Source organism: Orbicella faveolata, unplaced genomic scaffold (genome assembly GCF_042242905.1).
Source record: "Orbicella faveolata isolate gen_17 unplaced genomic scaffold, um_ofav_v1 contig_46, whole genome shotgun sequence".
Taxonomy (NCBI): Eukaryota; Metazoa; Cnidaria; class Anthozoa; order Scleractinia; family Merulinidae; genus Orbicella; species Orbicella faveolata.
Window position 1 is genome coordinate 9061207 of NW_028301576.1, and position 53794 is coordinate 9115000.

Sequence of the window (53794 nt, forward strand, 5' to 3'; positions counted from 1 at the left end):
CAGCAGACTGTCCTTCAAAATTTGGGTAAAGTTCCTGATGTCAAGGACGTTGGTTGAATCGACGTTCTCCAGTGACGCCTGGAGAGTAATCTCACTAATTTGGCTCTGAACTCGGGCATCCTTATATTGTAGATAATAGGGTTCAGCAGAGAGTTTCCAAACTGAAGAATCCTTCCCTCGTAAACAACACGGCTTGAGTTGTTTAACAACAAACAGTTCTTGCAAAGGACACTAATCAGAAGTGTGGCGCTCACAGGAAGCCATGCTGCCACTGATAAAAGAGAGGCAACTAACAAGGTTTTGGTTAAATTGCTGTTTGCGATATGACGATGCTTTCGTATACTTTGCTTTCGTAGGTGCTTCATACGAAACCAAATTCTACAGTATACGATGCAAACAATGAGCGGAAGAGCAGCCATCAAGAAAATAAACAAACTCGTCGAGATATTCTGGTTGATAATTCCAATATACGTTATGATAAATATGATTGTGAATGTGAATGAGAAAGAAAACAGCCAAGCTGCGCAAATAACATAGATGTAACTACGGGTTTTAGTAATGCGATGACGTAGAGGCCAAAAACGGCATGCGTTCTCTCTAAAGAAAGAACAACTAGAAACACTATAGAAGCACATTCTGAGATAAAATCTACAGTTAGACATCATATCGCGGTGGGCTTTTCTCCAGTATAGCTTAACACCAGGTTCTCCGCACCAAAATAACTGCCGACAGGCCTACGCTTAGGTCGGCCAAAGCCAAGTTGATTACAACGTAGCTTGTGTACCTCAGAGCTTTCCTTTGACTCAAGAAGATATGGATTGTGATGGAATTGGCAAAGACAATCGCTATGCTTTCCAACTTAAATGTTGTGCTCCAAATCCACATTTCCCAAACGGGAAGGGTTTGCCTGCTTGTATTGTTTATGTTGGTCAGAATCTAGCCTAAGGCAATAAGAAAAAGAAAAAAAAAAAAACAGTGAAAGGATGTGATCATTATACAAAGCATTATGAGATACAACACTAATACCTCAAAAAAGCCGCAATCACCCTCATGCCTCAACTTTGTGGCCGTGGAAATATGTACGGAGTTCCTTTGGAAACTTCCAAAAACATTTGAGAGGCTTTTATGTAGCTAAAATATTGGTTATTATACCCTCGGGAAGGGGGAGAGGGTGGTGGGGATGAGCGGCCCGCTTTCAAAACCCTCACCCTATTTAGGACCTAAAAAGCCATGTTTTTCCCTGCCCTATTTATGACCTCTCCAAAAATTCGATACCCTATTTATGGCCATTGCAGCTGGCACAGTTGCTCTAAACATAATTTATGAAGGGCTTTTGTTGATGTTCTTATCGATAATGATGAAAAAGTAGCTTCTTCTAAAAAAAACATGCTTAATTCAAGACCCGGGTGCACTAACCACACCCTATTTCTGACCAAAATAGCCAAAATGGATACCCTATTTATGACTTAAAAGGCAGAAAAACCTTGCCCTTTGGAGCCGCACATACCTATATAGCCCATATAAGGGAGTATCCCTTGGGATTATACCAAAGAATTCGAAGCCTTTCCTGGTTTTAAGCAAAATAGTGAGAAGACCTACGTATAAAAAGAGATTCGCGTCTCATATAGGGGCATTAAGGAGCATGGGCTATCGGTTTCGTGAGCTAAGCACACATCGACAAATTTGTGTTTATGTCAAAAGGCTATTCCACTCGATAAGCACGTTTAAACATTCGTCAACATTGACGACTAACTTAACACTTGTTTGCTGCAAGCTAAAGCCAGGGAACTTTACCTTAAGGCGAATCTGAGTGCTTTTAAAAATGTTTCTTTACAAGGTCAAGGGGTGATTCAGCTGTAAGACTGCGAAGCCGTTCCTCAGTAACTGTACTATAGTTTAAATAAAACACAGCCATTTGATCAATTCCTTTCGTTCGTTTTCAATGTTGAAAAAATATTCCAAAATATTGATGATCTTTGCTCATTTGCATGACAGATTTTCATGAGATAATGGATTGATTCTTGCTACCGTTAATAGTTTGTCATGATGTTATTGATAAAGTGGCAATTATTTGCGAATGCATGCAGATGCAGGTGACTGAGTCTCGATATAGAGACCCAACGGGTGATCGCATCACAGTGAACCTGCTGTGCTGTGGGAGTCGCATTGTCATCACATTGATGAGATACCATAAGCCACACGCGATCTTCTGATCCCATGTATAACTGATGACAATTCGGATTGCTATCTTCGTGCATTTTTGTTACCTAAGAAGGTTTCCCTTAATTTTTTAACATTGTTTTCTCAAACTGACCTTATTTTACTTCTTTTTTTCAAGTATAACAATTTTTTTTTTCCTTTTTTGTGGGGGGAGGGGGAAGGAGTTATATAATACGAAATATGGCCGCTATTTGAAAGATGTTGGATTTTTGTTGCATAGCTAGTGGTAACAAATTCTGGGCAGGAACCGCTCTAACGGGCGAAAATCATGGCTTTCGCCTCAAATTTAAAAACAAGGAGGCATGCAAATCAAAGTCGCGTCTATTTTTTTTTTTCTTTAAGTAAACACAGCATTTTTTGCTTTCTTATTGTGTGGCCCGGAAAGAAGTTACTTTTTCTTTTTCGCACCATGAAATTTCCGCGTTCCTCAGAATGACCTAGTCAATGATAAAAAATATGGTCGTGGTACGAAATTAATACTATAAATGGAAAGGGCTTGATGAAATAAGAAAAATTCCAATTTTAAGGCCACAGGCCAGTGAAGTGTGATATGTTAAGGTTGTATAAAGGTTAAAAAATTACTAAGACTTGTCAGGGAAAATGCTGCTGTATGGCAAACTTTGACATGCAGCATGCGAATAAGGGTTTAAGAGATTAAGCGGAATTGTGAGAAAAAACGCTGGTGTATGCCAGAAAAAAAAAAAACATAAGAAGACCTGTAAGGAAAAACGTTGCTAAATGGCACGCTTTGACATACAGCATACAAATAAAGGTTAAACACCCCCCCCCCCCCCAAAAAAAAGACCCTTAAGGAAAACCGCTGCTGTATGGTAAGCTTTGACATCCAACATAGTAATCGTCATCGTTTAAATTTTTGCAATTATTCAAAATTTCTGAAACGTCTAAGACGTCTGTGGCCTCAAAATTCAAAATCGTACTTATTGCAGTAAGCTCTTTTTTTTTCTGGTGTCTTTTTTGGCCATTTTTTATGGTTTATGAATTATACAGGCATAATGCCCTCTAAGGCAGGACAAATCTTGTGGCGATGTACACGGGATGACACGTGACAGATCTCCAGGAACATATTTTGCGCTTTAGGTAGACTGGGTACTGGAAATTTCAAGTGATCCTTCGATGGCGGCCATTGCAAGCGTTCTGCAGCTTTTGTTAGACGTATCGTTTCACATCGAGTCAGTTCTGCGCCCTTATTTTGTTGCGAACAATTCTTCTACAGCTTACAGTTGTGACTTGGTTTCAGTTTTCAAAGTTCTCAATCGTTCTGTTGTAGTCATTATAAATATATATTTGTTTTCCTTTCATCGAGAATGACGATCTCTTTATCGATGAAATGTCTTGCATTCTTTGTTATTTCATACAGGCGTTCCTGAGCAAGTTTCCCCATTGATACAGGGGTATCATGTGTTATCCAGTCGTTGCACTCGTACTGTGCAGAGTCGAATTGCTAGCTTACTGGAGTTCTTAACTACATGGAAAGATTAATCTGCGAGTATGATCGGCTATCATAAATCTGCATAGCGAAGAATCTTATCACATGATGCAGGTGTATTTTCAACCGGGTTGTTGGCATTTAATGCTGAAGATGTTTGTGCAACTGTAATTCATTCGCCAACATTGAAACAAATCATGGATATTTATGATAAACTGGAATCAAGTGGTGTTTTGGTTTACACAATTGGTCTGAAACAATGTCCACATCCCATTGCTTGCAGGGCAAAGCAGGTGACGTGGAGGAAGATCCAGGCCTTTCAATAGTTGATACCATTGATCAACAACCGTTGCCAACAATCATTCTCTCTGTGCCTGACATTTGCCTACAGATGCGAAAGCAGATGAAGTATCCAGTGGTTTTACCTGAGCCTGTAAAGAAGTTGAAGACTGGACACATGCCTCTAACATTGTGTTTAAGTTACAACAATTATAACACTAACAACAACGAGAGACCTCTGTACCATGCCATGTGAGCCCAAGAACCTGGTAAACTAATCAGACGCACAGAGCAATGTCACGTGGAACATTCCATACACCATAATTTTGGTCATGTAAAAATATTTGACTTTGTATCAACACCTGATCAACATTATTTTTCATTTTTCATTTTCTTTGTGAAACTGTATGCTGACAGCCAATTAAAGATTCAATCTGAATCCTGGTACAAGCATGGATGCACTCTTCTATCCTGAAAATATTATGCAAACCACTACCTGCTGATCAACATATACGTGTAACCTTACAACAATCTATCATAAGAGACATACAAAATGTTACGTGACATCTTAACGGAAGAACCAGCATATCCTGTATGGAAACTGATTACATTGTTATTCAACACGTTCATATTTGTTTAATGTCAGGGCAAAAAATTTTCACAGCCTTAGCGTAATTCAACAGCATTGACAAGGTGTCTATTTGAGATTAATTGACCAATTTTCAGTTGCTGACTTTATTATGTAACAGACTAAGTCATTCCAGGAAACTGTCTTGGCACTACATGTACATGTTACTTTCACTCTGTAAACAAAGTCTAAGAATTTGTAATGACTGGTCTAAGTTAATATCAACAAATGGAAAATAAAAATTCTATTTTTCCTAATTCATTCGTTGTTTATTTATTTATTTATTTATTTATTTATTTATTTATTTATTTATTTAACCTTTATTTTTTCCGTGAATGCCTACTCACTGTAGCATTTTCACTCGCAAAATAATGAAACAAAAATAGACATAAGCCCTCACGTACGCACTGCGGACCTACTTCTTATGATTGCCAGGTCACATGACACGGTCAGGCAAACGTCTATTGTGCATGCATGGTTAATAAGTTTATGGGGATTAAGTCCAAAATACGGCTGGTCGCACTGTTCCTCTGTCACTTGATCTGGATTCTATAAGGCACGCTCACGGATCACTTGTAATTTGTTATTCACATTTGGCTAACATACACCTTCTTGGAAATCTAATTTAATGGAAGTAAGTGATTGAAGACTTGTCCGCCAAAAATGGGAACACATTGAATACTGATGGTCCAATAAAATGCAGAAGTAAATACAGGTTACTGGCTTTGCATAGAACAGAATGTTAACGGATAATTTGGTAAGATAATTGTATATAGGCGAAATATTATCAACACAAAACATTTATTTCGATTATATGTGCAAGAATTGAATTGATGCCCCGAGTATCAAAAATTGGCAAACCCCATATCCTCACCTAGGCATCGTGTATGCAGAACTAGGGAAAATATTTATTTACTTTAAGAGTTTTTTTCTCCCCTACCCGAGCAAAATAGGGAGTTTTAGCAATGACGACGGTGGCGGCGGGGGCGACGCCTTGTAAAAAATGAATTTATATTTTATCTTGGAATGTCGCAACGGTGTAAATCTGTTCAGGACGCCTATCGGTCTAAAAACTAGCTTGCCCAGGCTAAACATGCACCGACAGCGTTCAATTCCAAAAGAAGATACAAAAAATTATCCATTGCCGTTCACGCTCTCCATAATACGTAGAATTTGGTCATTTCACATTGTTGTTTTGCACAGGGCGGCAAAGAACTGTTCCAACATTCAAAACGCACGTGCCCAGCCATTGTTCTGCTCATTAAACCTTTTGTTTGGTGACACTCTCGTCGCCGTCGTCGTTGTGGCTTGCTAAAGCCCCCTAAAATTAATACAGGTTTATGCTTTAGGCTCTCGACCCAGCTATATGTAAGTTTTTCCTTTCAAAGTGAGCTGTTAACTGTTTCTTTAAGTTAGCACCGTTGCTGGGCTGGAGCAGAACAGAGCGCAGTTGAGATAAATGAGGCTTCCGGCATCTCGTTTAGGGATGCGCTCCATCGATAATGAGACGAGAAGTTTTCTCAAACTACTAATTGTCGAGTGAAACATATTTCTAGTCTATGGTGTAAACGGCTTTTCAAAAATTGCGGACGTAAACACCTTCTGTAGGAATGAGGTTGGTTTCCGCCAGAGAGATTTCTGCGTGTTTCAGGACACTAAAAAATATCGTTAGCATTGAATGTAAACAATTGAAAGGACCGCGGCTGGCAGTGCTACTTTTTCAAGTCGAGCATTTTTCAAAATGTGTATTTAACTGCCCCCAGGTAACAATACTCTGAAGTACTTCACTGACCTTGGTAGTTTTGTAACAATGAGACCTTCGACAGCACACATATATATTCCCTTTCATGACAGTCTCTTCGCAACTGAGAAGTGACTTATCAAATATTTGTAAATGTGTTTTTGGTAACATGGAGGAGTCCGCATGCTAACTGCTTACTGTTTAATTGCCCCAGAAACGCATTTGCGTTAGTGTCTTTGAGACAGAATTTGAATTTAATGCTTGAAATATTCGTGTGATGTTTGACAGGCTTTCAAGTTATCCAGCAAGGTTATTGTTTCAAAATACACCCGTACACCCGTTCACATTAAAATTTTGTCCTCATACTAAAGATATTGTTTTCATAGAAACGTTTACTTTAAGAGGCCTGATCATTTAATCCTAATCCAGTAACATTTGAAAAAATGCAATTCGCTCTGTTGTTCAATATAGGTAAACACCTTGGTAAAAGTAAAAACGCCACGTATTTTCTTCTTCAAATATTTGGTATTTCTAAGAAAAACGTCATTGTCGATTTCACGTCCAGACATCAATTCAGCGGGTCTCAGCTGGGTTCAAAATCGACCATTTCCATTCGATTCGTATGTCTGGACTATCGAGCGCAGAAAAGTTTTAATTACTTACTTACTTAGCTTCTTTGTGCCTCGTGGCACATAAGGCCTCCACAGAATGCCTCCAATTTTCTCTGTTGGCTGCAGCAGCTCTTGCCTCATCCCATTTACGCCATCCTGCGCTGTTCCTCTCTCTCTCAACTGTTCTTCGCCAGGTGGTCTTAGGCCTTCCTCTCTTCCTTTTTCCTTCAGGTGTCCATGATAGGGCTATGTTGGTATGGCTGTTTCTGTTTTGTCGTAGGACATACCCTATCATCTTCCATCTTCTCCTCTTAACCTCTTCACTAAGGAACTTCGTCTCTGCCTTCTCAAGGAGCTCTCTAGTGGTAACGTGATCTTGCCATTTTATTTTGAGAATCCTCCTGAGGCATTTGTTGTGAAACACATCTATTCGTTGGTCATCTCCCATGTTCATCTTCCATGTCTCACATCCATACAGTAGCACCGGTACAACTAAGGTTTTAAACAGTCTAAGCTTGGTCCTCTTCATGATGTTCCTTGAGTTCCATATTCTTTTGAGTCTGGCAAATGTGCCTCTCGCCTTGGACAGCCTGTTTTTCAGATCTTTCATTCCTCCTCCCTCCTTACAAATGGTAGCCCCCAGATAATTAAACTCCTCAATTTCGCCGATATCTTGCCTATCTACTGCAACCTTCTCCTGACTCTTCCCGTTGATCCTCATCACCTTTGTCTTTCCTTTGTTGATTTTCAGCCCGACCTGTCTTGCTTCCTCATTCATTTTAGTAGTCTTGTTCTGTATATGCTGTTTAGTAGAAGACAAAAGCGCCACATCATCAGCAAAATCTAGATCATCGAGTTTAGATGTAAAGTTCCACCTGATTCCGTTTTCTCCTTTTCCTACAGTCCTTCTCATAATCCAATCCATAGCTATCAAGAATAGAAATCCAGACATATTACATCCTTGCTTGACGCCTGTTTTGACGTTGAACCACTCACATGCTTCTGCCTGATCTTCTACAGCACAATTGAAGTCTTCATAGAACACTTTTACCATCCTTACTATCTTGTTCGGGATTCCATATTTCCGCATAATTAACCATAGACTTTCACGGTGGATGGAATCAAATGCTTTTTCAAAGTCTATGAAGTTAATATATAAGCTTGCCTGCCACTCGTTTGCTTGTTCAATGATGTTCCTTAATATGAAAATCTGTTCTGTTGTTCCCCTGCCTTTTCTATACCCTGCTTGCTCGTTCCTCAGTCTGATATCAACTCCATTCTGTATTCGATCAATCACAATCCGTCCAAGTATTTTGCCGACTACTGAAAGTAGAGTAATTCCCCTCCAGTTCTTACATTCTTTGAGGTTTCCCTTCTTTGGCAATTTGATGATCAACCCTCTTTTCCATTTGTCCGGGATCTTTTCATGTTTCCATACTTTCTCCAGTAGCTGATGCACTTTCGTTGCCGAGAATTCCTTGTGCGCCTTTAACAATTCAGCCGTGATGGAGTCGACGCCTGGAGATTTCCCATTCTTTAAACGCTCAATTGCTACTTTTACCTCGCCGATTGTTGGTTCAGTGATCGCGATTTCTTCAATCAATTCGCCTAGCTCGAACTCACATTCATCTTCCATTGTTATAGGATCTGTTGGTTCTTCTCTGTTCAGTACTTCTCTAAAATGCTCTGTCCATCTTGCCCGCATTTCTTTCTTTCCGCTCACGAGATTACCGCTCTTATCAAGGATGGCTGTGCTGCTCTTAGGTCTTTCATTGCATAGCACTTTCGTCAATCCGTATAATTTTCTCATTTTTTGTTTTCTTGCAGCATCCTCTGCCTCACTTGCGATGCCATCCATCCACTTCCTTTTATCACTCCTTATGCTCTTCATAACTTCTTTACTCTTCTCCTTGTATTCTGTTCTTAGTCGTTTCTTGATCCTCTCTGAACGAGTACTTAGAATCTTCTTGTTTATCTCTTTTCTTTGGTCAACAAGCGCCCATGATTCTTCTGTTATCCATGGCTTTCTTTTCTTCCTAGGACGGCCTAATACTTCATCTGCTGTCTTCGTGTATGCTTCTTCCATTATATGAAACTCCTTTTCTATCTCGTCCTCCTCCTCTCCATCCGGTGACTCCTCTTCCAATGCCTGATATCTATTCTGCAAAGTGATCATAAAGGTTTCCAGAACATTCTTTTCTTTCAACTTGTTGGTGTCATACCTTGCCCTTATACTTCCCTGTTCTTTGGGTTGTTGTTTTCTTAGTCTTAGCTTCACTTTCGTGCATACAAGATGGTGATCGCTTCCAATGTCTGCTGATCTATAGACTCTTGTGTCAATTACTGAGTTACGGAACTTCTTGTTTTACATCCAATTTATCGCAGAAGTATTCCTTCCCCAACAAGCTAGTCGGTCGCTAAATAAAATTGCCATTTTGATCATGTACTAAAAGTGCTGCCACTGTCTTTCTATTTTTAAATTACCTTAATATAAGCACACAAGTTAAGCATGAAATAACATAAATATGTTCAGCTTAGCCCGGTTATGATATCTTGACTGTCGAACTATGTTTCCTTCCTGTAATTTCTTCAGTGGTCGTTCCGTCAAGTTTCATAATTTCATAACCGATACGCATAATTTGAAAACGGTTTAGTTTTACCAAGTTCCACCTTCGGGTTTCATTGTGTTGCTCTATATAGTCATTCAACCAGCTTTCAGGCAGAAATCCCCACCCACGATAGCTCCGTGACTGTATTTTGCATGCATATTGTACGGAATAGCCCATGCAGCAAAATTTTTTACACAAGGGGCAGGGGCAGGTGGATTTTTGTAAGCTGAGCTTCTGCGTAAAAAAAGCGTTTGAAGCTGCGAAGTAAATCAGACTGATTCATTATATTTTCCACCCTATTGACCATTAAAATAGGGCTCAACGTGATCTCGCATATACGATTTTCACTTTGTATACTTTTTGTTCGTGACACTAACTCAATTTGATATTCTTTTTCTCACCAAAAATTCGTGAAGTAACCGACGCGCTAGCGTGATCATTAAAGTTGAATCGTGTTCTTTTGACTATTAATCAAACTGTAAATCAATGTTTGACAGTCCTTCACTTCCAGTAATGATCAACGAGACCAAAGCCAATGACTAAATGAGGTTCAGTTATTGTCATGTCAAAAGGACATGTCGTAAGTCGGATCGGGCTCCCTTTGGTCTAAACTGATTCTTCTTATGGCAGGTATTTTCAACACGCAACTGGATGTAGCCGCTCTATCTAGTTGTCCAGCTTGGCATTGGATAGCGAAGGAGACTCCCCACGAGATGGCTTTGCCAGCCAATTTTCGATTTTCCCCACGCCCTACTTTCTCCTCGCAGTAAAAGCATTTGATTTTGTGCTCTTAAAAAGGGGCACTCTCCTATCCTGGTCTTGTCCCATGCAGAAAGAAAGTTGTGACGCACTTTTTCCTCGGGTGCAAATGTGCAAATTACGCATCTTTCAGCCAACATGGACGACTTTCAAACGTCTTGAAATGCAAATCCGAGAGTCGCATATTGACTAATTCAATATGTGCCTTTCGTGTTTCCACTTCAAGACGATTGAAAGTTCTCTATTTTAATGGAACATGCGTAATTTGCTTATTTATAGGGAAAGAGTACCTCAAACATTTTTGTACATGGAACCAGAGCAGGATAGAGGAGTGCCCCTGTATAATGGAACAAAATCAAACGCTTTTACTGCTCCAGAAAAGAGATTATGCGAGGAGAAAGTAAAACCCGCAGCAAAGCCATCTCGTGAGGAGCTCCTTTGCCCTCCAATGTCAAGCTCAGACTGATAAAAGGGACAGTCACAATCCCAGATAAAATCTTTGGGACAACAAGCAAATTCTCCCCTCCCCCCACTAACAATGTTGATAATCTGGTGATTTTTACCCTTTTTGTTGAAAAACAAAACGCGACATTTTCCAACATTGATATATTAGATTAGGGGGAATGGGGGATACAGCTCGTGTCACAACTGCTTTTGGCCTAGATTGCAAACCCGATATTCACCTCACACTTTGAAGTTAACGGCGTTTATTTAAAGAAAGAATACAATCAAAGCAAAATCTCCGCCAGATTTGGATTTGGAAGCGTCCTATTTGTGGTCTTCTTGGTGTGACGTCCATATCCCCACGTTTGTTAATGGCACGATCGTTGGCGCTTTAGTAGCTTCATCTGTTTTCAGTTTAGCTTCGACGCCACATATGCCAAAACAAAAGCACGCTTTCGATTGGGGTCCGTGGAGAATTCTTCAAAGATCATCGTTCCTGACCCTCTTAACGTGAGCGAAGAAAATTACTGTTCTCTACAACGTACTTCAGTGACTAAAAGTTTGATGTTGTTTCATGGATATGTTCTTGCCGAATTCGGTGATTTTAGGTATCCTGAGTGTTTTCTCTCTGCATCGATTTCAAGCACTGTAGCGCAACAAAGATCATTTGAGTTTCCCTGGATTGCTCCAGTATGAAATGTGATTCAAATGTAATTGTTATAACGCGCTTTCATATTTTCTTGTTTCTCTTTTACAGGTATGGTATTGAGGAACGATTTCCTGCAGGTAGAAGGTCATTGATCTGAGGGAAAGGATCTTGGATTGGCGTTTAATTAAGAAGCAAGAGCAAATAAAGCCACATGTAAATGCAAAATGGACAAGAACAAAGAAAGCCATGAAAAAGACTTATCTCGTAATCTTTAATTGAGAGTTACTGTTTTGGGATAAAGACAAGCAAACATGTAATGCTACATAGAGATTAAATGTTTTCAAAACATTTGTCCTACATGTCCTGATCGAGTTTCAAATAAATCAGTAATCAGCAGGTATTTCCAAAACGTTGACTCCTGATTGCTTTAAATAGAATATTAAGAAGCTTGGTTAAGTTCCTGGGGTTAGGTTCATGGCAACTAACTTGTTACTTGTTACAAAAAAAGTAATAATTTCTTAATTGCCTGAATTACTTTGAAGGAACCAAAAGTTAAAACCATCAGAATTAAAATACTGGCAGGAAAAATGCTGAGAAAAACCCTGAAAAACTGGAGTATCCTAGAAAAAGCTGAAAATGATACTCTATCTAGAAAAATATAGAAAGTAGCATTTGTAATGACTTGGAAAAAGCTGGAAAAAGCTGGAAGAACCTGATTTGATCTGAAATTATGATTTCTGGAGTAAAGCTGGAATGTTCTACCCAAATTAACATTGTAGAAATTTCAAGAAATTTTCCAATAAAGAAAACTGGTAAATTTTTGAAATTAAAAAAAAATATGTTTCTGTAATATTTTTAGGAAAATTCTAGAAATTCCCAGAATGTTCCGGATTTGTTTTACAATAATTAACAATTATTCCATGAGCGCGCGTTGGATATGAGATGGTAAATAGCCAACAAGCGCGAATGGAGTAATTGTTTTATTAAATTCGGTGCGTTTGTATTCTTGGAAATATAGCTTAATTTTATTGGATTTTAATTTTACAAAACGACTGGAAGTCGATGTGACAAAAACAACAACAAGTGGGAAATCACATGACATGCGCGCCGTTTATAAAATTAGTTGAATTAAAAATTTGAGAGCGAAGCAAGCGTATTTGCTGAATGAAATTGCAATCAAGTGGAATTCAAGAAACGTCTATCAAATGAAGGAGATATAACCTTGATCAGAAAGTTTGAAAAGCGTTCAAGTTCGAGTCATGGAGAAGAGCCAAATAATTGTGCACTTGCACATTGCTATTGTAATAATGCTGCGGAAAACTTTGATCGCCATGTAACACAGACGTTGTGCCAAAATTATTCTCCACAAGATCTCTCTCAGGATTCCCTTGCTTTGAAAGCCTTGGCATTTCGAGCTGTTTGTGTGGAGCTCATTGTTGGTCAGTTTTAGAGTCAAGGACAGAAACTATCTTAGCGTCAGATTCATCTTCAGAATCTCCGAGGCCACCCTGGTGGTTTTTCGTGACTGGTAAAGAACCGGGCTTACTTCGGTTCAGCTCAAAACACTCAACTCCTTGAGGTGTTTTTCGCAAGGACATCTCTCGTCGTCGTCGGCCAAAAAAGAGACTGAGATGAAACTAGGTCGTCCTCTGTAGCTGTGCGGGATTCTTGCTCTCGGCTGATCCGAGCTTGCTTAGTCGAACAGTTTCCTCATCTGCTCATTGGAAACTGGTTTCTTATGGACTACGCCGGCAATTATGCCTGTTTACCTGCGGCCTTTTACAAATGCATATGCTCTAATAATTTATTTGCCTGGTCAGAGATAATGGAAAACGGTTTGTTGTACGGCGGCATGCGAAGGAAATGATCAACTGGCGGCTTTAATGGATTTAATCAATGAACTTTTGCAATACGTGTCATCTTTCTTCCTCGCAGACGAGTAAAAACACTTCAACTGAACATTCAGTTCTTCTTTTGACATTTCTTATATCGGTTTCGAAAATTTGGTGCCACCAGGACTAGCAAGCCATTCTGTTCAAGTAAAATTTGTTTTTGTTACATAATCTTCATGAATGCGTAAAATATCGCCGGTCATATTTTAATTTTGCAACTTTAAGGGAAACTTAACGTGTACGTGCCGTTAAATAATCTTATCTCGAGCTTTGTGGCTTTTTTGTTGTTACTGGGACTGCATTGTCCATAATTCCCTGTATTTCCTGTGTAGATAGCTCACCAAATGTACTTTTTTTCATCCATTTTTTTGTCGACGAAACTTCGCTTCACGCGAAAAAGCTCATGCCGAGCGACATTTGCCGCTTTCATTTCCATATAAGGTCAAACGCAGGTATAATGGCTGGTAACCGAGATCCAGTGAACCAATCAGAAAGCTAGAATTGCATTATCCGAGGCTGAGAATTTAATAAGAATGTATATTCCTCGTTCTAAAAACGTAAATGCCCCAAAGTGCGAAACACTATGAATATTTTTGTTCTCAAAGCGTGACTAAGTACAGCCGAAAAGCGCTAAATACAGTGTATACGGAGTCCCTAAAGCTGGAGAGTTCAAAAGCGCTAATTAGAACGTTTATTCCTCGTTCTAAACCCGAATGCCCAAACGCGCAAACTTTGATGAATATTCTTCGTTCTCAAACCGTGAGAGTCCAACATTAATAGCGCTCTATGCAGTTTACAATCGTCGGAGTACTCATTAAAGCATGTATTGGCCTTGAAATCGTATAGTGAATATTCCGTGTAGCAACTAGAATTTTCTTTGTTTTTATTTAGCATTTCCGCGTTGCCTTTGGGGGTAACTTAATCTACTGATTAGTACTTTACCTAACATCATTATGCACAGTGTGTTATTCAGTTTTGGCCAGTGCTTGATAGCGGTTTGCAGTTAAGTTTCTCCGCTTTCTACCGCGGTTTGGCTAGCATTTCACTTGTTGTGAGCTGCTGAATTATTATTCTGAAGAGTTTAATCCTATTGGACTCGTCACAGTTTGTAAGTTCATTTTACTCCGCTATCAGTTTTGTGTGGTTATATTTTTGTTTTTAGGTATTTTGCCTTGTTTACTTTTCAGCTGAATCACACACTCACTCACTCACTCACTCACTCACTCACTCACTCACTCACTCACTCACTCACTCACTCACTCACTCACTCACTCACTCACTCACTCTCTCATTCACTCACTCACTCACTCTCGCGTGCTTATGCGTACAATGATTAAACCTGTGGAATCGAACTGTGGCGTTCGTTATCTGTAGCGTCTAACTACATTCCGTAATGTATGATGTGTAGTTCATTCTTAATTCAACCGGAGAACATCTAAAACGCAGTGTTTTGGGAGAAAACAGTTTTCCGTCCTCCTCCTTCTCCTCCTCCTAAAAACGGACTAAAGCAGCTGCTCGGCATTAGGTTAATGCCGCTGAGCATCAGAGTGATTGCTATAGAAATGGATTTTTAGAAAAAGACGAAGGGGCTAAAATCGTGGTGTTTTGCTGCCAAAAGCAAATTAATATATCTAGCACTCTTCCATCAACTGAAAGCAACAAAAAGGTCAATATCACGCACACTTGCAGCTGCTTAGACTAATTCGGGATTTATTGGCATAAAGAAACTAAAAGCTAATGGTTTTTAAGCTGACCCTTTGTTTAAGAAGTTATACTATGAAGTACAGGTTGGTCTCTGCGTTAAAGCATAATAAAAAAATAAATAATAAGGTTTTGTGTTATATTTATGGACTACCTGTCAAAAGGCGAGTAAGTCAGCTGATAACTAAGTTCAGCTGTGATGATATTATGCAATCATTGGGCTTTGTGAAAATGAATAAGCGAACAAACGAACGAACTAACGAATAAACGGACGGACGAACAATCGAACGAACGAACGAACGAACGAACGAACGAACGAATGAATGAATGAATGAATGAATGAATGAATGAATGAATGAATGAATGAATGAATGAATGAATGACAGTGATCCTTCTGGTATACGTTGGAGACCGATACAACGCATTATTATTATTTTTTAATAAGGTACACCTTTTTTAAAAATAAAAAGAATAATAATCCTACGTTGTATCGTATTCTTTTTTGTTTATCTTTTTGTTTATTTATTTATCTATTCATCTATTTATTTTCTTTCTTTCTTTCTTTTTTTCTTGCAGCTCTCTCTACTTGTGTTGTGTACTCACCATGAACTGGTTCTGGAGTGTTTGTTTTGGAGTGACAGCAGTTGCAATCATCATTAGTAACTCCTTGTCAATTGCAGTTCTTGTCAAGCGAAGATTTCGCAAACGTTCTCTTTACCTGTTAATCGATTTGGCAATAGCTGATCTGCTAGTTGGATTATTTGCAGTACCGATTTATATGATCACAGTCATCTCTGAAGGCAAGCTCGTGCCACGAGTCGCTTTTGATAGTGTCGATATGTTTACAGGTCTCTCCTCCATTTTCACATTGACTGTTATTTCTCTTGAAAGACTCTTTGCCATCAGTCGGCCACTTCGTCATCGGCAGTTATCCTCACATAGCTACGCCATTGACATAGCAACGCCATGGATCCTCTCCCTCGCGGTGACTTCAGTTCGAGTGTTTCAGCACTATTCAATCGTGACAAATCACCAGTTTTTATCAGTTATTATTATCAGTTTGTCGACTCCTTTGCTAATAACGTGCACTTCTTACTGCGTCATCTGGCGTAAGCAGACTTCCCGCATACATAACGGAGTAAGGGCGAGGAGAGAGACGAGGCTGTCTAAGACATTGTTTTTGATAACAGGAACATTTGTGTTGACCTGGCTACCATTCCAAGTTCTAGTAATTCTAGTAAATATGTGTGTGCCGTGTAGGAAAATCCACAGTGTGGTCGTTTTTGTACTTAAACTCCTTCAGTTCAGTAATTCGTTTATTAATTTTTTGATTTATTGTCTAAGAATGCCAGATTATAGAAAAGCTGTTTCACAACTATTTTTCATTCCAAATGCCGCGGTTACTCCAATAATCCCGAGGTTAATACGTTAGCCGATAGCCGAACAAGTATCGCACTTATTCCCTTTTCAAGTATACTGTCTTTATATAATGTTCCAACAACCCATGCCATGATTAATCCAGCTGATATAGAGCAATTGTGACGCTCGGAAAAATAAGTATCTCGCAGATTTTTTTCGAGTTTGATTTACAAATAGCAACTACTGTGGTCATGTTACTTGTTCACTGTTTAAATAAAGTAAAATTGCTACCGCGATATTTTGTTATCTAACATATGTTTCAAGCGTTGGATAAATATGAAGTATTAAATAACCGTTCACAGTTGGTTACCATCTTGTGTCCTACGCCATTTAATAGGTCACTCCCTGGTTTTAGGGAATAGGGGAACATGGTCAATTTTAGGATACAAGGGAACATACGCATGGAACATGCATTTCCGGGGAATCACGGGAACAAGACCCTCTGCAGGGTAGGCCAAACAAAGTCAAAATAAACGGCGTAAAAGGTGCCAGTATCTCGCGACGTTGTGTCTGCTCCTGTGACTTCAATGAGTCATCTGCATTTGATGCTTTTGATGGAATCCGGTTTGGAATATTTAATAACAAGCGGGAGATTCGAAATCGCTTTGTTAAGAAGATCCTGATTTCCTTTATCTCTCTGTTTCATTGCGGATTAATATGTCATTCTAACATTCCACTTTCCTGTTTGCTGATCGAGAAATTTATCCGACCGTTCGAAGAGCTGGTTAAAGGTCTGAAGGACAGCAGTATTGGAGCAGCAGACTATGGGGCAAAATTTGGTAAGGTTCCTGATGTCAAGAACGTTGGCTGAATCGACGTTCTCGAGAGACGCCTGGAAAGTAATCTAATCAATTTGACTCTGAACTCGGGCATCCTTATATTGTAAAAATAGGGTTCAGCCGAGAGTTGTCACCTGAATTAATATTCTTCGTTCTTAAACCGTGAGAGCCCAATAGCGCTATATACAGTGCATACTCTTCGGAGTACTAAAGCATGTATGGGCCTTGAAATCGTATATATACTGAATATTCCGTGTAGCAACTAGAATTTTCTTTGTTTTTATCTCGCATTTCCGCGTTGCCTTTGGGGGTAACTTAATCTACCCATTAGTACTTTACCTAACATCATTATGCACAGTGTGCTATTCAGTTTTCGCCAGTGCTTGCATTATTAGCGACTGGCAGTTAAGTTTCTCCGCTTTCTACCGCGGTTTACCTAGCATTTCACTTGTTGTGAGCTTTTGAATTATTAGTCTGAAATGTTTAATCCTGTTGGACTCGTCACAGTTTGCCGTAAGTTCATTTTACTCTGCTATCAGTTTTGTGTGGTTATATTTTTGTTTTTAGGTATTTTGCCTTGTTTATTTTTCAGCTGAATCACACACTCACTCACTCACTCACTTACTCACTCACTCTCGCGTGCTTCAGTATGCGTACAATGATTAACCCTGTGGACTCGAACTGTGGCGTTCGTTATCTGTAGCGTCTAACTACATTCCGTAATGTATGATGTGTAGTTCATTCTTGATTCAACCTGAGAACATCTAAAGCTAAGTGTTTTGGGAGAAAACAGTTTTCCGTCCTCCTCCTTCTCCTCCTCCTAAAAACGGACTAAAGCAGCTGCTCGGGATTAGGTCAATGCAACTAAACATCGAGTGATTACTATAGAAATGGATTTTTAGAAAAAGAGGAGGGGGCTAAAATAGTCGTGTTTTTTTGTTTTTCTTCAAAGTTACTCAAAGTTTTGCCAATTATAACTTTTTAAGTCACCAGGTAAAATTGCTGCCAAATGCAAATTAAATATATCTAGCACTCTTCCATCAACTGAAAGCAACAAACAGGTCAACATCACGGCATACTTGCACCTGCTTAGACTAATTCGGGATTCATTGGCATAACGAAACTAAAAGCTAATGGCTTTTAAGCTGATCCTTTGTTAAAGAAGTTATTACTATGAAGTACAGGTTGGTCTCTGCATTAAAAAAAAGCTAAAATATTAAATAAAAAGGGAAAAACTCCGTTATGCTGTCAGCGATCATAAAATTAATATGGAGATGGTATGGAGGTGACAGTTTAATGAGATTCTGTGTTATATTTATGGGCTACCTGTCAAAAGGCGAGTAAGTCATCTGGTAAGTCAGTCCAGTCGTAATGGTATTATGCAATCATCGAGCTTTGTCAAAATAAATGAATGAATGAACGAACGAACGAACGAACGAACAAACGAACGAACGAATGGACAGACGGACGAAGGAAGGAAGGAAGAAAGGATAGAAGGAAAGAAGGAAGAAAGGAAGGAAGGAAAGAAGGAAGGAAGGAAGGGAGGGAGGGAGGGAGGAAGGGAGGAAGGAAAGAAGGAAGGAAGGAAGGAAGGAAGAAAGGAAGGAAGGAAGGAAGGAAGGAAGGAAAGAGGGAAGGAAGGAAGGAAGGAAGGAAGGAAGGAAGGAAGGAAGGGAGGAAGGAAGGAGGGAAGGAAGGAAGGAAGGAATAAAAGAGGGAAGGAAGGAAGGAAAGAGGGAGGGAAGGAAGGAAGGAAGGAAGGAAGGAAGAAAGGAAGGATCGTTTCCCAAAATTTTTCGTTCCTTTTCCTCTTTGGCTCAAGTATCACTCCTTCAGACCATTTACCGATCAGATTTGCGACCTACTGGCGTGCTCTCTCTCAAACTTTGCTGCAAAATTTTCAACTGATGATAAGGGCCAAACGACTACAAGTTATTGGGGTTATACTTGCAAACCAAACGGAACAAACCTAACCGGAACTTCTACCGTATAATTTCTAAAGATACTTACAAAAAAATGGAGCAGTAATATAATCCCTAAAATCCGACTTTTCTGACCCTCAAGTAAAGAAGTTTGAAGCATTGAAACTTGCAGTATGATTTAACAGCAAGGGAAATATATTAAGCCAGGAGGAGTTTATTTGAGATGGCGGAAAAGACGGATTTTCCGGATTTCACGGAAAAGTGAATATTAAACAACCATTATTATATTACTTCCCTTTATTTCTGTAAGTATCTTATAGAGTATTATATTAATAATATTACATAAGATACTTACAGGAATAAAGGGAAGTAATATAGTAATGGTTGTTTAATATTCACATTTCCGTGAAATCCGGAAAATCCATCTTTTCCACCCCTCAAATACAGAAGTTTGAGGCCAAAGAACTTGCAGTATGATTTAACAGCAAGAGAATATATTAAGCCAGGAGGAGTTCATTTGAGATGGTGGAAAAGACGGATTTCCCGGATTTCAAGGAGATGTAAATATTAAACACCATTATTTTATTACTTCCTTTTATTTCTGTAAGTATCTTATATAATATTATTATTATTATAATATTATCTACGATACTTACAGGAATAAAGGGAAGTAATATAATAATGGTTGTTTAATATTCACATTTCCGTGAAATCCGGAAAATCCATCTTTTCCGTCATCTCAATGAAGTCCTCGTGGCTTAATGTATTCCCCTCGCTGTTAAATCATACTGCAAGTTTCAAGGCTTCAAACCTCTTTACTTGGGGGTCGGAAAAGTCGGATTTTCCGGACTCATAAATTTCTCTGACTGACTGAAATAGCTTCAAATAACTCAGAGATGTTTGTACAACAAATTGAAAGTATGAAATTTCTTGTTTTGAGTGCTCATTTCGTTAAATCAGTTCAGTCTTTAAAGACTCCTACAAACAGTTTTAAACTTTTTGAGAGCAGTTGTTTACGTAGTGAATTTATGATAATCTGCTAATTTTTATGTTCGACGTAAATTAGCCTGAATGACTTGAAAACTCTCCAGAGAACGCAATCAAGAAAGTGGAAAGACAAATCTATTGTTGACGTAGAAAGGCTCCCTTGATTACAGTGGTGCTGTTAGTGATTTGCATTTGACCTTGGTTCATCATCAGTGGCAAATTAGGATTGATGAGCCGCGTGAAACGCCTTCATCTAGTTGAAGTAACAAGTTCTTTTCATCCTAGAGGTGCAGAAAGGGCCCCCAAAACAAGTCCAGGGCTTTTGGGATAATTACACTACTGTTCTCGGTTCCTCGTTAACACATTTCATTTGAAAGATTATACATACGCGTGTTGAAAAGGAAAAAGTATTGTCAGGGTAAAGAAGCCGCTTGGTTTCAGTAACACCTGAAATGTTTACGTTGATCTCGGGTTCAATGGCAAATGACAACGGTGCCAGCTTTTCGTGCATAGTAGCGGTCACAAGGTCACCAGTGAGACACCTTAACGTTCTACATATTACATATATGGTAAGGTATGCACCAGCTCTGTCAGATTTAGTCACAAGTTTCCATCCATGATATTTAAGCGGGAGACTTGTAGTTTTTTTTACAACCAGCGATCGACAGAGGAAATGCTGCGAGCAAAGAAACCATGTCGAGAGCTTAACAGCGAAAAGATTAAGAGTGCTGCAATCTGTTACTTGGCTCCCGTAATCAGTGGGAGATGCAGTGTTGTAAGTGCAAAATGCATTTGTAACGTGAAAGAAAAGGCTTTGCCAAAGGCTTGGAACTCGATTTGTCAGAAACGTGATATTTGTGATAGAGCGATTTCAGGTTTGTAAATGTTCAAAGGCTGAAATGACAGAATGAGATTGAAAAACACATGTTCAATTCTTGACGCGCATTATCCTACTTTCTTTCAGGTATATCAAACATAGCGTTCTTCTTCAGAGCAATTTGCACTCAAGAAAAAAAGAAAGGAAGTATCCAGGAAAGCGAAGATGAAAGTGACAACAGTTACGAAGAATTCGAATCAAGCCAAGTACCTAGTTCCACTTCACAGCAGTGGCTCGATGGAAATTTGGCTTCTGTCAACAAAGCCCTTTGCCCTGCGATTTCCTATTGGGTCGCGCTAACGACACCAAACGGTGCTCCCGCAAGTACGATTTCCGTGCACAAGGCGTTATTGAATTGTAGAGTAGACGTTATTGTCGATCAGGTAAAGTATCTTGTTTAGCATGCAGACTGTTTATTTATGAGTGTACACATTATAACGTTTTCGAGAAACGAAAGCAACACTTATCAAAAGTCACTTAAATAAGTTTACAGTCTTAAGGAAAACAAAATACGTGGCAATTAAATAAAGTGCTGGCTGCCCGGAATAACCAGAGGGGCTAGAGGAGTCAGACAGCCAGTTAAAATCTTGCAAATTTCCAACACAGTTTTTAAAACGTTCTACTTTATGCCTTTTAGGTTCAATTCCAAGAAGGAAAGGAATGTCCTGCCATGAAAGAGCTTTATAAAGTTTTAAAAGACCACAAAAACCGACATTTGCAGGACCTCGTTCTATCATCGTATCGGCATTGCTACAAACAAGAAGCCAGGAAAGTTATTGGCGATGATATCGACTTAATCAGTACACAAGAATTGGAAGAGTGTGGCAAAGAGAATGTAGTGCGAGTTACCATCATCAACAAGAAGTTTCAATCATCTTTGGCCAGCGCGATAGAACGCCTTATCGAGGCGAAGTTACAAATTGACAAGTTCGGATTCACAGCCTCGAACATCGCAGCGCAACCACCCAGCCTTATGGTGCAAAACGACGAGAAGAGGTTCTCAGATAAGTTGACAATCCTGGTAAACGACATTTCCATTGCAATGGAAAAGCTCAGTTATGCCACTTACAGGGGAAAGGTCTAAAAAAGGAAAGCAGGGCAAAGTATACGTTTTCGTACAGATGTGAGGCCCGCGCGTTCATGAATACTCTTGCCACCAATGAATTCTTCAAGCCTAGACTCATTCGAGAAATGAGAAAAGTGGTGGAGCTATTAGCGGACCCGTACTGCGAATTGTTTAGACCACTGGTAACTGACTACGACCTAATCGAAGTCAACCAAGGCGTCTGTTGGTCGCTAAAAGAAAGGTCCTTCGTGAACGATGCTATCCAAGAAGATAAAATTGGAAAAGTATCTCCCAGAGCGTTTTCTCCCTTTGACTCGACGCAAGAACCAGATCCAAAATACTTTCACCAGATCCTCGAAAACAGCCTAAGTCCAGAAGAACACTCAAACTTCTGCGAAGATTTCTTGAAGTTGCTTAGTTACAACAAGAAGAAGCACAAAGATAAAGTGCCTTGTTTAGTCGGAGACGCTTACAGCGGTAAAACAAGTCTGTTTTTTCCAATCCTGGGCCTTGTGCACCAAGGAAACGTTGCCACGGTGACTAAACAACGAGCATTCAACAAGTCTATGATCTCTAAGTTCACCGAAGTGGTATTCATAGATGAAGCTACAGAATCTACACTTGACATCGACGACTGGAAAACGTTGACGCAAGGAGGTTACTCGGTGCACGACGTCACATACCAGGCGGCAAAATCATTTATCAACAGATGCCCAATGATCATCACAACCCAGCGGAAGCTCGACTTCGGTCCTTCCGACCAGCCTGCCATGGACAGACGATTGTCCACGTACGAATTCCGTAGCCTGCCAAACCCACAAAAGAGTGCAGCCACATGACTAAGAAACCACCCCATGGACTGCGTACTCTGGGCCACCGAAAAGGCCAGGACACGTAGAGATGATGGTGAAGAAGACCCAATTGAAACAGACGAAGAGCAATCTTTCCTCGAAGACGGAATCTTGCAAGAAAAGGAAAAGGACGAACTACGCGCTTTGTGTTTAGACCAGGGAGCGGACGACACCAGCAATCAATCTGTAAGGGAAGACGAAGCCCCACAAGACGCCGCGCCAGACATTGAAAGTGAGTCAGATTTGTGCAGCCAATCAGGCAATATCGTAGATGTCTTGGAAAACCAGCTTGGAACGCTGAAGCCAGAGAGTCTTCAACATAGGATGATAACCCAAATGCTGGAAACGGAGCAGGCAAAGCAACAAAGACGAGTCCTGTTTGAGCGGGAGCGCTTCGCTCAGCGTAAAGCCTGGTTAAAGGACAGAGGCGTGTCTAGTCAGAACGCAGAGCTTCTTCCCGAGGAATCTGACGAACCAACGCCTTCGCCGATCGCGAGAGATCTCGAGAGGTTTACACGCGCCCGAACGGTAGCTGAACAAGACGCGCGTCGTCAAGCTGCCCGGAAAGCCTTCGAGGGTGCGTGGCTGAAGGAGACGGAAAAAGAGTTCCAGGACTGTGTAAGGCGCTTGCACTCTACCCAACATCCCCCGACGAGAAATTCGTTGGAGGCATACCGGGAAGTATTGGAAGATAAGCTGAAGAACCACCACACCGCGTCCTCGCCGTCGCGTGCCAGTTCAAACGCTTACGACCTGGCGGTTTCAGAGGAGTTGATGCCCAACAGCACTACAGGTAGTACGAGAAAGAGGTCAAAGCGTCGTGCTCACAGTCAAGTGAGTGAGAAGAGGCCTCGAAAAACTCTACTTAATTACTTCAGTCACAAATAGAAATTACACTAAATAACGAAACGAATATCACTGTACCAAGTTTAGGCGCAGAAAGAGTTAAAGTTGAAGTTACGATTGCAATTGACTCATTTAATTGTTTAATGATTATGTGTACATGCACTTGAAAGATAAACAGAGTTTGACGTTAAGACTGACTACTTTGTACACGTTTGTAGTGTTATTAAACTAGTGGCATTTTGAGTCCAGCCCTTTTCTTGAGAGAATCTGCTGTTCTTCCCTCTTGAAATTTGAAATCGGAATCTCTCAGAATGGCCGTCCATTGTCCATATCCGTGCCTGTTAATTCCTCGCCTGAGAAAATCGTCCTCGTCTGCCGTGAATTTCATCACCCGATGAAGTTTCCTCTGATTTCGCAGGTTCTCGGTGGGAATTACAACCTTCCTGGGGGGAGATAGGCTCGCCTTTTCCACAGTTTCAACCGACAGTGTCGAGCTAGAAGTTGAACCGCCAAACCTCGCCTGTACATCTTCGTCCACCTCTGAACCCTTGCTTCCTTGAAGCTTTTGTAGACACTCGCGAGCCTTCACAGCAACTTCGCGCGATCTCCGCTTTTGATAGTGAACTTTGGCAACAGCGGAACTGTGTTTCTGGTCTTCCGACAAAATCCTTTGCTCCTCGCTGTGAGCTGATTGAGGCTTTCCGTCTCAACAATTTGGCGATAACGCGTAGGATGAATGTACTTTCCAATAGCATCAAAAACCAGTTTGCTCATAATTTCGCCCAATTTAGCGTGTTGGCCGCCATTTCTGTTGACGAGAACGAAATCACACTCGGGTTTGAGCAGCGGTCTTACGTAGGAGATGTTGCCATCGAGAACTTGCATGTTTGCATCGGTCAGAATCAAAGAGTCAAATCCATACTCTCCAGTAGTCTTGAATGTTTTCTGATCAATAAATCCACCCTTTTCCTTAGCTGTAGCAATCATGTCCACCGTCAAATATTGATAAGTCATGGGACGCGACCCCTTCACTTTGATGAACAGATAAATGGCAACGAATTTCGTGGCAAATGTCAAGTCTGAAGGGTTAACTTGAGCTGAACTCGATTTGCAAATCTTCACGGTATTTTCGTAACGCGGCAGATGAAATTTCACCACCTCCAAAACCTCCTCCATTGTTGCCCAGTGGCCTCTTGCCTCCAGTGTCTCAATGTCAAAATCTTGCATCCACTGCAATCTCATCATTTTTGCAACCGTCTTTCGCGCTCTCTTGAGGTACAACTCTGTTGCAGAGAACGTTCGAAGAACTGCCTCCGGCGCGCCATGAAGTTTTCTGAAGTCGATCATTTCAGAAATGGCATCTATGTAGCCTAAACGCCCACCATGTCCAAGCTTGCATTCGTCTTGCAAGTAGTTGATAAACTTGAACAACAAATTTGGAGAACACAAACTAAAATCCACCACGTCAAAAGTCAACTCTTCCTCGTCTTCACAACAAAATCTAAAAAACTTAAAGCATCTTGTCACTATTTGTTGAGCTGCGCGATCTTTCTTGTAACCGCCACCACTTCCAATCTCGTTCCCAGAGCCTTCGTTACCCTTGTCCAGCGGAACGGGAAACCGAAGACCTCTGGGATACAGCGTTTTCGATAACAAGATTCTTGTTATTCCGGTCAAACTGCGCAGGCGTGAGTGTCTAGTTCAAGATGGCGTCTGATTCCTTGGCTGACTTGGAGACTCTTAGAAGGTTATCACGTTTTCCTTAAAGAAACTAGGTCAACCCGAACGAGAATTGACGAGGGAACAATACGATGCCATAAGGGGAAAATGTTCTTAGAAAAAAGGTCACTGCTAGCGGTGTTACTAACTGGATCTGGCAAATCGTTGACTTATCAATACCTTAACTAGGACTTTTTGACTTCGTCCCAAGCGGCTTCAATCCTGTACGTCAAGATCCTGCTGTGCTCGTTGTGTCTCCTCTAAGCGCAGTAATGAGAGAGCAGCTAGACAAGTTGGAAACGTTTTTTACGTCTGCATTCTGCAAAGTAAGCTTATCTTAGAGAATCAAGGTAAACAAAAAGTAACAAATATTCCGAGAAATCAGCATGTGTAGTTTGCTTTTTGCACATACAGTGGTCTCTGTTTATATCAATAGTTTGGCAAAAATGCTTAGAACATCGAGAGGAGTTTAACAGGATAGCCCAAGCCGTAGTTCATTTGGTTCTGCAATGGTGCCGGTTATTTCTTATCATTGTTTTCAATAGCTATGTCATGTTTTACGTTTAATGATTTATAGGAATTTAGTTACTGTTTGGTACAAAGTGTTTTTGGATTTGACAATACTGTCCTTCTAGTTCCATATGTTTTTACGACTGTATTTATAGCAAGTTCAAGTTGTTATTTGTATTCTGCAGTCTATTGAGCAGTGATAGCTGCAATACTTAATTATATTTGATGTTTGCATGTACCAGGTTGGCACAGGTCAGGAAATGGTCAGGGAAAAAATTCTTCAACGTCAGGGAAAGTAAGGGAATTTTATTTGGAGTCAGGGAAAATTGGCATTTTGAAGAAAAGTCAGGGAAAATTGAATTAATACAATTGAAGGCTGGAAGAAACATTTGGGGTCACTGTACGTGATCTCAACAATATTTTTCCTTCAATATGAAGATGGAAAATTTGTTGAAAAATATCACACTTTATGGGCAAGTGGAGGATGAAGCCACTACTAAACCTGATATTTTGCATTTCTTTGGTCAGGGAAATTTTATTTTTATCAGGGAAAAGTCAGGGAATTTTGAAAAGGATGCCTGTGGCAACAATGTGTACCTGTATTTTAATGTATCAATGAAATAATTATTTTCAGTTAAATATTCCAATCAATATCCAACTCTTTACCACACTGTACTTAGGCAAGTGACTTGATTTGTGAAGTAATTGTTTATTAAAAGTGGAGAAGTCTTTAAGTTATGTTCTTGAAAAAAATATATTCATACATAAAGGGGAAATATCACCAAGATTTTGACCTAACTTGGTCAAAATTACTTAGGAACAAAATAATTCTAAAAATGAAGAGAAAAGAATACAACAAAATGATTGCATGAAAGAGGAAGTATTTATGATTTGTCCATGTTCTAGAAAGAAAGAACTTGAAAAACATTAGCCTAAAATTTTTCAAGTTTAGGTTCATTCTAAATCTATTTATTTACTGATCAGAGACACTTCGCGCAATTTAATACTCTGCTTTACATACGTAATACTTTTTTTTCCACCACATTCAGGCTAGCCAGTGCATCTTTTTCCTATTTTTTAATGGCTAATTAAGTAGCACAGTTACAAAATTTAAAATGGATTTATAGCCTCGCATGTTTCAAAGGTAGATGTAGTATAAAGCTATTGATGTCTGTGACTCTGGTGTTTGGGACAGTCATTATTTCTTTGTTCTCTGTTGCTTAGTGGATTTCTGGTCATAGCTTAGATATATGTTTCCATGGTTTTCAATGATTTTGTATCGAATCTGTTGTATCCAGTTATACAAATGACAATTGACAATAATTATTAATTCCCCATTGCTCTTCAATTATTTTTCTTATTTATACTCCAATGTTAAATAAACTGATGTTGTTATCACAGTGAGAGCTAAGAAGAATAATTTTAAAATCCAAATGTCTGCGTTGTCATGAATATGTACATTTGTGTCAATGTTGCTGGACTAAAGCAGTGGATTGGGATAGAAGGGGTGTAGAGAGGCTATCTTTGTCCATTAAAGTAGTACTGATTTTCCTAATTTTTGAAAGAAAGTTCCTATTTTTCAATGGTGTGTTTCCTATTTTCCTATTTTTCTGAAAAACCATGCTGCTGGACACCCTGCAATAACTGAGGAGAATGTACTCTCTTTGTAATTGCATGTGCAAATGGTTAGACACTCAAGTCTTCTCGGATGAGGACAATAAACCGTACGCCCAGTCTCCTGCATCTTCAGTGTTACATGGTTTAATAGCAGGGGACATTAAAGAACCCACACACTTATCGCAAAGAGTAGGGCACGTAGTTCCTGGTGTTGTGGTCTGGTCTTGTGTTACAGGTTGGTGCTTTACATGGGTTTAACCTTATTGCACCTTTAACCCTTGGACAGAATTGTCCAAGAAAAATTACTATGGCATTTGCAAAGATTGGTTTCCTTACAAATTAGTTTAATATTCCCCCCAGTGCCAGTACTTGCACTTACAGGAACTGCTACGAGAGACACAAAGTGTGAAATAATCATGGGGCTATCGAATCCAGTGGTCATTCAATGTAATCCAAACAGGGAAAATAACTTTTATGCTTCTCATGTTAGTGCAGTCAGGGGAGATAACAAATAAGGTGAAATTTTAGACCCAGTTGTCACTGAGCTGAAATTAGAAAAGCTAAATATGCCTCTCACCCTCTTTCCCTGTTGTGGCTAATATTAAAATCAAAAACTTTATTAATTTTCAACTCAATGGTATGTAAACACAAAGTCAGAAAATTAAAAACATTATGCCATCTTGCAACTTCACAAACCTCACAATTACACAGACCAAAATTTACATTTCTTGGCTGGTTCAGCGGCTGGAGGTGCCCGAATAGATTCTGGAAGAATTGTATAAAACCTCGGTGTCGATCTGCGTTCGATTCCTTTGAATTGTGTTACCCGCTTTGATTCTCGTTCTTTCGCCGCAAAAGGACTTTTCTTCGTCTCCTCCCCCTCTTGTGAGTTTTCTTGTTCGGTACGAGACCTCTGACACAAGTCGTTCTACTCAGAAAATTGCTACAGTCGAGTGTGACGATAATTAATTTCAACCAATTTTCCTGTGCAAGACCATCACTTTCACTATAAACACTGAAACCAGATACCTTCACTGTAACACTCCAAAGGTTCTCGCTCTCAAATCTAGCTCCAAACAAATCAATCGGATTGCTGACGAAGCTGAAATATTTCAGCATCTACGAACACGTTGTTGGTTTAGAAATTGAAGCGATTTCCCAGTGTTTTGTACGCCTCGTTCGCGCTCGAAGCGATCGTACTCAGAGTTTGTACATACATCGCGGGCGGTTTAGAATTGGAAATCTGGGAACAAATTTACTGTTTTTCAACTTCCGGTGCAACTGCGCAAGCTCTCTTTATGGCCAAATAAATATCGAGCTGAAACACTGAATCCCAGAGGTCTTCGGTATCCCGTTCCGCTGGACAAGGGTAACGAAGGCTCTGGGAACGAGATTGCCACCACTTCCAGTCAACCGTCTCGTGAATACTTCGCCAATGTCACACGAAAATGAAAATGAGGGAAGTAACTTTCCGGCATGTTTTGTAGTCTCACTTGTTTGATCTTGAACTGTGTTCACCATTGGAACATTTCTTGCTACCTTTAGCGAATCTGTGATTCTTTCGAATTGGGCTTTTCATCGAAATAACAGAACCAACTGTGCTTGGTATTAGCATGTTTTCTGCACCCTCTTTGACTTTGAAATCCATCATGGTCACACTCTTGTATCGGGCAGTGATACAAGCTGTCGGTTTCATCCTTTTCCAAGTGAAGCCGTTTTGGTTTGGGTGATGCTCCATCGTAATCCGACCAATTAACTTTGCACTTCTTGCTCATTTTGCCTTTTGAAGAGCATTTGGCCAACACGATCTCCTTTAAATCTGAACCATAACCAAGGAGTCGATGACAAATAAAGGAAATGCATACATGTTTGTATTTGCCAAGGCATGCCCTTACTTGCCCGCCCTCATTACTATTGTGCAAAATTCATGACCGTGACATGCAACCAAACTTGCCCAAGCAGGTCTGAGTGGGCCTTATTGTCTGCCTTATTCACAAAAGACACCTTAATTTGGGAACAAAATCAGAATGCGTAAAAAAATGATCCGAAATCTGTTCCCAAATGACCAATTTAGGAACAATATGTTCCATTTACAGATAGGAACTCGGAACAAAACAGTCCTAAATGTCCAATTGTTTAACAAACTGTTCCATTTACAGATAGGAACTCGGAACAAAACAGTCCTAAACTTTGGTAATAAATGACCAATTTGGGAACAAACTGTTCCATTCACAGATGGTAATTCGGAACAAAGCGGTCCTAAAATATCAATTTGGGAACAATATGTTCCATTTACAGATAGAAACTCGGCAAAAAAAAAAAAAAACAGTCCTATATTTCGTAATAAGTGGCCAATTTGGGAACGAGCTGTTCCATTCACAGATGGGAATTCGTAACAAAAATATCAATTTGGGAACGATATGTTCCATTGGCAGATGAGAATTCGGAACAAAACAGTCCTAATTTACCAATTTGGGAACAATGTGTTCCATTTACAGATAGGAACTCGGAACAAAACAGTCCTAAATGACCAATTTGGGAACAATGTGTTCCATCAACAGATAGAAACTCGGAACAAAACAGTCCTAAATGACCAATTTGGGAACAATGTATTCCATCAACAGATAGAAAGTCGGAACAAAACAGTCCTAAATGACCAATTTGGGAACAATGTGTTCCATTTACAGAGGGGACCTCGGAACAAAACAGTCCTAGTTTATCAATATCGGAACAATGTGTTCCATGCACAGAAAGGAACTCGGAGCAAAACAGTCCTAATTTATCAGTTCGGGAACAATATGTTCCATTTACAGTTGGGAACTCAGAACGAAATGTTCCTCTTTTACACTAGAGTGAACGTTTTGTTCCTACCATGTAAAAAATCTGGTCCTCTTATAGTCAATAGGAACACAAAAACGAGGAACAGTCGATACTTGAGGAACGTTCCTTTTGGAATATAGGAACAGCCAACGCAACTCAAAATCAGCGAAAAAGCGAAGCAAAGACTAAAGAAAAACTCAAAAAAGCGTAAATCAAGCGCTTAGGTGAAAAGGAAACAATCTTTAACAACTGGTGAAGTTTGTTTCGCTCAAAGGCAGCGAAACACGCCATGATAAATTTTTGGGAAATGTAAGGGAAGGAAGGAAGGAAGGAAGGAAGAAAGGAAGGAAGGAAGGAAGGAAAGACAGAAGGAAGGAATGAATGAATGAAAAGTATTGATTAAAAGTTCAGGCACAGCATACGTGTGAAGGGTTAACATGTCAACTTCAGACTGAAAATTCAATGACAAGGAGTGCATTAACTTATCAATAACATGAGTCGAAGCATGCTAAACTGATTTTATAAATCTTACTTGAAATACCTCGTTTCGCAAGCTATCTGAAATAGATAGAATGAAGCGACTAGGAGTACTTCAACCTAACTTCCGCAACCCACCCCCCAAAAAGTGGATTATTTTCTTAGAAACCTTAGGAACATCATATTCTGCTTGGTTTCTTTTGGCTATTTATCATTTCTTATATTCCATCATGTCGCTCGCGCGCGATTGGTCTAAACTCGTTACTTGACTGAATATCCCCCGGCTAAAACTGGGTAATATCCCAGTGATATTCCCCAATATTCAACGTTGCGCGTGTTACGAATAATAATTAAAATACAACATGATAAACATGAGAGCCTCTTTTTGGCGAGAAAATATGCTCGCATGTTTGTCCTTCTTTGTACCTTACCTATTCCTCGAAGTTCATAGTTTTCCTGAAGCCTCTTTCGAAAACTGTCCGCTTCTCGGACCAGGTCATGACCGTGGGCAAATAATCGACTCTATTTTCGCGCCAAATGGAGGCTATTGTTTATATATCCAACGGGTGCTCGTGTGATAATTCTTAAATATATGAATTGCAAGCTGCTTGTTGATTCCGGATGCAATAAGAGTGTCTGAGGATTGACTGTCTTTGGACAAGACGGACAATTAAGAACATCAAGGAGAAGGTAGAAAGGCAAAGGTAAGACGACATTTCACTGAAACAAAAGACATTGGTTCTTAAATAGTTCTACCTTTAACTATCTCCAAAGTTTGGTTACAACATACCGGCCAACAATGCCTGGATTTAATTTTACATTTCCCTAGGACATTATATCGTGTTCTGTCGCTGCTATTTTCTGTTTATGAGAATGCCTTAGTGGGATATAAGCGTTATATAGTTAACCAAATAAATGTCGAGGCTTCCATGCATTGGAATAAGGGCACTCTTCCATCGACTGAAAGCAAACAAGACAATATCACACATTTTTGCAGCTGCTGAGGCAAAAATTGAAAAATAAAATAAAATAGAAGTACCTTATTCTTTGCACTGTCAGTGATCAGTGAACTTCGCCCCATGTTTTTGCACAGTTGCACAGTTCAGACATCTTTTACTCTACACTAGTTCATCTTTACGAGCTATTTAATGTAAAAAGGAGCTTTAAGTCGGCGATGGAAGGGGGATACTTTTGTTGAGACATTGGAAACAACATGGCGTGCCAATATCCATAACAATTCCTCTCGCGCACTAGGAATTTAATTTTACATTCCCCTCGGATATTATATCGTGTTCTGTCGCTGCTATTTTCTGTTTATGAGAATGCCCTAGTGGGATATAAGCGTTATATAGTTTACCAAGTAAATATCGAGACTTCCATGCATTGGAATAAGGGCACTCTTCCATCGCCTGAAAGCAAATAGGACAACATCACACATTTTTGCAGCTAAATATAGCTCACGCGAGAGATGGCGAAACCGCTTTTTGAAAAGTCAGTTTTTGATGAAGTTAAATTTGTCTTAATTCGTCGACAAACAGGAAACAACATGGCGTGCCAATAGCCATGACAATTCTTCTCGCGTACTAGGAATTCATATTTTAATCAAAACTAGTGTCGGTTTTTTTCGTTTAGTTTTCTTAAATAATGGTTAAATCGCGATATAAAACTAAATGCGACTTTGAGGCGAGATCACCGCATTATATTAGTGGCGTTGGATGAAAATATATTTACGAGCATATATTTTCTCCAAACAATACAAGCTGCTGCTTTTTGACACCAGATACAATACAAGTGTCTGCAATTTGACAAGACGGACGTCCAAGAACACCAAGTAAAAACTGCAAAGGTAAAAGTAAAAGTAAAGCAAAGTACACTTTTGTTTCCCTAGATTTGCTTTCAACTAACCCGTAAGGCTGGTTAAAACATGCCGGCCAATAATGCCGGGATTTAATTTTACATCCCTCTAAGATATGCCATCTTGTTCTGTCGCTTCTAGTTTCTGTGTAATAGAGTACCCTAGTGGGGCATGTGTTATATTGAGCTAAACGAAAATCGAGGTTTCGAAAGGTTAGAATAAGGAAAGGACGCAAGACACAGTTTATGATGAATGAAAATGGCTTTATGAAGTTTTCAACTAATGTTTTCGAGTTTCTAAAGGAAGAACGTGCTATGCGGATAACTTGGACAAAGCTGAATGTGGATACCATGTTTCTTCTGACAGGTGACTTGTCGACTGTGTTAACATAATTCTTCGCATAATTTAACCCTGAGCTTGGTCTACAAGGTGATACCATGTTTGTTTATTATGACGTCCTGTGACGCCATTTGACCTGCCATCTTGGATTTCACTATTATTAAACGGAAATTAATACAAAATCAAGCCAGAATGTTTAGAAATGTAGAAAACGATGGTTCCAAACGGCGTTATTCCTTGTTCGTCTTCATTCGCCCTGTTCTTTCTTTATTTTGCTAAAAAACCAACAGCATAATTTTGATGAGAGGAGCATAATTTAGAGAAACGAGCATAACTTCCACATAATTCCCAAAAATTTTGAACAGTGCTAGAAGTATAATCTGCCAGTTTTGCGCGCGCAATCGACAGAAGCCTAGTCTCTAAACTCTGAGGCATATTAATATAATTTTGAAACAGTTTTATTTTACGAACAGAAACACTTTCGGAACGTCATGATCAGTACACAAAAAAACAAAGTTGTAAAAGCAACATGAAATTGCACATCGAAAATTTCACAGAAATTTTTCTATATAATGTTTTTTACTTCGTAAGGTGCTTGGCAGTCCTAACATGACATATGTCGTGAGGTTTAGCCATTTAGGGAAGAAAAGAAGGAGATATATTAAGATAGCGAATAACAGACACTCGCATTTATCCATTGTGTTGGTCTTTTGAATAAAATAACTCTTTTAATAATATATATGCATGAAAAAATTACTCGATTCTGATTGGCTGAGAGCAGTACAGTTCAAGTGTAACACCCGTGCAAAAAGTGTAACACCAGTACAAAACGTGTAACACCAGTGCAAATTACACAACGTAATCCTAGACTATGATTGGCTGAAAGAAAATAGGAAATTTTCTAAGCCAATGATATCACGCAAAATGATGGCGAAACTTAGGCGCGGAAACTTTGAAAAAAGTTTTCTCGAATGAGAAAAAATGGCTTCAAGAAAGATCTTCTGACATTTCCTCCACGCGAATTTTTTTCATGGTAATATTATCGATAAGTAATCATACGGTTTTTCTCGTTCAATTTGGAATTAATTAGCACTTGTGAGTTTTTCAAAAAGCTGAAATTGCACTCGCCGAAGCGGCTCGTGCAATTTCAGCTTTTTGAAAAACTTATTTGAATGAAATTAAATTTTAATAAACATTTCAAAATAAAATGAGCGATAGAAATTTTACACAGCGTTTCGATGTCGTCATGACATCATTATCAAGTGAGAAGAAAATAAGAAATCGCTCATTTATGGGCTTACTCGTGCAAATTAATTCCAAATTGAACTCGAAACGGTATGATTACCTATACTAACTAATTCACATGTAGAAAAGGTGGATCTGCTTGATGCTATTAGCACTGTATTCAAACTCACACCACGTCCTCAGGCACTAAGAGATATTTGCCTTCTTACTTATTTTTCATCTAAATGTTCAAATTAGTTTTCAAACATCTCCCCATTGACATGAAATTTTTAATACGGTTAAACAAGAATTCAAGTTTATCTTTTGGGAAGTGCTTTAAATGGTTTTGCATCCAAGAATCTTTGGTAAGAGACTGGGCGTTATATTCAGTTTCAAGTGGAAGGGGGTTGAGTAATTATTGAAAAAAATATATATTAGTGTTTAAAAAACACTTCACAGACTGGACACTAGACATTTATGGGTTTGTTTGTTTATAAAATAACACTAAAGAGGAGATTGGCTGAAAAGCAATTTGAGTTCCAAAGCTAGTATACCTGATGGTTCTCTTTAACTCAGTGGTCCTGGCATTTTAATTCAAAAATGATTTGTTCAATTGGTAAATAGTGTCCCCAATTGGTTTTTCTACAGCTACAATTGTAGATCCCCTTTGACACTCAAATAAAGTCTTTCATTTATTCTTTCTGTCATTCATTCATTCATTCATTCATTCAATATGGAGTGTTTGGTGTTCAGTTTAAACCACCCGGGCGTCGCCATGTTCACTTTATGACTGTAATTATGACGTTTAGGCCAGCAACCACGGAGAGTGGTCCTTCTGGTATACGTTGGAGACCGATACAACGTAATATTATTACATTTAATAAAGTATACCTTTTTAAATATATATATATATATATATATATATATATATATATATATATATATATAACAACCCTGAGAAAATACGCGCGCTAATTGGTTAAAATCCTGTTTCTGTAACTCGATGGAAACACAGAACTAGCACGAGCAGTTGACGTAATGATGGCGCGTGCAAGGAGAATTTACATTTTCATAATCAAAGTAAACAAGTTGTTTTCCTTTTTTCCGTCGCGGTGTTTTCTAAAAGAAATAGAAAACATGTTCTCCGTGTTTCTATTGAGTTATAGGAACACTCGAGAAAGTTTGGGAGAACTCGAAAAAGCTGTGGAAACAGTCGCCTGCGGCTCTTGTTCCCACAGCATTTTTCGTTCTCCCAAACTTTCATTCGTGTTTCTGTAGCTCGATAGACACACGGGACATGTTTTCTATTCCTTAATTAATCCTACGTTGTATCGTATTCTTTTTTATTTATCTTTTTATTTTTTTTGCAGCTCTCTGCACTTGTGTTGTGTACTCACCATGAACTTCAACAGCTGGAACTGGTTCTGGAGTGTGTGTCTTGGAGTGACAGCAGTTGTAATCATTATTAGCAACTCCCTGTCAATTGTAGTTCTTGTCAAGCGAAGGTTTCGCAAACGTTCTCTTTACCTGTTAATCGATTTGGCAATAGCTGATCTGCTAGTTGGATTATTTGCAGTACCGATTTATATGACCACGGTCATCTCTGAACGCAAACTCGTGTCATCAGTCGTTCTTGATGGTGTCGATATGTTTACAGGTCTCTCCTCCATTTTCACATTGACCGTTATTTCTCTTGAAAGAGTGCTTGTCATCAGTCGGCCACTTCGTCATCGGCAGTTATCCTCACATAGCTACGCCATTGCCATAGCAACGCCATGGATCCTCTCCCTCGCGGTGACTTCAGTTCGAGTGTTTCAGCACTATTCAATCGTGACACGTCACCAGTTATTAACAGTTGTTATTATCAGTTTGTCAACTCCTTTGCTAATAACGTGCTCTTCTTACTGCGTCATCTGGCGTAAGCAGACTTCCCGCATACAAAACGGAGTGAGGGCGAGGAGAGAGTCGAAGCTGTCTAAGACATTGTTTTTGATAACAGGAACATTTGTGTTGACTTGCCTACCATTCAAAATTCTACTAGTTCTAGTAAATATGTGTGTTCCGTGTAGAAAAATGCACATTGTGGTCGTTTTTGTTCTTAAACTCCTTCAGTTCAGTAATTCGTTTATTAATTTTTTGATTTATTGTCTAAGAATGCCAGATTACAGAAAAGCTGTGTCACAACTATTTTCCATTCCAAATGCCGCGGTCACTCCAGTAATCCCGAGGTAAATACGTTAGGCGATAGCCGAACAAATATCGCACTAATCCACTTTTCAAGTGCACTGTCTTTATATAATGTTCCAACAAGTCATGTCATGATATAATCCAGCTGATATAATGCAATTGTAACGCTTGGAGAAATAAATATCTCGTAGATTTTTTTATAGTTCAATTTATGAATAGCAACTACTGTGAGTATGTTACTTGTTCACTTTCTTCAAAAAAAGTAAACTTGCTACCGCGATATTTTGCTATGTAACATGCATTTCAAGCGTTGGATAAAAATGAAGTAATAAATAACCGTTGACAGTTGGTTAGCATCTCGTGTCCGACGCCATTTAATAGGTCTCCCAATGGTTTTAGGGAGTAGGGGAACATGGTCAACTTTAACCCGCGTTCACAGGAACATAGGGTACAAGGGAACATATGCATGAAACATGCATTTCCGGGGGATCACGTGAACAGGACCCGCTGAAGGGTAGGGCAATCAAAATCGAAATAAACGGCGTAAAAGGTACCAGTATCACGCGACATTGCGTTCGCTTGTGTGACGTCAACGAGTCATCTGCATTTGATGCTTTTGATGGAATCCGGTTTCGAATGATTAATAACAAGCGGGAGATTCGAAATCGCTTTGTTAAGAAGATCCGGATTTCCTTTATCTCTCTGTTTCATTGCTAATTAATATGTCATTTTACCATTTCACTTTCCTGGTTGCTGATCGAGAAATTTATACGACCGCTCGAAGAGCTGGCTAGAGGTCTTAAGGACAGCAGTGTTATAGGAGCAGACTGTACGGCAAAATTTGGTAAAGTTCGCGACATCAAGGACGTTGGTTGAATCGACGTTCTCGAGAGATGCCTGGAGAGTTATCTAATCAATTTGGCCCTGAACTCGTGCATCCTTATATTGTAGATAATAAGGTTCAGCAGAGAGTTTCCAAACTGAAGAATCCTTGCCGCCTAAACAACACGGCTTGAGTTGTTTAACAACAAACAGTTCTTGCAAAGGACACTAACCAGCAGTGTGACGCTCACGGGAAGCCATGCTGCCACTGATAGAAGAGAGGCAACTAGCAAGGTTTTGGTTAAGTTGCTGTTTGCGATATGACGATGCTTTCGTATGCTTTGCTTTCGTAGGTGCTTCATACGAAACCAAATTCTACAGTATACGATGCAAACAATGAGCGAAAAAGCAGCCTTCAAGAAAATAAACAAACTCATCGAGATTTTCCGGTTGATAATTCCAATGTACGTTATTATAAATATGACTGTGAAAGTGAAAGGAAACAGCCAAGCTGCCCAAATAACATAAATATAACTACGGGTTTTAGTAATGCGATGACGTAGAGGCCAAAATACGGCATGCATTCTCTCTAAAGAAAGAACAACTAGAAACACAATAGAAGCACATTCTGAGATAAAATCTACAGTTAGACATCCTATCGCGGTGGGCTTTTCTCCAGTATAGCTGAAGACCAGGTTCTCCACACCAAAACAACCTGCCGACAGGCCTACGCTTAGGTCAGCCAAAGCCAAGCTGATTACTACGTAGCTTGTGTGCCTCAGAGTTTTCCTTTGACTCAAGAAGATATAAATTGTGATGGAATTGGCAAAGACAATCGCTATGCTTTCCAACATAAATGTTGTGCTCCAGATCCACATTTTCCAAACGGGAAGCGTTTGGCTGCTTGTATTGTTCATGTTGGTCAGAATCTAGCCTAAGGCAATAAGAAAAAACAAAAAAAAACTAAAAAAAAACAGTGAAAGGACGTGATCATTATATCAAGCATCATGAGATGCAACACTAATACATACCTCAAAAAGCTGTGTTGCTTTCCTTGTGCAAAGCCTCAATCACCCTCATACCTCAACTTTATGGCCGTGGAAGATTGTACGGAATACTTTTTAAAACTTCCAAAAACATTTGAGAGGCTTTTATGTAGCTTTTATCTAGTTAAGATATTGGTGATTATACCCTTGGGAGGGGAGGGGGGGTTACTATGCAAAATGCATTAGTCATGCTGTAACTCACAATGCTGGAAATCCAGAATTCTTAAAATCAAGTTTCAACTCTATAGTACCACATTCATTTGGGGAACACAGTTCATGCCGTTTATCCTGGTGTGGTTTCAAAAAATGTCCTGAGGGATACAACACATAGAACTACCTAATGGCAAGAGTTTACATGTACATGGTGAGCCCCTGAAAAATGCCTAACTAACATCTTTTCTGAATATGCCACTGATATTGTTGTCAAGAAGCTTTCCCCATGTGCCGACTCTCAACGGAATGAAAGTCTAAATAATACCATAGCAACAAAAAACCCTAAAACCCGGTATTACGGAGGAAGTGCGAGCAACGACTTTAGAGTAGCCTGTGGTGTGGCCCAAAGAAATCTTGGCTATGGCTATGTAAGTACAGCGTTAGAAGTACTGAATATCGAACCCGGCTATTTTTGTACATCACATGAAGATCTGATGGACAAAAAAGTGTTAAGTGACAGAAACCGAAAGGCTACGAAAAATTTCAAGTATAGGAGGAAAAAATTACGGGGTCAAAAATCCAGTCAAAATAGTCAAAAAGAAGCTAAGGAGGGGAAAACTTATGAAACTGCAGTTGCTTTGAATCTGGATACAAGTGTCAATCAGCCTACACCAAGAACTCACACTCACATTGAACATCTTTTGGAAAACATTTCTGATAATGAGCTTCATGAGTATGAAAAACTAGTACCATCTTACTATGCTCAACCTGATCTGCCAAAACTGACTTATGATCCAAACCAAACCTACACTTTTGTTGTTTTTGACACTGAGACTACCTGCACCGGGAAAAATGCAGAACTCTGTCAGCTGTCCACCATTCATGAAAATCAAGTGTTTTCAAAGTACGTTCTACCGACAGGAAATGTGAGTATTGGAGCTTCACGAGTGAACAAACTATCTGTACAAAATATCAGTGGAATCAGAAAATTATTGAAAGAAAACCAACCAGTGGAAACTGTCTCCCTTGATAAAGCGCTTCAGCAGTTTCACACCTTTCTTAGTCAAGTAAAATGTTCATCCCGGAAGGAATCTTGTATAGTTCTAATAGTTCATAATTCATCAACATTTGACACTCCAATACTTCTCCGGAGAAGCGACGAAAATTTTCGCAGCAAACTAAGCAATTTGAATGTTTATTTTGGCGACAGTCAAATCCTTGTCAAACATCTTTTGAAAGATAAACACCCGGCCTTGCAACTCAGTGAATCGGCATCTTGCAAATCAAACCAATCAGCACTTTACTCACATCTTTCTAAAGAGGAATTTGAGGCCCACGATGCCTTGGAGGACGTTAAGGCACTTAGAAAAATTCTGTTTCGTTCTGCACTTCAACTGAACAACGAGAAACTCGTGAATTGTTCTGGAGTTATTAGTGTTGAACGAGCAATTGCCAGCATGTCGTATTTGGATCGACGCCATGAAATTCTCCAGACATTCAGCGGAAGACTTTTCGACCCCAGAGACGACAATGGTGCAATAAAACTATCAATGGCTCAGAAGATTGCAGGAAGTGGGCTTTCCTATTCACATCTCAAAGAGTTATATTTAAAGTTCGGAACAAAGGGACTGCTTGCGATCCTCAGCATGCCTCCTTCCCAGAGCACAGCGACGAAACCTCGTGTCACTCGAACAAAGCGTATTCTCGATGCCATTGCAAACCACTTTCAGGAAACATTTCCGAAAGAAGAATAGTTCCTTTGGTTCCATTGTTGGTAAGTTTTAACTTCATGTTTTTCCATTTAACCACATCTAAACTGCAGAAACTTGCCAGCGCGTGTTGTGCTTCTGGAGGTGCTTAATGAAAATGTACGTACCTCGCGAAACATTAGCCAGATTTAAATGACCGAAATTCTCCACATCAAAAGACACAAGTTTGTAGTCGTCAGGTGTCTGTACTGTCTTAATAGCGTCAATAAAGTTCTCCGTAGATTATAGTTTGCGTCTTGATTTGTCAGTAAGGGGTTGCAGTATTGTCGTCAAGTACTTAGACAGTTGATACGTAGGGGACCCACAGAATGACACTATAGGTCGCATCGGTATACCAGGTTTGTGCAGTTTTGGTAGTCCATAAAGTTCCGGTGGTTGAGGTACTGAGCACCTCAGTCGATAGTAGCGTTGAGTGTCAATAGCATCAGTCTTTTTAAGTGTAAGTATTTTGCTGTTAAGTTTGTTTGTCGTTAACAAGTGCGTCCCTTTTGTCAAAGTAGTCAGTCTTGTCCATAACAACAGTGACACGTCCTTTGTCGGCTGGTAGTATAACAATGTTGTTGTCGTTTTTCAGTCGTTGCAGTGCTTGTTGTTCGTCTTTCGTCAAGTTATTGTCAGGTATAGAAGCTGATTGTACCGTGGAAGCAATTCTGCTTTATGTTATCCTTGGCAGATTCTGATAAGTCTCGCTGACGAGACAGAACCGCCTCAACACTAGATACAATAGACTCAGTCGGTATCCGTTTAGGCGTCACTGAGTGTTTTAGTCCGTAGGACAGTACGTGAGTCTAGGTTTTGTATAAGGGACCGGAGGAAATATTCCTGACCCAGTTATCGTCGGTTTTCGGTCGTTTTTTGTCTTTATTGCGTTGAAGTCTTGTCAGTTTTCGTTCTCGTTCAGTACGAACGCGGTCTGTGGTTTTGTCGGCTCGCCTGTTGGCGGTTGTCGTAACAGTGTCAAGTAAGTTAGTGGGTAACAGTTGTTTAAGTTCGTCAAGTTGTTGTTATAGTTTATTGTTGCAGTAGTTGAGCCTTCTGTGACAGGCGTTTATTCGCGCTTTGACCAGACGTCTGCAGGTGGATTTGACGATCCGGATGGCCTCTTGTGTGTTCAACAACAAGTTTAAGTCCGGCCGGAACGAGACCGTGGTCTTTGCAGCGGTGGTTGAACCAAAGTTGTTGGCGTATTCGTCTGATAGTACTTACCGAACTGATGTAGTTGTTCGCAAGTCGTTTACTCTGTCGTCCAAGTGAACGTAACATAGTAAATGGTTTGAAACCAGGAGCATCAGTAGTTCGTATAGTGCGATCGTCCGGATGAGGGTAGTCCTGAAAAGAACTGTTGTTGGTGACTGACGTTTTGACAACCTGAGCGGAAGTCATCTTCAGAGTCAAGTGAACAGTTTTTGTCACTACAAAAAAAACCTACAAGCAGTTGCATGGAACAGCCATGGGGTCGCCTGTTTCTGTTGTTGTCGCAGAAATTGTGATGCAACACGTGATGCAACACGCGCCCTTCCAACTTGCCGACAAACGATACCACTTTGATTACGCTACGTTGACGGCACCTTTACCGCCGTTCACAAAGACGAAACTGACGATTTTCACGACCACCTGAACGAACAGAACGCCGACATCCAGTTAATTTTGTTTACTACAGAGATCGAAGAAAATGGAAAAGTTCCTTTTCTAGACTGTTTGGTACAACAACGCAACAACAACGAACTGCGAACAACAACCGACGCATACCGACAGATTACTTGACGAATCATCCTACAACCCGACTTTACACAAAGCCACGACTATAAAGAGTTTGACGAGACGAGCGCAACTAGTTTGTAACACACCGGACAGCTTACTTGACGAAAAGAGATAACTTGAACGTGTTTTTCACACAAACAACTACAACGCTGACTTTATTAGACGAAACATTTACCGACCTACTGAAGCTGACGCAACGAACAGGAACCCAACGCCTGTTACTAGAGTGACTATACCTTACATTAAGGGTACTTCTGAGACCATCTCACGGATCCTACAGCCCTACAACATCCGTGTAGCCCAAAAACTTACAACTACGTTACGACATTTACTAACCAACGTGAAAGACAGGGACGAACCTAACAACAGACAGGGAGCAGTTTACAAGATCAAATGCTCCGACTGCTAGGCTTCCTACATTGGTGAGACTGGCAGAAACCTTAACACGAGACTGACTGAACACAAACGAGCCACGAGAAATGGTGATGCCAACAATCACATTGCTGTACATCATCAACTGACAAACCACAACATTGACTGGGACTCTGCTCGGTGCTTAACCTACAGTACAAACTATTTTCAACGACTGACTCTGGAAAGCTGGTACACTAACCTAGAACAAACGCCACTTAACAGATGTCAACAACTACCGGCGCCTTACAAACGACTTATCCATGACGGAAACGAAACCGACAAACGGACTTCCAACAGACCGACTTAAGTTAACCAACAATAGACGGACCAAAGACCGACCAATTTGACTAACAATAAGACGGATCAAAACCCACCAATGACGGATGACAAACTTTACACAAGTCTTTCAGCCAATACCATCATGGCTAAACTGACCAATCATGTTCAACGGACCAGAATTATAAAATCATTGACTGACAAAAACTATTCACTTGACTCTGAAGATGACCCGCTCAGGTTGTCGAAACGTCAGTCACCAACAACAGTTCTTTTCAGAACTACCCTCACCCGAACGATCACACTATACGAACTATTGATACTCCTGGGTTCAAACCATTTACTATGTCATCTGACTGTGTCGAGCGTGACGATCACATACCTCGATGTTCTTTGTATCACTGACCATTGTTTTGCTCGAAGCCAGTTTAATCATGTAGAGTCCTCTTAAAAGGGAAGATTGGGAAGATTGGGAAGTAAAAACACCAGTTGTGAACACAAAATGGCCGTGGCATTTATCAATCCTTCCTTGGATCCCCGGATCACCGTTTACTGTTCATACATGTATGTATGCCGAGAGTTGTCCAAAAGAGTGCTTCTACAAAGCTTTTAAGAGGACTCTACATGATTAAACCGGCTTCGAGAAAAACAATGGTCAGTAATACAAAGAACATCTAAGTATGTGACCGTCACGCTCGACACAGATGATGAACGTTTAAACGTACCTTGTATACAAACCTACCGTTGGAAGGAAAAGCTGGCAGTTTTAATGCTACCTAGGTTGCAAGGACCGCTACAAAGGACCAAAACTTTAATCTTGAAGCCAGGTAAGAGATTCACGTGAATTTATCGGAGCACCTTACGAAGGCGAGTATGTTAGTTACTCACTGGAATATTTTCACAATTTCCTGAACTTTAAGCGGTCGTTAGTTTTGAAAACCTTTTGGGCAGACAAATTTTATTACTGTTTTGAATTAAGGGCCACTTATACTTTCTATTCATGTAGTGCAGCAGTTTCAAACAGGTGCCACATTTTTAAAACGTGCCTTCAAAGTAGAGCTATTTTCGTGTTTGGTTCAAAACTCGATTTAACGGGTGGAAAATTTTCTTTTAACCGTTGAAGGAACAACATTGAATTATAATTGCAACATGGCTGAACAAACTACTATGATATATCTAGAGTTGAAAAATAGAATTGGGACTTTTGAGTGAATATTATTTTTTTAGAGCGCCGGCAATGTGCTATTTTTCCAGTTTCGGCAGGCATGCAACTTGTGTCGAGCGGACCGAACTTCGATTAATCCTAGAAAAGTTCAATTAAAATTTTTAATCAAATAAAACTCATTTTAGTGACTGACTAGGTAAGGGCTTCGAAATCCCAGCTTATGAGACAAATCGAATTTTCGAAGTAAAATCAGTGGTCGGTTTTTACAGAGACAGCCTCTTAAAGTTGTAATTTCTGCGGCCACGACTGAGCCTGGTGGGATCTGGGACGAGCTTTTAGTGACGTCATCAAAGGACTTTGCTGAGAACACTCAATAGAAGTTTGACTAGGTTTCGAGCACTGTCAAAACACATTTGCGGTATTTGCGCTTCATATTTTATCAAAACTGGACAAGACTTTTAAATGAAAGTACTGTACCATCCAGCAATACAATTCGGAGTCTAACTGCGATTGGGCGGCTACGATAAAGTCAAATCTAAATGTTTTGTTTTACTTTCCTTATATACCTATCAATGCTTGATTTGTTTTAGTTTGTAACTGAGATAGATATATTTCTTTGCTCAAAGAACAAAACAGTTGTATATGCGGCAGAGCCTTTAAGAAACTCAACCGCATTGTTGACCTCGTGCGTGTAGCTTGCGTGTGGTTGTATATATAAAATCCACAAATACATAGCTAGTTCAGCAGTTCGAAGCCTCACTAATCTTAATCGCCTCGTTGTAGGAAGAACGTGTCGTTGACTATTCGTTTAGAAAACTCTCTATTTCGAGGACAAAATACGCGATGCGATTAATTTGCCGTATAATCATGTCACGCAGTATCCATTATTTTGGTGTGGGACTCTGGGGCTCGTATCAATAGAATAGTCAGATGGCTCCCATCTTATCCAAATTAAATTCGTATCTTATCTACCTTGACTCCCTCTTTCAGTCCGACTTCACAAAAGTCAGCACACTTCTTTCTTCTTTTTTCACTGCTGGAGATAGAGGTATCGAAGGAAGGGGATAGCTCTCTCCTAGCCTTATTGTACCGCTACTCCCTTCAGCAACACACCTACCTTACATTAATTCTGCAACGATTTTGAATCACGCTATCCCATGTTCGCATATATTCTCCTTAGAAGCAAACATTGTTAGTCCTTCGATGACGTCACAGGCCAACTCGCCCTATTCTTCGCTATTGCTTGGTCATGGCCGCGGAAAAGGCCAATTTCACAAACTTTGAAAATTCGTAGAAAATTAACAAAAATAGCTGCAACGATATTTTTTTTCGCGTTGGAGATCAGAAAAATTTGGACATTTTTATAAGTGGGTTTAAAGTAATTTATTTTTTTCCGAGTTCTGCATACAGTTTTGGGGATGGCGCGCGATGTGAGGATTTGGGATGACGGATATCAGGTTTGTCAAATTTCGTAACTCGGCGAATCAATTCCATTTTTGCAGAAAATAAAAATTGAAATTAGTTTTTTTTGTTACAGTAAAGTGTATTATCGTTTGTCTTACGATGTAGTCACTTGAGATGTACATCTCGGTGTTTCGACTGCTTACTGCTAGTCTTCTTCAGGCGATAAAGTCGACTGATTGCACGGTATCATTTATATCACAAAGGTCGGCTGTGATTGGTGCATTTCGATCCTCCTATTGTTCCATTGTTCCGGCGAGTAGTTGTTGTTGTTGATATCATTTCGTCTATATACAATTATCTTACGTATACTACAATCTACGTTAACGTTATGTTGTCGTGTCTTTAAAATCCACACGAAGCCAGTTTTTAGTCGTAAATTACACTCGAAAAAATGTACCAGATACATTATTTCCCTGAGTGCCACAATTGCATTATATCATCTGGATTAATCAAGGCTTTTCTGCAATCTGGCATTCTTAGACAATAAATAAAAAATTAATAAGACTAGTGAATGCGACGTAGGAGGACATGTGAATGCGCTGAATAGGCTAAAAATATATTTCACCATGCAAGACCAAAGAAGCACTCAGTATCGCGCCTTTGTTTTGCCTAATTTATTTTATTGCGGCCAAGTCTGGTACCGCTGTGGCGCCAGAAACACTGGCAAACTGGAGAAAGTAAACCAGCGTGCTCCAAGATTTATTTACAAGAACAATTCTACATCCTACTTTGTTAAAATTGATAGGCTTACACAGTAACTAAGAAACCCGTAGGATCCAGGACATATTGTTACCTTAAACAGTTGTTTTCAGGGAAGAGTGCCGGCAAGCATTGATCGTCTTATTAACATCAGAACGAGGAAATTACAACCTGCGAGGTGCGAATGTTTTGTCTCTACCTAAGGTGGATAGCAACAAATATGGCCTAAAATGTTTTAGTTATTACGCAGCGAAACACTGGAACACACTACTTGACAATATACGCACGTTAGCTGAAACCAAGGATTTTATTAGCAAGGTTCGAAGTTCAATATTTATTTTACGGCATCATAGTCTGATAATGAAATTTTCACTTTTTTTTTTTTTTTAAATGAATAAGTTATAGGTTTTAACATCATCATTGCGGTAATTAGTTATATATGTCGCTAGTAATAAGGCAAGAAGTCAGCGTAAACCCTGCCGGGCAACAATTGCATAATTGTTGCCCTTTAGATTTAGCCATTCTCACGTGTATGAGCGCGTGTTAGATTCCACTAAAACCTCCTTGTGTAGTTTCCTCGCCCTAGTCTCCTCCTCTTTCTATACACAAATTGAAGGGCAACGTAAATTTTGATTTCCGAATTTCGATTTCGTTAGGCCTCAATAAAATAAATAAATAAATAAATAAATAAATAAATAAACACTTTGGGCTGTTTATTCCACTACTTCCCTAGTACATTATAAATATTAAAACTGAACTGTCTGAATAATCCAGGTGAATTCTCAGCGGCAACCGGTAATTCATGCACAACACAAACTTTGATTAAAGAATTTTTTTGTAAATTCAGAGCAATATTCCGATAATATCAACATACGTTCACGTTCTTTAAATTAAGCAATATTCTTTTACCACCTTTCAAGGCTTTAAAAGACTACAATCGGTCGGTCGCAACATGAATGAACTACAGGGATCTATTGCTGCGCATAATTTAATTAAAAATTAAGTATTTATTAAGGAAGGAGTAAAACGGGAATACGTAGTGGATATTCTATAGCTAGTCAACATTTCCAAATGAATTACACATACGCCAGATGAACATTTGTCATGTTAAGCATACTTTTCTGAATAACAAAATGAGGATCTTTTAACAGGAAATTAAAAATGGCTTCAACCCCTATAGACCAAAATCTCCTGACCCTTTCGGGTTGGAAAAGACAATGAAAAAGAATAATTATGTAAAACAAAATAAAGCAGAGAAGAACAAAAGCGACATCAACAACAGCACTAGGCTTATACAGCTGAGCCCACATGTGAACTGAAACTGAAAACGTATGAAAAATTTGGGGATTACATAAATGACAAAAAAACCCACATCATAGGAACAAAACCAAGAAAACAATAACGCAATTCAATCCCTGGAAAATTTATCACTTTTAAATTATTTTCTCTAATTGTTATTATTCATGTTAGTTGCTACGTTTTCGACCTGCTTGCAAGCTTACTTAAGAGTCGAATTCACTGAATCGTCAGTCTGATGAAATTTTGTTAGTTTTAGTTGCCACACTTAAATGCGAAATTGAAAGTAGAACTGGGGCTATAGTTTCTGAGCTAGTCTGGTGTTCACTAACGTGTAGCCCTGTTGTCATCTCTTTTAAAAACATTTCTCTCAAGGTTCTTCTAAATAGTGGCATCCTAAAACAATAAACGATTGGATTGATTAAGGAATTTGCCAACCGAACAAATCGGGCTACATCCGTAAGGACTGGCCCAGAAACATCGGGCATATTAAAGGTGACCCTTATACTCCTGATTACTGTAAAAGGAAGCCATGTAATAAGTGATAGCAAAGTTACAATAAACAGAGTCTGCCAGTTCTTTGTTTCGCTCGTGTCTGTTTGGTGGTGATCTGGGATCTTTGTTTTTGTAAGAGAACCAGATTGCAGAATATACACACGAGATGGTCATTAACCAAACAAACAAGTATACTGTTCCAACCCAACTGACGACATCGTGGAACGGCCTTAACAGTTGTGCAAAAACTAAAAATCCCGACATAAGCCACACTACCCCAATACTGCAAATATACTTTCCTCTTGATGTGTTTTTGAAGCGAAATGGCCCCACTATCCCGTAGAGTCTCTCTAAAGAAATGAGAACAAGGAAACTAATGGAGGCACTGCCAAAAATCTCGTTCAGCACGACATATTTCTCCCAACTTGTCGTACAACTTGAAGAGGCCAGTTTCCATATTTCATTGACTACATCTTCAATGAGACCAACCCCAACCATTAAATCCGCAACGGTCAGATTTATTAAGAACAAACAGGTTTGCTTCGACTGGGATCTTCTTTTCCAAAATACGATAACGGTGGCGATATTTGAAAGAATAATTATCAGTGATTCCACTCCTAATATAAAGATCCTTAGGAGTGAGTTGCTGTACTTGCTTGTGCACATTTTAGTAAGTCAGGGATGGACCCTTATCAGTGAAAGGTTAAACGTTTTTACAAGCCTAAATAGCTTATGAAGTCGGCGGAAGTTGATCGAGGACCGTTCTCGAAAAGCTCGGTTTCGAGACGGATTACTGTAGACAGAAGGTCTAACCGGAGAAAGAAAGAAAGTACCGTTTTCAAATTCCCCAGCCTAGTACGGATGGGACCTAAGACCGTTATAACTCCGAAATTTAGAGAACAGCTATACTTACCACTTACAGGCTTTTTTCCAAAAAAAGTTAGAAAGCATATACTTCGTGATTACGTTTGATGGACAACCCCACGGATCTTCTCCCACTGTCTAACCGTACCTTAACAGACGAAGGGTTGGTTGTTTTAACGTTAAAATAATTTTCCGAAACACCCGCCGAATTAAGTCTTTTTTCCCGTACAAGGACAGGTTCAGCCGTTCTCAGATGTCTAAGGTGGTTTACAAGGCAAGCTGCTGGTACTGTGATGATTTTTATATAGGAAAAACAAAGCGTCGACTACACGATAGAAAAACTGAACATTTTAAGGCCCTTGCTAAAAGCAGTCACACCTCAGCCATTGCGGATCACGTTACTTCCACGGGTCATAATATTAAATGGGACAATTCTGATATCTTAGCAACTGGTAGGTCAGATATACATTGTAAAATTAAGGAAACATTGTTAATTCGTGATTTAAAGCCAGCCTTGAATGAAAACGTTGGCAGTGAAAAACTTTTTCTTTACTAACATTTTGTATTGTTATTATTATTATGGTAATTTTTTTCTCTCTCTCCCGCAGACTCATCTGTTTGTTATTAACTATTAGTCTTGTTACATATTATTAGATACCAGTCTTTTTCTTTTTCTTCGCGTTTAAATTTCGCTTGTAATCTAGTTAACGGTCACTTCTGAAGATGTTGTTGTACATACGAAACGTCAAGGAAATTAGCTTTGTTTAACATGCGTTTTGGTTCCATGTTTATCACCGCGGTTTGTGTTTTGTTTCTTCTAAAGCTACGATGGCCAAGGAAAAAGAGTATTTACAATTCAGTAATCCTCTGGTGTAACACCAGTTTATCCTAAGCAAGAACGAAGAATCTTGAAGGTAACGAAAGGCAGTTGCGAACGATTTGATTCGTCAGTCTACTTTGTAGATACGCCACTGTTTCAGCACGTCGAAGTGACGATGTAATTATTTTTACGCACCGTGTGAGACACTGCCTTTCTTTGTTAGGCACTGGTAAACAGCAGGATAACTGTATTTCATCAGCTAAAAGAAACACCCCGGGGCATGAAAGTACCTGTGATGAAATACATTGGGAGTTCTTATTCTCACAGTCAAATTTACTACCGTGCCAACTAAGTCAGTGTTACCCGCAGAGAATGTCATTTTTTATGTGTAATTTTGAGTCAAGTCCAAACGCGGACTGTAATTTTAAATTGCAATAAATTTTCGGTAAACAGGAAAATGAATTTTAACAATTATCTTCTTCGATTCAGTGCCATCTTCAATTTTGCTACATTTTGATGCAGAAAAAAGCAATGAAAACCTGGTAGGCTTTTTTAGCGGCCTTCGTTTCCCAGTCCAAAACAATTTTCCTCTCATGCAAGCTGATTGAATTCCTTTTTAGCTCCACTCTCATGTATTACATATATATTTATGAGTAGGTAAGGCAAAAATAGTTCTAAGGCCAGGGTGATTGTGATTCAGCAATTAATAAAAGTCTGTTGACAAACTGTCCTGCTTAGGACTATCCTACGTGCCTCGGTTTGACACCGGAGTTGCTTTATTCAATTTTATGTGGAACAATAAACACCTTAACTTGTCAAAACTGAAACGAAACAGGGAAATTTCTTAGAGCAAGTTTCATTGAAAGCGGCAAGTTGCGTCGAGCAAGTTACCAATAACAAAGCGTTGCGTCGCAACATTTCATAGAGTTTCCGCCGTCAAAAGAACATCTGGTTTCGATCCCGCTAGTTGTGGGTTTATCGGCATTTTATTTAAAAAAAAAAATGTTCCAAGTATCACAGGAAACGTATCCTGGAATTGAATATCTTTAATATCGCACAAAGAAATAAACTTTTAGACTGATCCTAATGAGTAATCAACGGCAAGAGGAATGTAAAACTTCCCCTTTGTCAAACGTTCGGTTAATGATCGAGTAATTATAATTTTGTGTAATACCAATACTTGTTATTAAAATTTATAACGCACAGACCTCAATGTAATGCTCGGTTGCGCATAAAATTTCATGAAGATTATAATACAGGAATATTCCACAAAATAATTTGAGACAAATAAAGGCCATGCCAGAGGCCATATTTACGTATGAACGCTCAATAACGCTTCAGCAAACGAGCACGTCCCCAACCCCATCCGCAGGTAGAATGGAACGAGATAAAATGTTATCAACATATAAACGTGCTTTAATTAAGCAATACCTTATGAGAGCGTTTAGACGAAAACAACCGACTTATGGATATAACCGTTGAGCCCTAGTGTTTTCCATGCATTTTTTTAATTAAAACGATTAAACATATACTGAAAAGATGGAGTAATCTATACATACCTTTAGGGGCAACGCAGCTATTTGCGTATTTAATCCTTATAAATTGCACGAAATCAAATTGATGAAAAAATTTCCATGTTGAGTATTTTCCTTCCATAGAAAAAACATCACGAAAAATTGAATATTTCGACCAATTTTTGGACCAACTACTTCTGACACTTGTGCTGACCAAAAAAAAAAAAAGAAAAGAAAAGAAAAAGAAAACGAAGAAGAAGAAGAAGAAGAAGAACAGGAAAAAAAAAGAAACCGAAAAAAGACAATGACATGAAAACTAAACAAAAGAGACACAGGAGAAAAGAAAAAGAGAGACCATATGGATATCACACGACTAGATTTAGCAAGACTAAAGCGCCGTTATGACAAATAAACCGACTAATAGTGTAACGGCTAATTCATAGTAAGAAACAAAAAAAACAAAAGAAAAAAAAAGAAAAAAAAATGAGGGTTAGATAACGGATAATAATTATAATATCCCTTCAGAATTAGCTCTTTTGCATTAACAGTTTCATATTTGTACTTTCTGATGGGCTTTGCTGCTTTAATGCTTTAGACATACGTTGCGTTCTTATTTATAAACATGAAATAACGGAGTCGTTTCTGCGCTTAAAAAGCTTCACTTAAATTCGAATTTCAGAGAGGAATGACGGTATGAGTTTATGATCAAGTTTGGTGTTCACGAAAGTGTAGCCTCGTTGCTTTCTTCCTGGTGAATAATCCTCTCAGGGTTCTTCTGAACAGTGGCATCCTAAAGCAATATACTACTGGATTAATAAAAGAATTTGCCAACTGAAGAACTTGAGTTACATCATCGAAGACTGGCCCAATGGCGAAATTCTCTTTCAAAGTGAACCGCAAATTATGTACCACGGTAAAGGGTAGCCAAGCAATTAGCGACAACAAAGTTACAATAAACAGAGTCTTAACCAGTTCTTTGTTTCGTTTATATCTGTTTGGTGGCAATCTCGGGTCTTCCTTTCTGGACGAGAACCACACTGCAGAATATGCACACGAGATAATTATTAAGCAGACAAACAAGTACATTGTCACAAACCAAATAAAGATGTCTTCGGTTATCAAAGTTGCAGCAGTTCCTAACAGCTGGGCCACAGCTACTGTACCCGATAGAAGCCACACTACTCCAACGCTAAAAATATATTTTCGTGTCGATGTGGTTCTGATGCGAAGAGGATATACTACCGCGTAAAGTCTCTCTAAAGAAATGAGAGCGAGGAAACCAATGGATGCACATCCAAAAAGTTCCTCCGAAACCACGTAGTCTCCCCAAGCTGTCTCACAACTCAAAGATGTCTTGAAGCTTTTATGTATTTCAACGACCACACTTTCAATGTTGCCGATACCAACCATCAGATCGGCAACTGTTAGATTTATCAGGAATAAACAAGTTTGCTTCAGTTGGGATCTGTTTTTCCAAAACACGATAACTGTAGCGACATTTCCGAGAATAATGACCAGAGTTTCAACTCCCAGTATTACGATCCATGGAAGCGGGTGTTCGTGCTTACTTGTACACATTTTGTATGTTAGATTTGTCTTGATCTTCCAGGCTTTAGACTTCACAAAAAAACTGCGCTTAGAAAGTTGTATGCCTGGTATACTTACATGTCAGAAAGGCTAGTCAATCTTGTTTGCGAATGTACCAAAGTGCTTGGCGAACGTTTTCTTATTTATCCATTGGTTTTGCGTGTAAGTTTACAAGCAAATCATCGTTACCTCTGCACTTGCCTGAATTATTAGATTTTAAGTCCGTCGGTAATATGAACACCGAAATTCTCCCTTGGAAGTCAATTATTTTGTTCATATACACTGACCACCTCCGCACGACATATGACGTCCGTGAGAAGTGCCGTGTCTGACTTCAACCGTTAATAACTTTTTCAATATTGAAGTAGATGCCGCCAAGCTTATCTGGGAACAATTTGATATGACAGGTCACTAGCATCAGAACTTAATGCTTCCATTGCAATCACATTTTGACAGAAATGTTTTTTGTTTTGTTTTGTTTTTAAATTTTAAAGTTTCTTGTTTTTGTTCGAAAAAACTCATTTTTCATGCAGTTATTTTTGCAAAAACGTTCCTTATCGTCTCCGAAAACGGTTTTTCTGAAATTCTGGATATCGTGACCTAAGGCGTCATCATCGAAAGTTGCTATGTTGAAGGATTCAGTTTTGAACATGCTATCCAAGAATTAGGCTTTCATTAACATCACCATCACCTACTCAATTGTTTTTATACTTTGCTCATTACTCTTTTTAAACGCTACAATTCAGGTAATAAGTATTAAAAGCTACTGTAATATTAACAAACTGTATTTCTTAAACGAGAACAACGTACGCCATCTCTAACACTCGATAATATTGTCAGATCGCTTCAAGTAAGTTCTACAAAATTTGTTTTTTTCGCATCCGGCCAAAATTGCAATTTTAACTTTCTCATACTTTTATGAATTTTAAGGCGGCTTACTACAGTTTTGAGAAGGTAAAAGAGTCCAAATTGTCACTATTTACAAAAACATTTTCCAAGATGTTTTCCCTTCTCTAATTATTGTTTTTAATAAACATATGTGGTACTTGAACAATAGAAACAATAAAAATTAACGATCGAGTGCATGATCCCGAAGAAGATGGCGACTGCACATTTTACCACATTAACATTGAAACCTAACGCATCCCATTAGGCACATGGAAAGCCATATTTT

General features: G+C 39.3%; 4 protein-coding genes and 3 pseudogenes across 4 annotated transcripts; 4 read left to right on the plus strand and 3 right to left on the minus strand.

The window, feature by feature from the left end:
- Nucleotides 1-15503: 15503 nt before the first annotated feature.
- LOC110047953 (beta-1 adrenergic receptor-like) lies at nucleotides 15504-16480 on the plus strand. The gene has a single exon (XM_020753708.2). The coding sequence runs from the start codon at nucleotides 15585-15587 to the stop codon at nucleotides 16410-16412; it is 828 nt and encodes a 275-aa protein (XP_020609367.1). The 5' UTR covers nucleotides 15504-15584; the 3' UTR covers nucleotides 16413-16480.
- A 4280-nt stretch (nucleotides 16481-20760) lies between these two features.
- Nucleotides 20761-23769, plus strand: LOC149098269 (uncharacterized; annotated as a pseudogene).
- Nucleotides 23686-25127, minus strand: LOC149098270 (uncharacterized; annotated as a pseudogene).
- Nucleotides 25128-35603: 10476 nt separating this feature from the next.
- LOC149098271 (beta-1 adrenergic receptor-like) lies at nucleotides 35604-36583 on the plus strand. The gene has a single exon (XM_089278211.1). It carries the CDS (start codon nucleotides 35687-35689, stop codon nucleotides 36518-36520), a length of 834 nt encoding a protein of 277 aa, XP_089134337.1. The 5' UTR covers nucleotides 35604-35686; the 3' UTR covers nucleotides 36521-36583.
- A 2407-nt stretch (nucleotides 36584-38990) lies between these two features.
- Nucleotides 38991-40250, plus strand: LOC149098272 (uncharacterized). The gene has a single exon (XM_089276666.1). The coding sequence runs from the start codon at nucleotides 38991-38993 to the stop codon at nucleotides 40248-40250; it is 1260 nt and encodes a 419-aa protein (XP_089132792.1).
- Nucleotides 40251-47570: 7320 nt separating this feature from the next.
- Nucleotides 47571-48501, minus strand: LOC149098273 (adenosine receptor A1-like; annotated as a pseudogene).
- A 3067-nt stretch (nucleotides 48502-51568) lies between these two features.
- On the minus strand, nucleotides 51569-52733 carry LOC149098274 (rhodopsin, GQ-coupled-like). Its single transcript, XM_089278528.1, has one exon. The coding sequence runs from the start codon at nucleotides 52609-52611 to the stop codon at nucleotides 51739-51741; it is 873 nt and encodes a 290-aa protein (XP_089134654.1). The 5' UTR covers nucleotides 52612-52733; the 3' UTR covers nucleotides 51569-51738.
- Nucleotides 52734-53794: the final 1061 nt, after the last annotated feature.

Excerpts from the sequence above, each read along its gene's own strand:
- LOC149098272 (XM_089276666.1), top strand. The coding sequence starts at position 38,991 with ATGGACAAAAAAGTGTTAAGTGACAGAAACCGAAAGGCTACGAAAAAT.
- LOC149098271 (XM_089278211.1), top strand. The coding sequence starts at position 35,687 with ATGAACTTCAACAGCTGGAACTGGTTCTGGAGTGTGTGTCTTGGAGTG.
- LOC149098274 (XM_089278528.1), bottom strand. The coding sequence starts at position 52,611 with ATGTGTACAAGTAAGCACGAACACCCGCTTCCATGGATCGTAATACTG.
- LOC110047953 (XM_020753708.2), top strand. The coding sequence starts at position 15,585 with ATGAACTGGTTCTGGAGTGTTTGTTTTGGAGTGACAGCAGTTGCAATC.